Source organism: Sparus aurata, chromosome 8, assembly GCF_900880675.1.
Source record: "Sparus aurata chromosome 8, fSpaAur1.1, whole genome shotgun sequence".
Lineage (NCBI taxonomy): Eukaryota > Metazoa > Chordata > Actinopteri > Spariformes > Sparidae > Sparus > Sparus aurata.
In genome coordinates, this window is record NC_044194.1 from 18,662,784 (window position 1) to 18,723,731 (window position 60,948).

A 60,948-nucleotide genomic window follows, 5' to 3' on the forward strand; every position below is an offset into this window, starting at 1 on the left:
AAAAATATCAGTCATATCATCGTGCACTGTCACTGTTGCATACATTTTCTGCTTGCTGTACATAATTGTCAATTGAAACCCTGCATGCTGTTGGTGAGGTACTGTGTACATAGTTTACATGTATGCATGTATGCATATGATGTATATAATCCTTCCACCCCAACATATACGTATTAAATTTGTATACATGCATATAAACAAGTATTTGTTTCATTGCCCTACTTATTAATGTGCTGTATACACTTATTTTCTTTGCACATGCTGCTGTACTGTACTATTTTGTTGCATTCATCATTATTTAATCTTTACATCTGACTTATTTTTTCTAGCAATATGTATATTTCTGTGTAAATAATAATTAATAATTATCAGTTTGCCTAAGCTTTGATAATGAGAGACAATTCAATACTGTAGAATTGTTTAGAGCCTCATAAAATAAAATAAAAAACATCTCAATGTTGTACTTCTGATCACATGACAGCTTAACATCTAATACATCCCAATTTTTACGGCAAATGTGACAAGTTGTATTTTTTATGAAATCATGAGGTAAATATCAAAATAACTGTGGAGATAAAATAACAAGATCAGAGAACACATCAAGTTTGTCCTCAAATTCATAAAGGCAGCCATGAGTAGACGCAGGAGTTTACATAGACTATGTCTCCATCTAGTGGTAAGAAAGTTAACATGCAAGCTGTAATCTATGGATTTCTTTAGGTCAGGGAGATTAAATCTAATAATAAGTGCATGTTATTTTTAAAAACTCAACCTCACAACAACACATTATAACTATATCTTTTGTATGAGATTGTGAGCTACAACAAACCTGAATTTTAGGTATTGTGTCACAGAAAAAGTTACTTCCAAGTGTTTGTTTTTTTTTAACATTAAACATATTTAAAGGACTTTATATAATTCGATTGTGTTATACAATTATTTGTAATAATTGCCAATGGTGGCATTAACATATGTACTGTTTTAAGACTGAATTGAGCTAGCTACTTGAGCTACTTCTGGGGTACATGTGTCACTAATTTATTTCTTTATACAATTCTGCTCTTGTTTTTTGTCTGTGGTTTCCATTTATCTATTAGTTTTTTGAGTAGGAAGTATTTTCTTGAATTGCATTTTAGACCTTGTACTGTCACAGGTGGAGTTACATTAAAAGTGTTGCTTATAGCACCATCGGCTGGTTGTAATACTTTAGGGTGGAAATAAAACATAACCAGGAAAGAATAACTTATATGCAGAAATATCGGACCACGTGGGATACAATTAAGTATAGAAATTTTTTTTCAAATACAAACATGTTTGGGGTTGTATTGCTTTTATTGAATAAGGCACTAAACAATGGTGTTTTTATCATGACCTCACTGTCAAAAAATCCACTTTATAAACGCAGCAAAACATTTCCATTAAATTGAAATCAAAGCACTTCCCTGCATTAAAAAACAATGTTTTGTAGAGATTACTGTACAATTACAAATTGCACTACAGTATATCTGGACAAAGTACAATGTATCACTAAAAGAATGACCTAACTGTCAAGTCACTGACAACTAACTACAATAACTTTAGCTCATCTTTCAGCTCAATAGCACCACTCAAATTTTGTTGACTCATTCACATCCAGGTATGCTAATGGCCATCAATGTCCTTAGACAACGATTGTGCGTATTTAGCTGTCACAGATACAGCATCTACAAGACATGCTTGACTTCAAATCTGGATTCAGTATAATAAGACAAAATATATAATAGTCTTCTTGAAATATTCAAATATTTACTATATTCTTTTGTAAGCGGCAAACCTCATGTAAGATGAAATACAAGTTTAAAAGGATTTTTTTTTAAAACACACAAGTGTCTTTAAAATGAATATAATGTGATTGTCGACATGTATAATGTGTAAACAGCTGCATTTCCAAGTTTCTCAACATGAATTTCAAGGTAAGCAGAAGTGCCAGGTTTTCCAATGTTGAGAATCTCGACTGAACCGACTAATCAGAGATTAGTTTGTCACACGGCAGCAGCCGGCTGACACCGACGCCTTTAGCACATTCATTCTGCAAATATAAAACAAGGATGCAAGGTTAGCTCAATCTCAAAGGCTTTATCCATAAAAGTAGTACATAGGAAAATAGAAAAAATATAGGAAAAAATGCAGAGACAGAGAGTTAATAATGCTCACTAATTAAACAATGTATCTCTTGTATCTGTTAAAACCTAAAAATGACGATTTGTGGTCATGTTGAGGTGAAGCAACCTCTAAAATCTTTTTTTAAAAAGTTGAGGAAATGACTGTGGGTGTCTAAGAAACAGTTCATTAGCCCCCATACAATCAGAACCTCTTTTCTTTTTTACTTTGTGTATGGAAGGTTTTTAACAAATGAGATGTAACATGTAAGTCAGTGAGCTTTATAGATGCTGTTAAGAGGATTAACCTTTGACAGAGCCACGCTGTCTCTCTGCCTTTCCCAGTCTTTACTCACATTTTGGATACAGAGTGGTATCAATCTCATCTTGCCTCACCAAACTCTGACATTTGGACATTTGGTTAATACACTTAGTCAATTTCTTGCCCAAAATAGAAGCTCAACAAGGGGAGACACAAAAATATCACATCTGCTCTGTATATGTTTTTTTAGAACTACTCAAATGATCAATAGTAGTGTGTAAAAGAAAATGTCAATAAAACCTGTCAACCTTATTTGGACCAGTAAATGAAGAGTCTGTTGGTTTGACAAAATAATGAAAAAAGAAAGAGTTCTGGGAAATTGTGTTGAGCATTTTTCTGCAATTTTTTGACTTTTCGTAGACATGATTAATTGAATATTCGTGAAATAATAAGCAGATTAATTGATAAATAAAATATTCTTTAGTTGCAGCAGCAGCTCTTACCATGTAGTTGACGACGTTGATGTGGTAGGGGATCCCGCCCATCTCGTCACACTTCTTCATGTTGGTCCTCTCTGGATCTCCAGCAGCCAAAACAGGAGCGTCAGGGTCAGCCTGTATGACAGACAGCAGCAACAACAAACCCCTTTATTTTATTTTATTTCAAAAGTATATGACAGAGGGGTTGCAATTATTGAACATCATCTACACATTTTCCCAATAATTAATCATTTTAACATTGTAGCAGTGGTCTCTGCTCACAGGTTCCATTCCTCTGTGGATGGACAGCAGGTCTGACATCCTGTTGTTGAACCCGGAAGCAAAGTTCTCCGGGTTGATCGCCACGAAACACTGACCCTGAAAACACAAAATGGGTGATGACGACAACATTGAGAACTGACCCACTACAAACAGTACAGGGGAGCCGTGACATGTCGTAATATGGCACACGTTGGACTTATTGATCCTGCTTGTCTTTTAGATAACAGCAACTGTTTCAACAAGTCAAACCTGTTGTGTTTATTTTTGCTTTGGCTGAAATTTTACCTTCTTTTCTGTCCAGCTAATCATCACATTATTGTAACGCAACCTATTCACATTAAAATAGACCAATATGGCGGTACAAAAGATTTAAAGAGAACCTGCCAGTAACCTGACTTAAAAAAGATTTATTTTATATGTAGGTATTCGCAGCTGGGTTACAGGTGGGTAATTTTCAACCCACTTCTCAGTCTGTGCTATTTCACAGACAAGACAAGAGGACAATATGACAACAGCTCCCTTTAGGGAGAACAAGGATTAGCACGTCCTGTTTAGAACACAACACACATGCCAAGATAAACAAACACACATGGGAACGTACCAGGTTGGCAACTTTGTCTGTTACTTTCCACGTGCGGACATGATTGCTGTATTGGGCACCAGCCAAGATGCCACAGAACACTTCAACCATCATTCCCAGACCGTAGCCTTTGTACCCTCCTGAGGGCAACAACACAGACATCACAACACAAACAAACATCAGTTGTGTCAAGAGGCCAGAGGACAAAAGAACAAATGCTTTTTATCAGATGATAGTGAAGAAAATAAAAGAGGAAGAAAATGTGAAACCTGACAAGTTGCTAATCGTTTTTTGACATATTCTCAACAAAAGCAATAACCCAGAGAATTAAGACTGAGCCCTCCTTTGTGATGCATCATCTCTCCCTGTTCTGGTCTGCTGTCACTTCCTGTTCTCCATTTTTAATCTGAAAAAGTGTTACTGCGTGAAAAAGTCAGTGTACTTCCTCCCTAAATCACATCTTTCCCACCATATATTCCAACTGAGAACCAAGGAATGTGATAAAATTGTGTATAAGAGAACTTAGTAAACCTGGAGGGAAAAATTCAGAAGCAGGAAGAGCTCGGTCCAAATAAGTGCTCTGTCACCTGATATTGATTGGTCCTTAAATATTGAGTAAATAAAAAGCACATATTCAGAATTTTCTGTCGTAAAAAAAAAAGAAAAAAGAAAAGAAAAAAGTGAAACACCATAAAATCAGGCAGAAAATTCCAATATATGTAAGGGTAAAGCAAGCATTACAACAAAATGACTCAGATGTAACCGCAGACAGAGAGCAGTATGCTGTCAATACTATACTTAATAATCTGCTAACAGAAAGGGGAAAAAAAAGGCACCTGTGTCTTCACTGCCACCAATGGGCACCAGTCCTCCTCCACTCAGGACTCTCTTGGGGTCACTGGTCAGCTTGCCCTGGGCGTCACAGCCCCAGCCCTCAGGGATGGGGTCTCCACGACGCTCATGGAGCTCCACCTGTGCACATAAAACATTGAAACTTTGAATAAGTTTGAATATATAATAATATTATACTATGGTTTGCAACTAATTATTGTAACTCTAAGCTCTAAATAAACTAGCTATTCCTTAATCTTTCAATGAGGTGTGTGCTTTTTTTTTGTGCACACTGAATCTGCATCATCAGCAGTCCTGTTTGCTATGTATGACCTGCTTTGCAGTTCAAATTGGGGGAAGTTCCTATGCACATTTCCAGGTAGCAGATGATAAAAAAAAGAGAGTAGGACGGCATCCTGACTTGACAAATGAATGGAAAGTCGCCCTTCTTCCGCTTGTTCTCTTGCACTTTCATGATATATACACACACAGGTGAGATTAATTATAAGTGACCGCAGCTAGCACAAGAAGTAGATCCCAACAGGGGGAGCCACAACCTTTCCAAGCATAAGAAGACAAAGCATATCAAATCTCCTCATTCATCCCACAATGAGGGAATCCAGGAAGTGTTTCCAATAAGCCTCCCTTTGGAGAAGGATTATGTCTGTAGTATCACTTCTCCGTGACACCTTCACTGTCTCTCAGATAGCAGATAAAACCACACTGCTACTCTTCCTACCTTTAGCTTTTGCAGCAGGTTTCCTACCTCACGCTACCTGATTGAAAACAATAGAGTAGCAGGCTTTGATAAACTACACCTAGAGCTTGGATCTGAAGTCACGTACTCGTGTCACTATAAATACACATGAATACTGTACTTTATCCAATGTGAAAGGGTTGAAGTGTCTCAAGTAGGCTACAGGAGAGCAAGACTGCAACGTAGTCTTAAATTGAAACTCTCGCCAAAAAGCAACCAGGGCTTTATTTGTGATTGAATATGAGTCAAACCTTTGTGTGAATGCATAATTACTACGAAAGACACACTTGTAAGATTTACTGTAGTTTTGTTTTCGGGCAAGCTAATTTTCAATGGAGTGCAAGGGGCACTTTTACGCTAGCATCAAAATCGCTATTTTTAAAACACTAAGAAGGATCGACACAACAAGAAACTTTGCTCGTAGTATCACCAGGGTCTCTACACATGAACGCGAGCATTGAGAACATTGTTTGTGTACGCAGAGTTTACTAAAAAGAGGGTTTACGAACTACTCACCGTAGGAGCTGGATCTCCAGCGCGTCGCAGTCATGGCAGGCAAAAAGTGTCAATCCCCGAGTGCGACCTAACAGGTAAGAGGTTCAACACTCAACACTTTTTCATGCTGTGTGGAGCCTTCTTCGTATTTCAAAAATAGCAATTTTGATGCTAGCATAAGAGTGCCCCTGCACTCCAAATTAGCTTGCCTGAAAACGAAACTACGGTAAATCTTAAAAGTGCCTCTTTCGTCGTAATTATGCATTTACACGAAGGTTTGACTCATATAAATCACAAATAAAGCCTTGGTTGCTCTTTAATAATAATAATAATAATAATAATAATAATAATAATGCATTTTATTTGAAGGCGCCTTTCAAAGCACTCAAGGACACCGCAGATAACAACAGTACAACAAAAGACAGTACAAGTACAGGACAATTTAGTGCAAATAGAGAGAGAGAGTTGCAAATAGAGAGAGTTGGCGAGAGTTTCACTTTATTGATGGCAACACCAAACATATGGTGTTGAAATAAAACAGCCTGGCTGAAATTCCATTAATGCAAAGTTATGATCTGTATGTCAGGCATCCCTTAATGGCTTATCAGCACAAACTTGTTCTCACCTTTCCAAGTGCAACTGCTGACGTGGCCATGTCCAGAACAAAGCTGTCTCCGTCTTTGGCGGGTGCTGCCAAACTGATTGGGTTGGTGCCCAACGTGCACTACAAACAGCAGGTACACAGTATTAGAATGAGACACAGAAGTAATTTAACAGTTTATTCTGTAGGATGAATAATAGATTTACCTCTTTACCACGTGTTGGAACCACCAATGGGGACGTGTTGGTAAAAGACATGCCCTGTGGTAGATAGATTGTTATCAGACATACAATGAAACCCATCGAGGAAAACAGCACATTGACCTCATGACTAAAGAAAGGACCTTTAGTTTAAAATCTTTTAATAATCAAAAAGACTTTAAAAAGCTTAAATAGCTGCAAATATTTCAAATGAGTTGACAGACAGATACATCTTTCACCCACAATCATGTTTTCCTTCAGAGCTTGCAGTGCATAGTATCCGGCAATACCGTAATGGTTGGAACCTATGAGAGAACAGTGTCATTCATCAAACAATTGAATACCAAAGGCAAGTATATTCTATTGATCCAAATCAAATCCATTGCAGTGGTTTTGGGTTCTCTCCTCCCACACTTAACTGCCTGTTACATGAGCACTCTTCTAATCTTTTAATAGGGAAGATAATCCATTTATGAATGGTGAACATTCAGTCAAATCAAATAAAGACCTGCAACCTGAACATGTTTGCGTGACACATCAGTTCACATGAAAACACTTGTTTATCCGTCACATTAATCATCAGATTTTCGACAGATGTCTTGAAGTGCTTGTTTAGCTGCATCACAACTTTTCCTTTGGGGGTTTGAGGAAAACAGGACTAACCGCGTGCCACCACCCAGCCGATGCCGACTTCTTTGGCCTTCTTAATGGCCAAATTCATGCAGAAGTTTCCCACCACAGGACCCAGGAGGTTCTTTCCGTCCACCAGTGCTGTGGCTGCAGTCTCCTTCTCCAGCACTGGCTCCCCGTCCTTTGCACAGATCCCCATCCTGACGTCCTTTACATACATGTCTTTGCAAAAAGGTGTAGAGGCACAAGTCATACTTTAATCCACAAACACTCACAAGCATGCAGCTAAAGTTATAAACTTCCAGTCTTCCACCGACCCATCCGGTTGAGTCCATGGCTGTAGTGGCCCCTGTGGTCCCCCTCCACCAGCACCTCAGCCAGGCTGCGGGCGTGATGCTCCTTGGTGCCCACGGCTATCATACACCTCTCGATGAAGCCTTGCACCTCCGCCTTGGAAATCAGACATCTGCAGAAGGGTAAAGTTTATAACCTGATTGTCATATCCTCAATTATACCATTGCAGTAACACATTCAAAAAGGTGAAGAATTTGTATTTTAGTTGATCATGAAGTATGCCTGTTATGTCTGTAATGTCTGTTGTGACATCTGTTCCTTTCATCTGGCCTAATCAAAATCGATTTGCAAACCAAATTTGACTTCACTGACAAAATCAATTATGTCCACACAATCATTGACAGAACAGAACAGACATGACTTTTGGCCTAAAAAGCAATGCTGCCCAATTATGTTCCACCCTTAACCCGCACATTTTAGACAGGACGGACAGCCCCATGCAAATTCAAAGTCCATCTTTGCGACCGTGTTTGCAAAACCCTTAACCATACAGATGACGTAGGTCATGACAATAAAAGCTCTGCAGGTATTGCATTGAATTGTAACTGCAAGCAGAGTTTAGCAGAAAACCTAAAGCAACTGAGAAAAAAAACTAAAACCCCTCTGTTGACGTAAAACAAATCAAGTTGAGCTGCAACAATATAAAATCTGGAAGACATCAACTGCTAGTAAAAATGTCACAGCCTCTATCTGTGCTCAAAACATTCCTGTCACAGTATCTGTCATAATTAAAGTCATCTGCATGGAAATCTCTCAAATTGATATTGGTCAGAGAAGAATGCTATGCAGAAAATCCCTCTATTAGCAACAGAAGCAAATGGTCACATCACCACTGTAGCAGAGTAATGATTGTTGTGTGCGGAGAAGCTCTGCTGAAAATGAAGAGATGCTAACAAGGATTTGCAGATTTTAACATTTTTAAACAGATTTTTTGGGCACTGATCACAATGATAAAATAATACGACCAGCTAACTGCCAAAGAAGTAACATGACGACTATGCATTATATCTTCAAAAAGTCTTCAGCTACAACCAGTCAAGGCGTAATTTATTAAATGTTCAACTGACTGATGAAACAACTTTTGATAACAAATTTTTGCTACTCGTTAACGCTGAACACATTAGGTATCTCTGCCTTCATCATTGTCTCCCTTTCTCTACTCTCTTCCTTGTTTCCTTCATTATACTTTATTGCACTCCATGGTTAGAAAACTCGTAATTTCTGGAATGCACCATAAATGGGTCCAGATACTTGCTGTGGGCGAGCTGACTCTGCCTGGTGATTGGATCGTTCTCGGTTTTCTCTCCAAAATAACATTGTGTTCTCTACAAACAGCTGTGCAAAAGAAAACAAAAAAACAATAACTGATGCAAATCATCAAAAAAAAAAAACTTCTGCACATCGGAGTGTTGGGATCTGGGTGTTGGTTAACTGATTAAACCTGATTATAATGGTTAACATGAACTGAAGCAATTGGCTAAACTACAGAGTCCACCATCCAACTTGCTGTTACAGCATATGCTCATAGCTTTTATCAAGAGTATCTGACTGTGAGGTATGCAACTGTTATACAACTTGTAAGATCGGTGTGAGCAAAGTAATTTAATTCTTGGACTTAATGCAGACTGACCGATTTCCTTTAAGACGAAACAACAAGCTCCATCCTTACTACAAACTTGCTGTGAGCACAACTTGTGTAATCTGCTTTGCATCTGTTACTCATAAGAAAAAAACGGCGTAAACAAAACTGTGGCACAAACAAGGGTTCAAAACAGGGCACTGTGTGAACCCACCAGCTCAATTCCAAACCCCTCCCATCACAGTGCCCAAAAAACATACAGCTTCTTTCAATCCAACAAATCTGTCTCAGTGAGGCCATAAAGGACCTTCAAGCATTTTGATGTCTTTAAGAATGAGACTGTACCCACTCACTTTTTTTTTACCAAGCGTTAGATGTGAAGATAAAGCAGAGAAGGGAAGATCAATACCACTCTCTTCAGTTAGCGAATCTTAGCATAAAGACTGTTAATGGGGAGAAGCAGCTAACTTTGCTCTGTCCTAAAGTTAGTAAAGCCACTTTCCAGCACCTCTAAAGCTCACTAGCCAACACATGTGTGCTGTTTTTTTCTCTACAAAAACAAAGTAAAACAAAAAGTTTGTTGATTTACTGTTTCTATTTCTTGGTAATTTCTGGCAAAGAAATTGTCATATTGGTTTTCATATTTATCAAAACAAGCAGAATATAAAAAGTGAATTGGTCCTTAGAGATGATGGTTTGCTACCCTTATCCAGATATCCAGTTATCAAGACAAGCTATTTCCCCTCGATTCCAAGTTTTTATGCTAAGCTAAGCTAACTGCCTCTCTGCTCCAGCTATGAGTTTACCACCTAGATGTGAATGTGGTCTTAATCTTCTCATCGAACCCTCGCAAAGAAAGTAAAAATGGTATAGTTCCCAAAATGTCAAACTAGATCTGCTGAGGAACCCTCACACTAATTGTGCATTATTAAAACAAACAAACAAACAAAAAAAAAGACATAAACTTGTCCCTGCGCAATCTTTTAATGAACTATTGGTCAAATGTTAGTTTCTCTAGTTTTTGTGGTTTTTGTTTGACTCTTGACCATCCTGACCAGTTTTCTCTCAGCAACAGATGACAGTTTGCATTTTCTTGCTGATTGTGGCAGTGACACATCTGTGCCATGCATTTACTACTTACTAATAATAGTTTGCACAATTGATCTTGGGACCTTTAACTGCTTTGAAATGGCTCCAAGTGACTTTCCTGACTTATTCAAATCAATAATGTGCTCTTTCAGCTCAATGCTGAGCTCCCTAGACTTTCCCATTGCAGCATTTGTGGCTGAGTCTAAAGAGTATATCAAACAAGCCCTATTTAAATGTGTCCAGAAAAGTCACCAGCCGTTATCAATCATTATCACTCAGAGGAAGGAGGACCAATCAAAGAAAACTGATTCAAACAACTTTCTATCTCATCAAAATTGGTCATTCAAATTGTTGAACGTATATTTCTGAGCCAGCACATTTGGTCCCATTTTCAGAAGAAACGTAACAGATTGATTGAGATGAATTCGACTTCATAAATGTTTTTTTTCTGTGACACAGTGTAATCCTCTCATTCCATCACAGAAAAACGAGAGCTGTAGAAATCATTGGGGATATGTTAACTTTTCAACATGACTGTGTGTCAACATGATAAGAGAAATGTTCACTTTATCCACAGCAGGGTCTATCAGCTAAAGTTATTGATCAGATTCTTCAAAGCAGAAGTCTCAGCCATGCACATTATTCCCATGCAGGTAAAACTTAGCAAGGGAGCTGTTGCTAACTTCCTCCACTTTCCTTTTGGGCAGACACCACACACAATTTGATGATCTATGAGTGTAAACAAGGGGAATGCAATCACAACTTAGAGATAAATCCAAAAGCCTGAGAAAATGGATGGTAACTGTCCCAACTTTCCACTATTTCAAGAAAAGTTTGTTGTCCTGACCTGCCATGCAGCTCATTCACACCCTAATACACTCTACTGTCCTTAACCTGCTTTAATTCGGAGCCCACACCGGGTCCCTACCTGCTCATGGTGACTGCTCTGCTTCGTGCTCCTACGGGTCAATACTGTCGCTCCTGGCTGTGATGCTGGTGATCTGCCGCTGTCAGTGAACTCCAGAGACCCGGCCAACTTGCTCTTCAAGCCCAGGAGAGTTTGGAAACGCCCAGTGTTGTCAAGGTGTCCTGCCTGTTGTCTCTCTGTGGGAGGGTTGGAGGAGAGGCCTCTGTCGGGGGAGGGAGTCTTCTCTGCTGGCTCGTCGACACCCATCAGGCCTGTTCCTGGCTTGACAAGGTCGTGGGGCTCCAGGCGTTGTGCAAACGTTCCATTTTGTGGCTTCAGTGTTTAACATGATAGGTATGCTACCTTTGGAAAACACAGCTTGTACTGGCTGGTTATGGCCCCTGAGGACTTTGGCCCCTACTTTAGATCATCTTTAGCTTACTCAATTGGTTAAGGAATATCTGTATGACATCCCTGTTATATACTTTTCTCATATTTGGGATGTGGTGCAACTGCATTGATTAGTCCATGCTCAATACTTAAAAACACTATTTACCAACATTTTGCAGCCAGCTTCCTCTCAAACATTACAAAAAAGTCTTGTGGGACAGCTCCTCATCCTGCACAATAATAGGACAATAGGATTGTTTCACAGCCGAACCACATTCATGGGGGATTTAATATATCAAGAGTTGCTGGCTGCAGAATATGTAAAAAAAAAAAAAAACATGATTGTGACTTATGCCTCCATGGATAAAGCTCTTTGTAGTTATAAAGCCAAAAGCGGTGGTGGGTGTCTAGAGAGGGGACACATAGCTTTAGGCTAAGGTGTAGTCACTTCGGGGGAAAGAAGAGCAGTGAAAGAATTTAATCACTGCTCCCTCTTCTGGTTCAGATCTGTCTTTGATTAAAGTTCTGGAGTACATCCTTTCCCAGCGACTAATGTGGGAGTTGCCAGTTCTTATTATTTTTATTTGTCCCAACAAGCAAACTGAGCGGGTTTTGTCTTGCGAAATGACAGCCGGAGGAGCATGGAAAACACGAGATAGACAGTTGAATCAAGCTTGAAACCGAACACCTGCTGAAGACATGGATGACATTTCGGTTGATTATAGTGATCATTTCACTTGGTTTACCTTATTTACGTACTTACTTTCTTATACTTGATGTTAAAGTGGCTAAAGATGTACAAAGGGTGGTTTGTAGACCAATTTTGTAAGAAGTTCACAGACTTAATTACTTAAAGTTATAGGATTTAGGATATACAATCATACCTCATAAGGAGCCTCCTATATCTACAGAGGGAGCAGGTCATCTTCCACAGAGTCGAACATGTTGCAGCACCATGTTTCTACAAACACAAGCTTATACATAAACGACTGAATGGGTCAATTGTCAACATCTCCCAAATCGTCACACGTCGTAGTTCCCAAAAGAGAAATATGTATCAGACCCTTCTTGTGAGGTTGCAGTCTGTTGAGATTGAGGCAAGAAAACTACTCAGTTAGGTTTAGGAAAACATTGTTGTTAAGGCTAAAATCATTAGGTTACTGCTGTACTTCAATACGTTAAGTAAGCCAGAAGAACTCACCATTGAATCCTGGAAAACAGCTCCTGTGCTCGTTTAACCTTGTTTGACGCATCCCCGATACACACAGCTTGTGGAGCAGAAACTGTAAACTACAAGCTGCATTTTTCATGTCTAAACTAGTCACATGACGGCTCTGTGATTATCACCTCCTAACACAAGTTGCCTCTGGGCTCCTTTCTCATTACTGACAGGATCCCAGCTCTTCATGTTTAATAAGAAACAGGTTGCTGTACCAAAGAACACATTGTTTTGTCTTTTCATTTGTTGCATGTTGTACAACAAAATGTCCTCAATGACCACACAGGAGGTGGCTGCAGCTCTAAAATCATCCACCACCCCCCCCCATCACCCCCCCCCCCCCCAACCAGCTACAGTAAAATACAGCTGGTCGGAATCTGCACCCACACCAGTAGACACCACTAAATCCAAAACCTTTAAATAAAAAAAGCAATACTTCACAGTATAAATCCTCTTTTACAAGTCGGGTCCTGCAATAAGGATTCAATGTAGGTCAATATACAAAAGTTTTGTCATCATAATATTGTTGAAGTGCCATATGTATGAACTAAACAATGGAAAAAAAAAGTCTCAGTGTGTTAAGTCAGTGTGACTCTTATGACACATTATTATTATTATTATTACTATTGTTATCTCATTTGGCATGTGATGGCTGTTTTCCATTTAAAAAGGCTGGTTTGATGAAGTCAAGCAGGCCACTAGGGGTCAGGCCCTCCCTGGACTTGGAAGTGTTGCAACTGATCAAGATGTGGGGGGGAAGATGACTTACCTGCACGTCATTTTCTCTGCAGTTTCAATACACTTTAACTAGCTATGGAACAGCCTGTACTTCAGCTTCCATTAACCCAACACATAAAGCTCTGGGAAAAAACAAACTTTCAACAGAGGGAAGAAAAGGATGGCAGTTGTTCAGTTTTTGGAGATTGTTAATATGTAGGTATGTCTTTGATAATATAACTTGGACTTAACTTGTCCTTGGAACAGGGACAATTGCCTGAGAACAAAGCGCGTGGAAACCAGTTGCGCTACAATACCACTTACCCTTCATTAGATAATTAAACTCCTCAGGCTCTCCTGCTTTTCTGTTGCATAAGGCACTATTAGTATTGATACAACACTTCACCAACAGTATGGATGATTTTAGAGCTGCAGCCACCTCCTGTGTGGTCATTGAGGACATTTTGTTGTACAACATGCAACAAATGAAAAGACAAAACAATGTGTTCTTTGGTACAGCAACCTGTTTCTTATTAAACATGAAGAGCTGGGATCCTGTCAGTAATGAGAAAGGAGCCCAGAGGCAACTTGTGTTAGGAGGTGATAATCACAGAGCCGTCATGTGACTAGTTTAGACATGAAAAATGCAGCTTGTAGTTTACAGTTTCTGCTCCACAAGCTGTGTGTATCTAGCCTGTTGAACCAGAGGATAATTAGCCTTCATTTATTTGGCAGTGAACTTGTTCTAATGAATACTGACGGCAGCACCTTCCTGACATATAAATACATTAGGTTTCATGAATAATCCACTTTTGTAAATAACATGTCTAAACAGATGCTGTTCAAACTGAGTCTTAGAGGCTCAAAGTTTGCGACAAATTAATGTTTCAGGAAGGATTAGAGTGTCTGTGCATCTGTCTGGTGTGTCCCTCTGTGCACACAAGCATGTGTGAACCTGTGTGTGTGTGTGTGTGTGTGTGTGTGTGTGCGTGTGTGTGCATAGTACAATGTCAAATGCTTGTATGCACGTTATAGTTGCTTTATTATGTCTGTATGTTGCCAAATTGCCATGAAGTTTGCGGTGGATGTTCTTGGCCTTCCCGCTCAAGTATAATTTGTAATAATTTTGGCGACCTCATGACTTTTGCTCCAGTGCCGCATGTAGGTCAACATTTTCTAGTAAATGGCCATGAGATGTAATCATAGTGTTGTGCCTTTAGATTTTTAGTTTAGTTATTTTTGTTTTGCGTTGAGGGTTCCCGCTCCTCATGTGTCTCCTTTCTACAGCACCTGTGTTTCATTAGTTAATTAGCCTCTTGTGTATTTAGTCCATGTGTTTTCCTCTCTTTCAGTGGTCACACTGTCTGCGTTTGCTGCACATGTATTCACCAGTATGTCTGCCCGTTTTTCCCACTCCTTAGCAGTTTGCTCTAGTTTTCATTTTGCTCCCTTTGGATTAGCTTCAGCTCCCTTTTTTCTGTTTTGTAGCCTGAATTCAGCTTTACACTGTTTAAGCTTGCTTTATGTTTCTACAACTTCCCTGCCACCCTGGTGTTGTGCATGTGGGTCCTCTGTTTAACTTTAATAGCTGATAATCCACCAAAGATGAAGCCTTTTCACTTTGAACACTCCATGAGCTTTCCTCCTGCACCACTGCGCCATCTTGTGTGCAATGTTAGCTTTGCACACAAGATACAGATACTTCAACTAACAGGCATACAAGGAAATTCTGCATTATCAGAATTCTATTATTGAATTATGTCAAAGACATAACAGTGGAGTGCAATCATTTTGTGTGTACCTCAAGGGCTGACCTTTTCAACCACTTTATTAGTGGTGCTTGATTAGATCGATAGGATGGAGGTGCCAATGGCCTGGACATCTGCATTCCCTAAGTCTGACCTGTAGAGCCCAAAATTAAAATGTGTGAAAACAATGCACTCTTCTATTATTATTGTTGACCTGCAATTAGTTTTCACAACTTAAAGAGAAGTGAAAAACAAGACAAAAGCGCAGCAAAGAATGGGTTTGTAAACAGTTGCCAGTTGAGTAGGTCTGCTCTGGGACTTCTTGGCTTTTTTGGGGCAGTACACTGTAAAAGTTTGTAATGGGTATAAAAACAAGGCCAACTACACGCAAGCGGCTACCCTCATGGTTGAGGCAAGAAGGTGGTCATCACATGGTCGGTTGTAGTTAGGAACTTGCGTTTTGCTGGTTTAGTTTCCCAAAAAGAACTTCTTATGAGCAGTGAGTCCTATTATACTAATCTGAAACAAGTATGATATATTGTGTGAGTTAGAGAGACGTAGAAAACTGAAGACACACACACAATACAAGATGTTGAATTCATCATGAAATAAAACTAGGTAAGTGTTAGAAGAAAAACATGTTGCATTTGACCAGAAAGTTCAGGTTAGGGTAAATGTTAGACACGACTGGTGTAGTCGAGGTTAGATGGTTAAGAGTGAACCTGACTTGCACAACAGGACAAGTGTATGTGGTCTTCCTGCATGCCTTCCTCCTGCCTCCTCAGGCCTCAGCTTTACCGAAAAGATCCCAGAAAGCACAGCGAGAAGCTTGCGCCCGCCCTCCCCTGGCGAGGCTGGCCGCTAGCCTGTAATTCTCCACGCCTTAGACATCTGTAAGCATTTCTCTCCAACCACAGGAGCAAAATAGAAAGTTGGAAGCTACAGGCTGTGATTTGGGTGCGTCTAAATAAAGTTGCGAGCAAAGGAGAGGCTGCTAATATGATGGGAGTCCAGTGGGTGGGAGGTCCAGAGCACCCAAGTCTTCAAAGACCAGGACCAGGCAGCAGGAAGACAAATGGCGCCTATGAGGGTTTTTTCGCAAGGACATTTAGATTTAGTGTCTGTATTGCTCAACGACATCTCAGTGGGTGTATTTTCAAATGCCACATGCGAGTACAAACTTGATTTGATCCTTTCTTGATTTGCATGTCTGCTCTCCACCTGTCTTTATCCCTGCATACTGTATGTCTTATACCAGCTGTGACAGACAAAGCTCATTCAGCTAAAATCCTAAAACTGTACTTATTCACAGTCTGTACATGGCAACTAACTACTTCATACCGGACAACCCAGAACTTGAAAATATCCGACCTTCCACTAGAAAAAGCCGGAATTCCCACCTGTTAACTTGAGGCAAATCCATCTACCCCATTTTCATGAGAGCAGTGCTCGGATGTCACACAACAATGGCAGCACTCATGGGGACAGGGTAGGATGTATTTGTATTAGGCTAATGAATAGAACATTTAGATTTGTTATCTAATGTAAAAGCACAGTAAAAGAAAATGTTTATGTATTCAAAGAGACTGAACTGTCAAGGCTTCAACTGTGTACATTTGAAAAAGAGCCCATTTTGTTATGGTCAGCTAAGTTTTTTGTTAACTTTTTTAGCACAGTGCACCTGGAAATAAAGATTGGAGGGCAGAAGTTGGAAATTTCACCTAGAATTTTACGACCTCCGACAGTGATCTGGAACGCAACCGAAGTCCCTCAAAGCAAAGCTAAAGTATAACATTGACATTTCAGAAGCCCTGTTTTAAAATCACGTTATATCTGTGGATACTTATTCCAATTTCAGTCAAATTCAGTCTTTCAAATGCAGCGTCTCATCAAATGAATCACCTGCCACTTGTCTGGCGTATTATTTTACACAGATTTCTATGGAATTGAATTTTGCACGACATACATCTGTGATGATGTTCCTAAAGGGAGGACCCAACAATGCTGCAAATTCTAGCAGAACTCCTATAAATATCCATACACTGGCTACCAAGACCTTTCTAGGGTTTTAACCAACCAGCAAAGGGCTAATATAAAAATGACATGCCTTTACAAAGCATGCGCCATTTAATCTGTAATGATTCTCCAGACTGGGAGCAGATTGAGTGGAAATGAGCCGTCTCATGCCCCTGCAGGCCTCCACATTGCTGCTTTCTCCTCTGTAGTGGTTGGCCTGGGCAGCCCTGCCTTACAACTGAGGGCACACACTTATACAGCCTCCTAAAAAGGCATGTTCTCTATATAGGTGGAGCAGCAGCAGGCTCACAGCTGGGATGAGTTGTTGAGCTTCCAGAATGCCATGTCGGCTGCCTCAGAACCCTTCCTAGAATGAAACATCTGTGCATCTGCACGTGCAGCAACAGAACATCTTCTCATCCTTGTATTCATCAGGAAACAATGTGACAGGAGATCTGACAAAAACATACAAATTGTTGGTAGATTTCTAATGAATTAAGTAAAAGTTGGGCAATCAATCCAAATATTATTAAAAATTGCGAGAGAAACAACAATATTTTTTGATAAAGGTCAAATGTGTGACAAAACAGCGTCACGATGCAGCTCTGCAGAGATGTCCTTACAGATCTTGTTGTCCAGTCGCAAGAAAGCATGTTTCTTCAATACACACCCCGACAAATGTCACATCATCAGGATTTTAATAGTTTCTTTTAAGGGAATAGGAAAATTGTGATCGAAAATAATTATATTGTTATATCACATATTGTGCAGTCAAAATTAAAACCATTCGGAGAAAATAAAGGCTTGTTTGTTCTTCGGTTTAATACTGAATTAGGTATCTAGTTTATTTAGCTCACTCACAAAATGTCAGCAATAATATGATGTAAAGTAAAAAAACACAGCAAAATACTAAATGAGGCAAAAAAAATAGATGCATGGCGGAATGTAAAAAAAAAAAAAGAAGCTGTTGCAAGAAGAAAAATAAGTGACCAACAATGGGAGGTGAACGTTGATTGTCCTTTGTCAAGTGACTTCTCATCATTGTGATATACAGACTTTGGCTCCACAGTCCTCTGTTCTCTCTGCTCTTTCTATACTGACTAGAGATATTTCAGCTGTCATTATAATTTCCATCCCACATAAATACAATAAATAACTAATGACCCAGAGTAGCTGCTTGCTCAATCTCTCAACCTGGATTCAGCTCCTAGTCTGTCTTGTTCCCTCCTTTTCTACTTCAGGCTGTTCAGTCTTTGATCAACTTCACATCTCTACTGACCCCGTCTGGGAGACTGGCAGGAAGTCCCGCTAATACTGACGTTAGAATTATTGATGCACTGATGGCATGTACTCATATTTGCTTTTACTAAACAACATAAACTTTGATCATTAGTTACAGGTCACTGGTCCAAAAGTTATACGCTTTATTTATTAATCTTTGTGTGTATATATCATTTGAATTCCTTGTTTTAGACTTTTAATGGCCGAATATCTAATACCAGTGCATCTCAAAGAGGACGCACATAACACACAAACCAAGGTTTACTTTTCCTTCTTGTCAATTAGGATTGTTTTTTGCCGAGCAGATTTTAGGACCTGATTTCCATACAAAAGAAGACTTAGATCTTTATCCCTCACCCTTGACTGGCAAAATTTCTTTGGAGCCATTATGTCAGTCCTTATCTGCTGAAACCTTATCTGCTTCTTTTTTAAATTTTTTTTTCTATTTTTCTCCCTTCTCCTCCATCTACCAACTGAACAGTTTCATGAAGTTTTGGAAGCCGTCCTCTCCGAAGAAGTCGAAGGAGCCCTGGGACGAGCCGAGGTGGATGAGAAGGAGGACGAGCAGGACAACGGCCAGAAGTGGGATGAGGAGGTTCCAGCCGGCTGCCAGGATGTTGTACCACTTGGCCTTGTCTGAACACTCTTGGGCCATCTGCAGGTTCCCCTGAGTCTTCTGGTCCCTGGCCTACACAGACATATACAAACACACTCTCATTTTAGCACATGCAGCCATTGAAGAAAGCAACAGAGTGGTTTCAAGACCGCTTCAAGACGTAAAAAGCTTCGTCTTTCGTTGATTCATATACACGAAGAGCCGAAATGCTTGGCTAATGTCTACACTGATGTATACTGTAAATTGTGAGAGGAGAAGGGCAACAAAGGCGTATCATAATGTTCAGGCGTGTTTTTGTTTACAACCAGTTCATGGCTGCTTGTCTAATTATTCACAGTTTTTCCAAAGGGGCACAGATTCAAGTTTCTGCAAGGGCGGAGTGATATGAAATCCTTGAACTGCTTCTTGGAACAGACCAGCCTGAGTCTTTCCCCAGCACTCTCTAATTTCCCATGAGTACTTGCCCATTAGGAGGATGCCAATTACGCCGTTTTTAACTCCACAGACAAGCAGCCAGTCACTGTCTCTAATTTGAGTGCTGAGCCAAATCTGGGCCTGTGATTCAGAGCTGCGCCCTATGCATACATGTGAAAGATTTTAAAAGAAGATCTAAATAAAGGGTGTGCACACCCTATTGTGGTCAGTTTTTCAGAAACCCTTTTGTTCAGGTGGACACACAGTTGGTTCCGGTCTCACTTTGCATATCTTATTTATCTTTGAGTCACATTTTAACAAGAAAAGCTTTTGTTTGGGTTTACGTTCCTGTTTCTCCACAGCTCCATTCCTGTGGTAAAGGGCACACCGACATTCTTAAGCATGTGCCATTTGACCACGGGCAATAATATGTCCAAACACTGTTTGATTATATAGGCTTCATCAATTTTAGTTAAGATTAAGATTTTCCTCACCCTTGCATCACTCTACCAGTTGTGCAAGTCTGGCACTCTAAATCCAGCAATGCCAAATTCTCATTTACCTTGGCAGAGAAGTAATAACCAAGTCATTCTTGTCCTTTTATAAAAGTTAGATTGTAGATTTCCTCAATTCCCAGTGCAGCATATGCCACAACATGTCCATTGTTTTAAAGCTGACTTTGCCAGCTCGGCCCACATTTAGCCTATTTCTGCATTATTTGGATCAGCAGAGAGGTATTCTTGCTGCAGATTATGTTGCACCAGACTGCCTCTTTCACAACTATCCTCTTTTCACAAAGAACACTCCAGTGTTTCTACCTTTGGTGTGTTCAAAAATAATAATCTCTTAATAAAACCAATTAAGAAGGGCTTTTAAAAGAAGTTCATATACCAATGTAAAAAAAAAAAAAATCAGATGGCAGTGAACAATGGCTGTGCCCTTGTGTTCTTGGATTGAACAGAACGGTTCAGTTATTGCCTGGTTATCTTAGTTGAAGCATAAAACTGTCTTTGAATAAACAAATGTTCTTACTTTTGACACCTCAGTTAATTTCTTGGGTGTTTCATGAAAATGGTCAAACCTCAAAAACATGAGAAGGCATGTGATCTCACCTTGATGGAGTAGATGAGAGCCATGAATCCCAGGCAGCAGAAGTTAACATACAAGGTGTTGCACAGCGACCAGACGAGATAGTCCCGGGGAGGATTCTTGCCAGCGTTGCCCATGTTCACCACAGTGGATCCAGCCGGCTTACGGGCAGACTTACAGTTGGTGAGCGGGGTGCAGTCCGAGGGGAAGTTGTATGAATGGTTGTCCATGGTTAAAGTTTAGACAGGAGAACTAGCTAGCCTTCCAGATGCCCGTGCAGAATCCTTCTTTGGAAAGTAGTGCCCCCCCTATGCAAGAGGCTTATAAAGGCCGATGAAGAGGGAGGTGACAGGGAGAGGATGCATGGGCAAGGTCCTTTCATATACAGCAGGTCTGTCATTATGTGGTCCGGCCCCAGAGACTGAAATAGAGATAGAGAGAGACAGAAAGCTGTATGAGAGAGAAGACGAGAAAGAGACGGCAGACAGATGCATGAGACGGTGCAGTCTCTTCCACCAAAGTACCCATCACCTCAAATTTCAGAGGTCATACTGGTCTGGGGTTGGTAGCAGTGGACAGTCGAGACGGGGTTGTGCTGTTCAAAAACCTTGAAGGTATTGAGGAGGAGTTCATCAAGTGCTGTCTGCCAGAGGCCTTGAGGCCTTGTTTGTGATGTGGCTTCTTAGGGAGGGGGTGCACAAAGGTCATAGGTTTTGATGTCTACAGCTACAAGACCTAAAATAAAAAATTCTCGCCAAGATCACAAAGCTTGGACATAGTTTTAGTTTAAACTGAAGTTTATTTCTTTAAATGATTGTTATGAAGTAAATGTTGACTGCACAATGTAATGGCTTCAGAATAATGACAAGATCAGTGTTAAGATTGGTTACCTATAAACCTTGGTTTCACGATTATATTTTGTTTGACACCAGAGATGACATCTTCCTGGAAAAAACCAAGGCTGACTGGCGATCCAGTCAGTAGGGTTAGTAGCAAACACGTTGGGCTCTGGGAAATGATAATAACAGGCATTTTTCCACTAAATGTGGCGTTCCATCTCCCCTTTTCCATGGCATTTGCCGGACAACACCACTGTTGTTCGAATCATCTGCCCCCTCAAGAAGTTGGCAGTTTGGGCACAGGCAAACAACTTAATGCTAGCAAATGTAAATACTGCTATTGCTCGCTAACATTAAAGTTGCCAAGGGTAGCTAGCTAACCTTAGGGTAGCACAGTAGAACTCAGCCAACAACCAAGACTGTTGATTACTGACGAACACAGATACCACGTGATAACAGCATTGGATGATGAAATTTTTTTAATTTAGAAGGTAAAGTTGAAGACAATGAGACATCTCAAGTCTTTCTTTCTACAGGACAGGATTTGCTCAGCATTATATTTTTACATGCTTCAGATTCATCAAGTTACTCACACTGGAGTTTCCAAGTGCAACCACAGTCTGCTGTTAGTGGCCACTGAGTATCTCTACTGCAGTAAATAGGGTTAAGTGCATTGTGAAAGGGGACAAAAATAATTACTCATATTCTAACAGACTTTCATGCCAGCGCAGTGGGGACTGACTGACATTCACGTTAACATGAAAATCCTGGATGGTCAGGATTCTCAGGGAAGTTTTGTGTTACATTTGAGATTTAAAATCCCAAGGACACAACAGGATGAATCTCAAAGGTTAAGTAGAATACTTACTTGTTAAATAATAAAAAAACATTTAAAAAAAAAATTAACACATTATGGTCAAGCAGATGAATCGTCAGAAGTCTAAAATGAGCATTAGTACATTACATTTGGAAACGCTCATGTTTAAATACAGAACAACAATGCCCTCTGTTGGCCACTTACAGAAGCGTCAATGATAGTGATCTTTATGGCTGATTTTGTTTTTCCTCCTCATTGCCATGCTTAGAGTGCTTGTAGACAGCAACACTGGGTATTGCAAACTGATGAGCTGTACCATCCTTAATCATTTATCCTGGACCAAGAGGCATTGATTGTAGGTCTGAGGTTGATTCTGGTGGATTCTTATTAAGATGTGTAAACAGTTGGTGAGCCACGATGTATGTTACATTCTCCTTATGGCCGTGTTGTTGGAAAACTTTAAGTAGAGAATCCAGTGCAAAAGGTAGAGGCCCACTCATTTCCACTGACATTTTCCCTCTGTGATAGTCCATCATCTGATGGCATTGTGTGCCTGTCCTCATTAAATGTGATGTTTAGGCCATCTATCACAGCAACCAAAGGATTGCTGCTACAAAATTCTCTCTGGTTTTTCATGTTTGTGGAGTTCTACATCTTCGCACACTTTTTTTTCTCCCTCTTGCCCAGATTTTATTGTACAGCTCCCTGCTATCAATCACTGTCATATGGGTCCTCAAAATGGCCTCATATTTGTTTCTCAACACAAAAAGTTACATTAAATATTAAAATGTAGATCTAGTCTAGAGAGCAATTGTAACCAAGATTAACGCAGTTCTAAACCAAAGAAGGGTTCAAAAGACAATTAACATCAAGAATAATGCTAAGTGTTATGTAGCCTCAGGTTATCACTCTTTGCTCATGTACAGTACATATAAGTCTTTGTGTAAATTATTTTTCATAGAGGAATATGTCTTAGCAAGAGTAATGATGCCATGCTGCGGAGGAAATAGTTTTTTTAAGACAGATAAAGATCACAGTGCATCACAAGGATTGTGGTGGAAAACAAACCATCACGTCCAGAAGCAAATATTCCTAAGAGCGATGGCTAAGCCCCAGAAACCAGACCTTTAAGCAGTTACAAGAACTTTCTATTTCTGACAAATGATGTAAGCATTAAGGGAGCATTTGTATGTCACTCGCTAGATGGATAATTTTCTTCTTTTATCAAGTTAGAAATTAAATAAAATGTCTTAATAGCAGAATGGGAAAAAAACAACTCACCGTATAAACTGGAAGTGGTCTGCAGTGTGTTGCTTCTTCGTTTGTTCAGAGGAAAAATGAGAGATTATATAGAACTCATGGATGAGGGGTTTGGTTCAGAGTAAACAACGTATGCAAAGGCTCACTTGGGATCTGACTTAGCCATGAAGATAATCTGAGTTCAAAACCCTAGCTCTTTATCATCATCATCCACCATGGCAGAGTGAAGTGATTTCATTTTAAAATGCATTACCACACATGTTAAGATGTATTATCTATATAAAATGTCACCTGGGTATTATTTAGACTAAATCCTGGCGATGGCCTAGTTTAATCTTAGAATAGAAATGTTTGGGATTGTAATTACCAATATATCCGTATCATTCTGCACACCAGCACTACTATTTACTAAATCAAGCAATTCTGATTCAAATAATGAGATTCTCTTTTGGCTTAACAGTCAAACCAACTCAGGTGTCAGTAGAAATAAAGGAATTAAAGTACTTTGTTGCTGTACAATTTATTTAGCTGCTTAATGCTTGAAGATGTGCCTCCTGTAGAATATTTCATTTATAGCTTACTTTAATTATTTTTCATATAGAAATCTGTGCAACAATAATAATGAAGTCATGCTGCTAATGCGATTATACTTGAATAATAATGATAACTGTTAAACTCCGTCTTTCTTCCCAACTACATTTGTACAGTACTGTCTCCCAAGATTAGACAAACATGGGACACATGTACAACTTTTGATTGAAGAAAGACTCAAAGGGGATCAATGACCTTTCTAATTCTGACAAACGATGTAAGCATTCAGGGAGCATTCTTGTGTCAGTCGCCAAATGCCATGTTCTGACAGCATGGTGCAGCCTGTATCCCCAACAGATCTGTCTGGCTGCCCTGCTCCCCATTTGGTGAAGGTCAGGGGCCGGTTTTTCATATCGGTCTCAAATTTCCCCTCTGCTTTGTTATTGTTGACATTGATCCAGGCCATCTTGTGAACTTCACCAAAAACCTGAGTCAGCATGTTGTTCTCCTCCTCGTTCTGAGGCAAAGCCAGCTCTAAGCCTTGTTGGGAGCAGAAGTCGACGGCCCTGGAGAAAGAACCCCTCTCCTTGTAGGACACAAAGTACTTCTGACCAACTCTTCGGACAAAGTCGTAGTTAATAGCTGAAAAAGAGAAAACATTCAGCACATTAGTTAAAAAAAAAAAAAGAAAAAGAGTAAGTGAACACATTTGTTTCCCATAAACCATAAACTGTATCATCATCTTGTCATTGACAAATAATATACATTTTCCCACATGAGGTAAGATACCAGTCCAAGTCTGCATATTAATGCTACGTCTCACGCAGATCCGATGATCAAGAAAAACTGTTAAAAAATAGAATTTTAACTATTCTTTACATGTTCATGGATTGCCCGTGGATCTAAACAGAATGATTCATCAATAAGGTTTCGTCCTCATACAGATGATAATTGTGCCCAGTACAGCATTTCACTGAAAATATTAAGATAATTCCAACACAAACATCCTATGCATATAGAGGCATATGGGATGCATATATTTCAAAAGTACACAGGTGAAGATACAAAGTCAAACTACAATTCAAAAAGTGGTGTCAAACAAAGTACTATCCATTACTACAACTCCGGAGAGTTATAGTAAATCACCACCCACGTGCACTCAGTGTTGCATGTGAAGGTGCATAGATAACAGATGGAGTCGGGCTGTGTCTCTCAGTAACGTGTATTCACCGGCTGTGCACATAACAGACTGAGGTGTGTCACACACCAAACGAGTACATAAAACATCCGTGCCCCCAGGGGGGGGTTGTTGGCTGCATAACATCACCCTACAACACTCAGTTCGTTTGTCACTCCCTCTTCAATAGGATACTTACCGAATTGCAACTTAACAATGCTCCTCTGAGAGGTTTGAACATCCTGTCGAGCAGGAGCGAAGGGGTCTGGATTAAAGAGGGCAAATTCAGTTACCAAAGCTGCAATAATCTGGAGTTTTCAAATGGGCTATCACTACAAATTAAAGGCTTTCCCTTTCCTTCATGATAACATACTCTGAGTATTTAATGCAGAAAACATCACACTGGTTTGCGTTACACTCTGCCTCCAAGAACATTTACGTTTGCTCAGGATGTTTCACACAGAAGATATTAATTTACCTCTTTTTGTCAGGTTTGGTAAAAGGGGAAAACTAAATAGGTAGGAGGTGGACCCAAACACAGTTAAACAGGAGGCAAGATCAGGGGAAAAACAAAAAGCGAGCTTTATTTTAAAGCTGAGCACAAAAACCAAAAGCAGACAAAACGGGGACGAGAAGCAAAGTAGCAACCAAGAACAAGACAAAGTACAAACAAAAGGACAAAGTACAAAATCAAAAGGGGCGTTCAGACCGAACGCCATAGACGCGAATGGAGCGGCAATTCTACATTGAAAATCAATGTAAATGCCGCGATGACACGCGATTCAGGCGGCGGCGGCGCGAATGGAGCGTCTGGCGCGGCGCGAATGAAGCGAATAGTCCAAAATGATCAAGCAGCGTGATAGAAGCGTCTGAAGCGATTGTATTTGCGTCTGTCACGTTCGGTCTGAATGCCCCAAAAGGCAAAGTTCAAATCAAAAAATGCAAAACTCAAGTCCAAAAACACATACCATGGGGAACAAGGAACAGACGGGAGCATGGACGTAGACAGAGGCTGACAAATACAATGACCGGACAAGGAGTGAAGGGAACACAGAGACTAAATACACAGACACTGATGATCAGATGAGGAACAGGTGAGATAACGAGGGGAAGGCAGGGATGAGAACACTGACAGACAGAGGGAGACAGAGGGAAGAACATAGGAGACACTTAAAGGACACATGAGGGCATGAAAAATCAAAACAAAAGACGAAACAAGACATGATACAAAGATATGGAAATCAAATACAAGAAACCACAAGACAAAACCAGACACAAGAACACAACACAAAGAACATGAATCCAGAGTCATGACACTTTTATCATTCAAGATGTTCAGTGCTAAATTGATAAATTCATTAGCTGATTTCTTCACTTACTTAGGGGTACGTATTGATCAGATCAAGTCACTTATTCCATATTCTATTTTGGGTTTTTGACATACCAAATATGTCGGACCAAATTCGGGCAGACTTTTATAAACACATGCAAACGTCGTCCAGTATATTTCCAATCAAGTTGTGTGTTTCGATCTATTACTCATCATCATAAATCTTGAGAGCTAGATCAAGTGGATATGCAATATAGATGACACTGTCAAACAGTGTCATTCAAGGTGCTTTTTAACAACCTTAAAGAAAGGGGAAACCTAAAAGGCATTACAAAGATTGTTTTTTGGCAGAGCTGGAAGCAATGTGCAGATGTTCATCTTTTGTGTACACAACTTATGTCTGTCAGCCCTGTTCATAGACAACTAGTGTAAAATGTTCTTGCACAGGAGGAACAACTTATTACGAAAAAAAACAGACATGTGGCATTTACTTATCTGATTTATATAACGCTGTGAAGTCTATATTGTATGTTCTATACACTGTATACCTCGGCCACACATAATGACTGCTCCAGGTGGTCCAGGTGGTCCCACATTTCCTGCTCGTCCAGGAGGTCCTCTATTTCCCATGACACCTGAAAAGCAGGTAAAAAGGAAAACTGAAAATACCACAATAGAAAAATATGAACAAGAAGGTTGCATGGATGATGAAATCACTGAGGCTACTTCATAAATCTAATCCATTAATCTACGATGTTTAAGTTTGGCGTAAAGATGGCAGTCAGTTTTTTTGCCTGATGGTAGACAACACATCAAAATACATTTTACCCAGCTTCTAAAACGCATTAAAGGGCTCACTAAGGTACATGGTAATGTATACATGTATGAGCCTATATGTGGCCCTTCATTAAAAGTTGAGCTATAACACAAATAAAAAAGGTTCTTCTTTGGGCAGAACAATTTTGCTTGACATAGAATCCTTCATCAGCCCATCCTCATGAAAAAAACCCCACCATATACTGTTGCTCACCTGGGAAAACAGCTTATTGTGACTCATCATGATGTTTGTTGTGGCTGTGGTAATTATTTACGGACAGCAAAGTAGAAAGTCAGGTAAAGTTATATAATGAGCAACAAAGATGGCATAAGGAGATGGACAAGGTGGATAGTTTTACACAAGCACAGGACCTTCACCCAGGAGACTGCTGTTCATGTCCAGTTTGAAACTAAAGTCTACAGTAAGTTATTTTGACATACTTGACATACTACTACATGTTAGTGTAGGGAACTTAAGTAATGTAAAGTTACTTACATAACTACGGAAGCCCTAAATGGCCATGCATTCATATATTTTATTTCCTCCGTTTTCCTGTAATAACAAGTTAATTTCCTCAGTTTTCCCGAGATAACGGGATAATCTTCTTGAGATCTCATGATAACGAAACTTTGTTTTCCCGAGATAACCAGTTAATTTTCTCCATTTTCCCGAGATAATGGGATAATTTTCTCGAGATCTCGCGATAACAAAACGTTGTTTTCCTGAGATAACACACCTTCGGACACACCGTAAGAGCTTGTACCCTTTCTCAGCACAGTAAATCATTTCATCACGTTCAGCAAAAATCATGCAGGCATATCTCAAACACGCACGATTCACAGGAACACAGATGTTCTCGGTTCACAGCGAGGCGCTTTGAAAATAAAAGTCCCCCATTTAGTGTCTAATATAATTAATCAAATAATAACCTGGTTTCAAAGAATATCAGTTAACTTGATGAAAACAAGATGTTCTTATGAACAATTATCACATTAAAGGTCATTTACATTCGTTACACTAACTGACTTATTCACACTCACACGCACACACACACACACCTTATTATCCCATTATCTCGGGAAAACAAATGAAATTAACTCGTTATCACGAGAAAACAAAGTTTCGTTATCTCGAGAAAATGATCTCGTTATCTTGGGAAAACGGAGGAAATTAAATCGTTATCACGGGAAAACGGAAGAAATAAAATGTATGAATGCATGGCCGTTTAGGGCTTCCGTACATAACTGACGTTCCTTTGTAAGTAAAGTTGCAAAAATGTATGTGTATAATCCAAACCACAAGGTTTTGCCAAACCAAACCAGGTAGCTTTAGTGCCTAAACCCAAACTGCAAGGATGTGACAAAGGTCTGGTTTGCCTGTCGCTGGTAAGCTTCAACCTTTATTTGGTTTTGGGAGTAACTGACAATCAACCTATTGAGAATGAGGATGTACTGCTTTCTTTCTTTTTCAGATATGTTGTGTGCAAAGTAGTACATCTGATGTTAAGATGGTCTTTAGTCAGCTCAGCAGACACAAGTCTTCATAGGATGACATGTCAAGGGTGGCAGGCGATAAACCCTTCACTGCTTCTACACCATTGCACTTCTCTTTGTGGAAAAATGTGGCTGCTCATCACCCTGAAGACTCACCAGTGGAGGAAATGATTTCCCGACTGAAGTTTGATCTGTCCTCACAGGCTGAAAACCACTTGTGCTGTCTAGATTCCCTCTCATGACCAGGGATGAGCAAGTACACTATTATCTAAATCCAGCGAAATGATTTGTATCTGTAGCCATATTTGAGGAGGTGTAAAAAAGTGACACCAACCGTCTGCACCTGGCGCACCCCTAACACCCTTTGGTCCAGGAAAACCAGGTGCCCCTTCTGGCCCAGCTGGACCAGGATCCCCTTTGTCGCCTTTTGGACCAGGAGGACCTTGAAGCTGACTGTAGCCAATTGGAGCCATCAGGCAGATGAAGCAGAATTGGAGACACAACCTCATCTTCCCAATGCAGAACTGAAATCTACATGAAATAAAGTTGATAATGTTTCTATTTACAAGTTCAATATGAAATGGTTTTATCATATTTTACAACTTGATTAATACAAAGTGTGGGAAACAAAATCAAAGTTGTGAATGTCACAGGTTAGACAGTAGAAATAGTTGCCACAATCATTGCAAATTATATGTTTCCAGTAGTTTCCACCACTTAACGTTTTCTCTGCAGATACAGAGTAATGTTACTTACAATATGTCACTGACATTGATCTAGTAGAACCAGTTCTGATAAGCAGAAAGAAACATCTTTTTAACGGACACATGACACAGAAAATAGAACCAGCGCTTCCATCTGGCTGTAGTGACAATAGATTACTTCTGCATGCCTTTCTAGTCAAACAGATGAAATCAGTTTCTTTATTGTTTCTAGACCTTTTTGCTGGACCATGCCAGTTTAGCATCTGTGATATTTCCTTTTTCATAGAAGCCACAGTCGATGCATCAATGAATTTAGAGAGTAGAGTTTTTCTAAACACGTTTTTTATTTAATTTATCCAGGCCAAAGTGTGTAGAGTATCCTTTTATTCACCACTTGTACCACTAATACTGTCACAGTGATTTTCCAGAATTGCAGCTGATTATCACTACAACCCAAGAAAAGAGGGTTTTAGTGCCTCGTTCACCGGGACTACATACATGACGCATAACATTAACAACCTACATCCTCAAGATGTGTTTATGGATCTACAGTCCTGGGGAGAGAGGACAGTTGATTTCAGGCAACTGTGGACGATGTTTAGGTTTTCACAGTTCAGTTTCAGGATGCTTTGCTCTTCATGTGAGATCTTACATATTGAGTAAATGAAATGAAACCATTTCAACGTTGTACACTTTATTGTGACATATGATCTCAGGGGATCTCTGCATCAGTAATAATGTCATGCTGATGATGCAATCCTTAATAGATGCTTACTTCTACCACAGTGATGGTTTTGCAAAAACATCCAACGACTGGTTCCTTGTAATCCCCACTGAAATAAGGATACTTTTAATGTCAATATTTTCAATTGACTTAATGTTAGCACAATGAGAAAACACATGATTAAATTTTTTTAAGAATGAAGACATTTTTTATCTGATGTCACTATCTGAATAAAAAAAAGACAAAGAACTAATATCATACCAGGAAAGGCAATGGATACTAGACCTTTCAATAAGTGACGCATGTTTACGCATTACAGAAGTGTCTCATATGTGTGTAAATAGCAAAAAGGCATTGGTTTAACTGATCCAAACAGCACATGTCACACATTTTTGCAAATACAAGCATTTTATTAGCTGAAGTGGACAAAAACTTTACATTGAAACACAACTTATGATAACTTTCTATAACTGACAAATGATGTAAGCATTCAGGGAGCATTCTTGTGTCAGTCGCCAGACGCCATGTTCTGACAGCATGGTGCAGCCTGTATCCCCAACGGATCTGTCTGGCTGCCCTGCTCCCCATTTGGTGAAGGTCAGAGGTTGGTTTTTCATATTGGTTTCAAAATTCCCCTCTGCTTTGTTATTGTTGACGTTGATCCAGGCCAACTTGTTAACATCCCCAAAGAACTGTATCATTATGTTGTTCTCCTCCTCGTTCTGGGGCAGAGCCAGCTCTAAACCTTGTTGGGAGCAGAAGTTGACGGCCCTGGAGAAAGAACCCCTCTCCTTGTAGGACACGAAATACTTCTGACCAACTCTTCGGACAAAGTCGTAGTTAATAGCTGAAAAAAGATAACAATTAAAAATGTGATTTTGTATGACAAAATGATCTTTACTCAAGGTCCACTGACTCGGTTTTTTTGGGGGGGAACAAAGCACTACTCGATGACAAGGGGTCCCATATTGGAGGGGTCAGACCTGTTATCTGACATCGGATATCCACTCACTACAGTCAATATCACCCCTTGATACACACATGTACCGTTCACACCTAGGTGAGACACTGCTCTTTAGAGAATCAGCAGGTCTTTTACACGCTTTGGCATCAGACTAGGCTGAAGTATGTGTATTCATGGATTCCCATCTGTAACATAATACTACAGGGAATAAAAATAATGACCACGTTCTGTCTTCATCCAAATGAAATGAATGGAGTCCTGTATGGCAGCATTTCACTGAAACTATAATATTCATTGCTCCTTTCACGAACACACAATTTACACACATAGAAAACACAACATGTAGAACAAGGAATCTAACAAAGCGCTATCTTTTGAAGAGTTGTAATAAATGACCATAAACATGAACTCACATGTATAGATGCTTACCAAGCTCTAACTTTGCAGTGCTTTCCTTTAAAGTTTGAAGCTCCTGGCCAATCGCGTTATTGAGACCTGGATTAAACAGATTACATTTCTAAGGTTCCACATTAGAGTTACAAGTGTGTGTGACAATGTCAGACAGTGCAGAATGAGCAGACTTTCACAAGTTGTAACCTCAAGATTGGGTTGTAAGATTATCAAACTATAGGCTCATAGTTAAGTATAAATTACCCAAAAGAGAAAATTAAGCCATTAACTTCTCACTTACATTCCAATGGAAAATCAGGTAAAGATTTGTATTCCACAAATCATTTCTGGACCTCAACAGCAAATCATCAATGCAGCATTCTCCTAAACAACTGAAATAGATGGGGACTTTTTTTCAAATGTCACAAAGCAACCACCAAAACAAGCATTTACACACACCCACTTGAGACAGTATGCTCTAACGCTGTCACAGCTGGTTGTTGTTTTGTCCTTTTCATATTTCAAAAGTCCCCATCAACTTCCCTTGTTAAAGAGAATGCAGCAATAATGTTTTGCTGTGAACCTTCAGAAATATTGTGTGGATTACAAAACTTCACCTGACATTCCAATGGCATGCAGGTGAGAAGATAATGACTACATTATCATTTTTGGGTTTGGGCTAAAATGCTGTATATAAACGTTCCTTGGTGTCCACTCTTGCCTAAAAACCAGAGTTTTCCTGAGCAAGAAAATAAAGGTTTTTGTACTTCTGCCAGCAACTTCTTAACTGATGAAAACAATTCTGTAAAGAATCCATATATTTTTGTAATTTAAAAAAATAATAATAACCTCGACTACACAAAACATGTGCAGTTGGTCCAGGCACTCCAGGTGGTCCACGCGGTCCAGGATATCCAGCTGGTCCAAGTCGTCCAGCCTCACCACGTCTCCCTGTATAGTAGATAAAGAGACATCAAGCATTACTTAAAGTGCATTGGCTCAATGAGCAGCTCAATGAAGATGAAATGCTCGGCGGAAAATAATATTTTCGAAAAATAAAAAACAGACACAACTTTAAAATTCTTAAGTCTGTTGTGGGACAGAAAGGTTTGGCTTGACAGTGGCACCACAGGATATGTCAAGGAGTGTATCCTTTAGTGAGCATGAAATGATTTAGATTTTAAAAATGGTTCAACAAGTAAGACCAAAATACATTAGTCCAGTCCTCAATGAGAAAATAAATTCCTTACTAGGTTTACATGCCAATCCACACATCACAATCCTATAGGTGGCACTCAGGTAGGACATACAAAAATACATTAGGCCAGTTCTCTAAGAACCTGTTCACATTTGGTAGCACCATCCGTCCTCAGTGATCTGATCACAAGTGGGTAGCTTTAAGTAGTAAGTACGCCTCTGCTCTACATCACTGGAAGAAATTGATACACAAAGATCTTCATGTAGAACATTTGCCGAATCCAACAGCAGGCCGAAATAGTTAAACATTGTAGACGACATTTCAAAAAGTTAATAAACTTTCTCCCAACACAACAAGTCTCAAAATTGAGCGTCCTTATAAGGGAGTCTGCTGACTTCATCCTCAGTATGTGTAATTTATTAGTTACTGTTACATGCCCAGCAGGGGCAGAGGGCTTGTTTTCTTTTTCCTCTCTTCTCTGTCTCTCCCTATCCTAGTTTTCCTTCAGGCGCTTACAAGGTGATGAGCTGCACCTGAGAGGCCATGAAGCCACCGGCCCCTTTCATGTTAATTTTTTGGAGTGGCCAATCACCTGGCTGGAGGCCCAATAAAAGGGAGCCTGACTAAGGAGCTCCTTCTCGCTCTCATTTTGCATTTGGTCCTCACATTATATGAATTCGCTTGCAGACATGGTTTTGCTTTGGATTTTTAAAGGTATGTGATGGGAGAAGGTAGTTAGGTAAGTTAGGGTGCCCCATACATGTCATCACATAGTAAACTGTCTAAAAACACTAATTTAGTGGTGGATGGATGCCACTTGTGTATCGTTTTGACAGTTGTTTTGAACACTCTTTTTTTCTTTTCTTTTTTTGTTTGGACTAAGAATTTGTATAGGCCTTGTTTCATTTTATTGGTTTCATTGCTTTGGCACTCTACCTCCCTCCTTTCCTGCCCACATTTTGTAAACCAAGTTTTGAGTTAAGTTCATCCTCGTTAAAGCTTTTTTCTTTAACCGTTAATTTTGTCTTGTTCGAATCCTTGGTTTGTTGTGTTGCTGTTCCCTGTTCCCCCTTGACACTAGCAAAAGGACTGTATTTGTAAATCTAGACATGTTTCCTGACAGTATGTAATTTATTTAATTCAATTTGGTGTAAAAAGTGAAATCAGTTGAAACAGTGAGTTCCAACAGCTGCTTGGAGGCAAAATGCACTTCGGACATAGAAGCAGACAGGGTAGAGGGAAAAGGGAGGTGCCAGAATTCAGACAAAAAATAAAGGGAGACAGGTCAGTATTCAGGAGTATTGGTGAAAAGATGATGAAATCAATGTTACCCACCTGGCATGCCTGGACGTCCAGGTGTGCCCGGAGACCCAATTATTCCAGCTCTCCCAGGTGGCCCAGGATCCCCTCTGTCACCTTTTGGACCAGGAGGACCTGGATGCTGACAGTAGCCAAGAGGTGCCATCAGCCAGAGGATGTATAATAGGAGACACACCCTCATCATCTAAATGTAGAAATGAGTGACAGAATGTAACCAGGTATATTCACTCGTGCTTTTATTTCTGTGCAATTTTGAGGTACTTGTACATAATTTGAATATTTTCATTTCATGCTACTTTATACTCTACTTTTACTCCTCTGCATTTTGATATATAGTGCTACTCGTTTGGCTAACTTTTTACTTACCAAAGTCATCTTTTCACAGAATATATTTACTTTTGTATAATTTTTGGTACTCTTTACAAAACTACATGAAATGTATTTGAGAAGTTTTCTACATAGCTACAGGCTGCATCAGAAATATTGTTTTACCATCATTTACATTAATTAGGTCATAGTATCAGTAGTTTCCAGCTTGTACAATAGGCACAAATCAAACAAACCAATAAATCCAAACACACTTTCTATGCAATTGCATTGTTAATATCTACATCAAGCAAGGTATTAATGATGTTAATAAAGTCTAAAAAGTGTCAGAAAACAAACAAACTCACTTATGAACTCGGAGTAACTGCTGGATGTGCTGCTTCTTTGCTGTTTCCAAACAGAAATGGCTGAGGAAACAGTTCAAAGTCAAATACATGAGAGACCAAGTACAGAGGAAATGAAAAGCAGGTGAAAACTCTGGATATGGGATATGAAACAGAAAAGAGACAAAAAGTCCCAAAGCCTTCCACTTTTTAACCAGTGAATGTCAAAGCAGTGCCACAATCTGCTGTTAATACTCACTGACCATATTAACTGGAGAACAGGCGGCTTTATTGCTCCTGGGGATCAACAACATTTCCTCAACAGCAAACAATTCTGCATTTTCTCACTCAATACACAGGCTTTCTCAGGCTGAAGTGCAGGGGGCTGCATTAACAAAGGGAATAGTAAAAAGCTAAATAGTAAATGACTGTCTTTAAGACAGTCCTCCTCAAGGAGGACTGTCCTCCTTGAACCGGCACCTTATCGTGGTGGAGGGGTTTGAGCACCTGAATGATCCGAGGAGCTATGTTGTCCGGGGCTTAATGCCCCTGGTAGGGTCTCCCAAGGCAAACAGGTCCTAGGTGACGGGTCAGACTAAGATCGGTTCACTCGCCCCTGATGAAAGTCATACTACCAAGGACGTGCACGTCGCCCGGATCGGCGTCACCGGGGCCCCACCCTGGAGCCAGGCCCGGGGTTGGGGCTCGCAGACGAGCGCCTGGTGGCCGGGTCTCTGCCCACGGGACCCGGCCGGGCGCAGCCCGAACGAGCAACGTGGGCCCGCCCTCCCGTGGGCTCACCACTCGCGGGAGGGTTCAGAAGGGGCCGGTGCAGAGGGATATGGGTGGCGGTCGTGGGCGGGGGCCCCGGCGGCCCGATCCCCGGATGGTGACTCTAGCCATGGGGACATGGAATGTCACCTCACTGGGGGGGAAAGAGCCTGAGCTGGTGCGGGAGGTTGAGCGGTACCGACTAGAAATAGTCGGTCTCACCTCCACGCACAGCCTGGGCTCTGGAACCCAACTCCTTGAGAGAGGCTGGACTCTCTTCCACTCTGGAGTTGCCCGCGGCGAGAGGCGGCGAGCTGGTGTAGGCTTGCTTATAGCCCCCCAGCTCAGCCGCCATGTGTTGGAGTTCTCCCCGGTGAACGAGAGGGTCGTTTCCCTGCGCCTTCGGGTCGGGGATAGGGCTCTCACCGTTGTCTCGGCTTATGGGCCGAACAGCGGTGCAGAGTACCCGGCCTTCTTGGAGTCCCTGGGAGGGGTACTGGAGAGTGCTCCAACCGGGGACTCCGTCGTTCTCCTGGGGGACTTCAACGCCCACGTGGGCGATGACAGTGTTACCTGGAGGGGTGTGATTGGGAGGAACGGCCTCCCCGATCTGAACCCGAGTGGTGTTTTGTTACTGGACTTCTGTGCTAGTCACAGTTTGTCCATAACTAACACCATGTTCAAGCATAAGGGTGTCCATATGTGCACGTGGCACCAGGACACCCTAGGCCGGAGATCAATGATCGACTTTGTGGTCGTGTCATCTGACCTCCGGCCGTATGTCTTGGACACTCGGGTGAAGAGAGGGGCTGAGCTGTCAACTGATCACCACCTGGTGGTGAGTTGGATCCGCTGGCGGGGGAGGAAGCTGGACAGACCTGGCAGGCCCAAACGTATCGTGAGGGTCTGCTGGGAACGTTTGGCAGAACCCTCTGCCAGGGAGATCTTTAACTCCCACCTCCGGGAGAGCTTTGACCAGATCCCGAGGGAGGCTGGGGACATAGAGTCCGAATGGACCATGTTCTCCGCCTCCATTGTTGACGCGGCTGTCCGGAGCTGTGACCGTAAGGTCTCCGGTGCCTGTCGCGGCGGCAATCCCCGAACCCGGTGGTGGACCCCGGAAGTAAGGGTTGCCGTCAAGCTGAAGAAGGAGTCCTACCGGGCCTGGCTGGCCCGGGGGACTCCTGAGGCAGCTGACGGGTACCGGCAGGCCAAGCGTGCGGCAGCACGGGCAGTCTCGGAAGCAAAAACTCGGGTCTGGGAAGAGTTCGGGGAGGCCATGGAGAAGGACTACCGGTCGGCCTCGAAGAAATTCTGGCAAACCATCCGGCGCCTCAGGAGGGGGAAACAGTCCTCCACCAACACTGTTTACAGTGGAGGTGGGGAGCTGTTGACCTCGACTGGGGACATCGTCGGGCGGTGGAAGGAATACTTCGAGGATCTCCTCAATCCCACTGACACGCCTTCCATTGAGGAAGCAGAGGCTGGGGACTCAGAGGTTGACCCATCCATCACCCAAGCCGAAGTCACTGAGATAGTCCGTAAGCTCCTCAGTGGCAAAGCACCGGGGGTGGATGAGATCCGCCCTGAGTACCTCAAGTCTCTGGATGTTGTGGGGCTGTCTTGGCTGACACGTCTCTACAGCATCGCGTGGCAGTCGGGGACAGTGCCTCTGGACTGGCAGACCGGGGTGGTGGTCCCCCTATTTAAAAAGGGGGACCGGAGGGTGTGCTCCAACTATCGGGGGATCACACTCCTCAGCCTCCCCGGAAAAGTCTATTCCAGGGTACTGGAGAGGAGAATTCGGCCGATAGTTGAACCTCGGATCCAGGAGGAACAATGCGGTTTTCGTCCTGGCCGTGGAACACTGGACCAGCTCTATACCCTCCGCAGGGTGCTCGAGGGTTCATGGGAGTTTGCCCAACCAGTCCACATGTGTTTTGTGGACTTGGAGAAGGCATTCGACCGTGTCCCTTGTGGCATACTGTGGGGGGTGCTCCGGGAGTACGGGGTCGGGGGCCCTCTGTTAAGGGCCGTGCGGTCCCTGTACTGCCGGAGCAGGAGCCTGGTTCGCATTGCCGGCAGTAAGTCAGACCTGTTCCCAGTGCATGTTGGACTCCGGCAGGGCTGCCCTTTGTCACCGGTTCTGTTCATTACTTTTATGGACAGAATTTCTAGGCGCAGCCACGGGCTGGAGGGGATCTGGTTCGGGAGCCAATGGATCTCGTCTCTGCTTTTCGCGGATGACGTGGTCTTGTTGGCTCCTTCGAGCCGGGACCTCCAGCATGCCCTGGGGCGGTTTGCAGCCGAGTGTGAAGCGGCTGGGATGAGAATCAGCACCTCCAAATCCGAGGCCATGGTTCTCGACCGGAAAAAGGTGGCCTGCTCCCTCCAGGTGGGAGGAGAGTTCCTGCCTCAAGTGGAGGAGTTTAAGTATCTTGGGGTCTTGTTCACGAGTGAGGGAAGGACGGAGCGTGAGATTGACAGACGGATCGGTGCAGCGGCCGCAGTAATGCGGTCTTTGTATCGGTCTGTCGTGGTGAAGAGAGAGCTGAGCCGAAAGGCGAAGCTCTCGATTTACCAGTCAATCTACGTTCCGACCCTCACCTATGGCCATGAACTCTGGGTCATGACCGAAAGAATAAGATCCCGGATACAAGCGGCCGAAATGAGTTTCCTCCGCAGGGTGGCAGGGCGCTCCCTTAGAGATAGGGTGAAGAGCTCTGTCACCCGGGAGGAGCTCAGAGTAGAGCCGCTGCTCCTCCACATCGAGAGGAGCCAGCTGAGGTGGCTCGGGCATCTGTTTCGGATGCCCCCGGGACGCCTCCCTCGGGAGGTGTTCCTGGCATGTCCCTCCGGGAGGAGACCCCGAGGAAGACCCAGGACACGCTGGTGTGACTATGTCACTCAGCTGGCCTGGGAACGCCTTGGGGTCCTCCCGGAAGAGCTGGAGGCAGTATCCGGGGAGAGGGAAGTCTGGGTGTCCCTGCTCAGGCAGCTGCCCCCGCGACCCGGCCCCGGATAAGCGGAAGAAAATGGATGGATGGATGGATGTCTTTAATGATAATTGTATATGGAATATAATAACAATGAGTAAGTGAAATGAAACCATTTCAATGCTGTACACTTTATTGTGGCATATCATCTCAGAAGATCTCTGCATCAGTAATAATGTCATGCTGTGGTGGTTTTGGGAAAACATCCAATGATTGGTTCCTTGTAATCCCCAACAAAATATGGATACTTTTAATGTCAATATTTTCAATTGGCTAAATGTTAGAACAATGAGAAAATGCATGGGGATTAAATTTTTTAACAAGAATGAAGACATTTTTTTTCTGAATTTAAAAAAGACAGAACTTAGATATACCAGAAGAGGCAATGGATACGAGACCTCTCGATAAGTGACACATGATGTCAGTTACAGAAATGTCTCATATGTGTGTAAATAGCAAAAAGCCATTGGTTTAACTGAGCAAAACAGCCAATGCTGTTACAAATTCCATGTCTATAAGGGCTTTTTTCTGCAGTCTTTCCAAGAAAAGCCTTTTATTAGATGAAGTGAACAAAAATTTTACTTTGAAATACAACTTGCAAGCGATATGATAACTTTCTATAACTGACAAATGATGTAAGCATTCAGGGAGCATTCTTGTGTCAGTCGCCAGACGCCATGTTCTGACAGCATGGTGCAGCCTGTATCCCCAACGGATCTGTCTGGCTGCCCTGCTCCCCATTTGGTGAAGGTCAGAGGTTGGTTTTTCATATTTGTTTCAAAATTCCCCTCTGTTTTGTTACTGTTGACGTTGATCCAGGCAATCTTGTTAACATCCCCAAAGAACTGTGTCAGTATGTTGTTCTCCTCCTCGTTCTGGGGCAGAGCCAGCTCTAAGTCTTGCTGGGAGCAGAAGTCGACGGCCCTGGAGAAAGAACCCCTCTCCTTGTAGGACACAAAGTAATTCTGACCAACTCTTCGGACAAAGTCGTAGTTAATAGCTGAAAAAAGGAAAGAAGTCAAAATTAGATTTTGTGTGACAAAATGATCTTTACCCACTGACTTGTTTTTATTTTTATTTTTTGGGGGGGGGATGGGGGTTATTTAAAGCACTATTTGATTACAAGCAGTCCGATCTGGTTTATTAATTCATTATTTTTCAACAAATTTTTTTTGGCCTTTTATGGCTTTTATTGATAGTTCAGCTGAAGATGTGACAGAAAACAGGTTGAGAGAGAGGGGGAGTGACATGCAGCAAAGGGCCCCAGGCCGGGAGTCAAGCCCTAGCCCTAACCGCTGCAGCGAGGACAAAGCCTCTGTACATGGGATGCGTGCTCTACCAAATGAGCTAAACAGTGCCCCCAGATCTGATTTCTGACATCAGATATCCACTCACTATGGTCAATATCGCCCCCTGGTGATATCGCACCTTCACCTACATGTAGCAACCTGGGCCCGTATTCACAAAGAATCTTAAGGCTAAAAGTAGCTCCTAACAGGCAAATTTAGGAGCAAAAAATAATGGGCGTGTCAGTCGTAACTTTAGGACTCCTAATTTTTGAAAATAAGAGTTATTCACAAAACATTTTAAGCCTAAAAGTAGCACCTAAGTCTGGGAGACCTTAGAAGTAGTCCAGAGGACTCCTAACTTGCTAAGACCTAGTCACAGCCTAATGTTTTGAAGACGCTAAATAACAGGGAATTATTAAAACGATGTTGGATGGACCGCGAAGGGATTGAAGTTGTGGTCGAGTTGGTGAGGGATGCAATAACGTCCCCAACCAACTGAAACAATCTAATAACGCCAGAGTTAAAATGTTAGGCAACACTCATTTGTCTACGGGGAAAATGCAGCTCTTCGCATGGGACTAGTATTACTTGGGGACCTCAAGTGATTTAGAAATTATCCCACCACGTCCGTGTTTCATGCGGCACATTCGCACAGGATAAGCAAAGTCTGTGTTTTAACTCGAATTTACTGACATTATCCCCCGGGGCGATTGCACCGGAGCCCTTGCTGGAGCAGCACAACGGTTAGATATGGATATTTTTAAGCCTGTTGAAGATGGAAAAATGTTCCTTACCACATGCTGCCATGCATGTAATCCATCTAATCATCTTTCGAGATTTCACTCTTCTGATGAGCCTCCTGAATTTGCACCCAAAATGCTGTCAAAACTTTTATTTATAATTCCCAACGCAGCCTCCATAATTCTCGACCAGGAAAAAAGGCAGAAAAAAGGTGTGGAAAACACAAAGAACCTTAAGAAAAACAAAAAACGACCCCAAATCACAGAGATGCCGATTCGCACGGGACTAATATTATCAAATGACCTCTGTGTTTGGTGAAATATGGTAGGTAATTCACGGTGGAATTTTTACTTTACAAATTACTAACGTGGCAGATTCGCATGGGATTAAGATCACAGATGACCTCCGCAATTATTACAAATTACTGGAGGTCCCCACGTTATACTAGTCCCGTGCGATTGGGGCTTTTGTCAATCGGAAAAAGTTGCATTCCATCAATACACAAATTGTCTTTGACGCATGTTACAATATACTGGACATTGTTGCGAAATGGCCCGGATCAACACACAATTCCCGAATTTTAATGGAGAGTGGTTTGACGCAGCTTTTCGAGCAAATGCCGCTTTTATTGGCAATTCACGTTTTTCATCGCAATCTTCTAATTTGTAATTTTGGCCAAAGCGTTTTTGTTTGGGGGGGGGGGGGTGTCAATTAATTCTCCTCATAAATACATTTCTTTATCCAATATCTTTTCATAGGCTTTGTCATAGGCTTGTAGGCAACTTCCTTATTTTCACTTCATGCATTGCGTAGCCTAAATGACTTTTCAATGGGCTGCCCTGTCACTCAACAAACCAATCACCGTTGTCACCGCTTCTAAGTGCATCCTTATAGAATGACGTCATCCATAGCAACAGAGAGTTACTTCTAGTTTAGGAGTTCACTGTTTTCATAACTAAAAGTAGGCCTCAGCGGCTTTGTGAATTACTTTTAAGAAACGACTCCTACATAAAAACTTTTAGTCCAATTTAGGAGTACTCCTAACGTTAAGATGAAAGTCTTTGTGAATACGGGCCCAGATTTCTTTTCAAAAGGTGGGGTTATTTCAAGTTAATACGAGTTCTCAAGGTTAAGTTAATGAGGTTAACAACACAATAAGTTAAAATGCATAAAGAATTTACAGTTAAATATAGGTCTTTAAATATATTTCAGGGCTTGTTATGTATGTTAAAATATGCGATTATTAAAAGTGATTATTGTAACATTTGAGAAAGAATGACCTTGATCTGTCTGGGAAGAGTAAGGGAAGAAGGAAGCGTGCACAGAAGTGTGAGGGAACAATGGCACACAGAAAGACTCAGGAGACAGACCATGTGAGAATAGTTACAAGCCCTTTTTAGATAGAAAAAGCGGCACATTTGCTCCAAGGTAAGGGCGACAATGTGCCGGCCTGTCTTTCTAAAACGGAGGCGTAATATTCCTCCTTTTCTAAAAGCCGCCTCTGAGGTAGGCGTAAACATGTGACGTGAAGCTCAAAGTTGGGCTGTGAACAATGACAACGAATTTGTCTTCAAAATAAGAGCTTTACATTGCACCCGATAGGAGTTTAGAACTGGGTTCTTAGCAGGGGGCTTTTAATTTGAAAGTAGCAATCGTTCTTAGCTTGCCAACACAACAACAAGCAGACACAACCAAACAGCTACAGAGACTGCGGAGACGCTAGCATCTCCTGGATCTCAGCGACTGTCCAGTTGCTCATCTTAATGTCCACGGATGAAGTGATGGACTGACCGCTGTGTTCAGCTGTTTCTTGGTTTTAAAACTCCCCTGCTGTGGGTCGCACATCAGTGCAGGTCATTGACACTTCCGCCCACCTCACGCAGGGGCTGGCACATTGACGCCTCGGATTTAGATAGCAGGCGAGTCAGAAATAAGTGTACCCTCCGAGCGGCAAATTGGTGGACCAAAACAGACCCCCAGTTTGCCGGCCTCTGTCTAAAACTGGATCGAGCCGCCAAAAGGACTGGCAAATTGGCGGCTTGGTGCCCTGTCTAAAAACAGCTATAGACTGCTGTATTTATCGTGTTATTGTTCTTCACGCTGGACTATGACCTGTTTAAAAATAACAAGTAATCAAGCAATCAAGCACGGGAGTTTGGGAGTGTTTGGTGCAGACAGAGCATGTGTTTTTTCACGACAACATGAAGCTAGCTGAGTTAGCCCAGCTGTCGCCATCATGGAAGAGACGTTTCTCCTCTGTGTGGATGTCAGAGCCGACGGGGACCTGCGGAGCTTCAGCCAACGTCACAGGGCTGTGTCACTCGCTGAGAACCATGCGGTTTGGTGAGGCTGTGAATCCTGCTGCTCAATGTGGTTTGCTGCTTCAGACGGAGAAACACGAGAGGGATTTTCCTGCTGTAGGAGCTGTTACCTTCTAGTTTCTTCATAAGGGGCACACTGTAAAGCGTGCCAAGGATCCTAAATGTAAGCTTGCTCAAATAACAACAAAGGGTGCACCCAGGAAGAACAAACTCGGGTTGAACAAACCACTAAAATTACAAGGGTCTTGTTAATATTTTATTATGTTTCATACAAGGGTTTTGCCTTAAGGTCTATTAAGATATTTGTTAATACGAAAAACACAAAACAAGCTGAGGTGATATGTGTTGTTACCTGGTGTTTAACTTAATATGGTTAATTCCATATATGTGTTTACATTTTATTAAGGTTAACAAAACAAAGAGAAATCCTTTCAGTCCCTGAATGCATTAACTTGAGAGTGAGAGTCATATCAGTTATCCTGGACTCTTTTGTCACATGATAACCTATTTGAGTTTTAAGGGGATTAATGCTTTATTCACTGCCACATAAAGTGATTCCATATTTCATGAGCCGGTTTCACACCTAGGTGAGACACTACTCTTTAGAGAATCAGCAGGTGTATTACACACTTTGGCGTCAGACTAGGCTGAAGTATGTGTGTTCTTGTATTCCCCATCTGTAACATAAAACTAAAGCAGATAAAAATAATGAAAACTTTGTCCTCATCTAAATGAGATGAATGGAGTCCTATATGGCAGCATTTCACTGAAACTATTATGCTCATTTCTTCTTTCTTGAACACTTCATTTACACGTATAGAACACACAACATGTAGAACAAGGAATTTAACAAAGAATTATCTTTTGAAGAGTTGTAATTAATAACCATACGCATACACTCACTTAGATAGATACTTACCAAGCTCCAACTTTGCAGTTCTTTCCTTTAAAGTTTGAAGCTCCTGGCCAGTATTGCCAAAGAGACCTGGATAAACAGATTACATTTCTAAGGTTCCACATGAGAGGTTCGATTGTGTAGGGCTGGGCAATATGGCCAAAATTGTTATCACAAGATGGTTTTTTTTACATTGATGTTGATTATCATCGTGATATACAGCATATTTTAACAATAATAATAAGTTGAGTTGACAATATTCTCCTTAGGACAGAACCCAAAACCAACCAGAGGGTCAATTATGGTTTTTAAAATAAATTGATTTATTGTCAGATACTAGATGACAAACATTCAACAGAACCAACCAACCAAATGGCTTCATGTTAAACACTGAATAAATATTTGAAAATAGTACAACAAATTGCTTGTTTCAAACCTGTCTCAAATATTTTAGAGGTAGTATACTGAACTGAACATTGATTAAAGAAAATAAGAAAATGTTAAATGTTGAGGATGATTATGCTACTGTATTCTGTGAATATTGCACATTCTTGAACTTGCAGGTAGTTGTTCAGTTCAGTTTCATAAGCCTCCTGTTCTGTAAGACCTGATATGGTTCTGACATGCGATCAGACCACACATCATCTCTGAGCTGCTCCTCCACCTTGACCCTTCACTCTGCGTACAGCTGAGGGACTGATGTTTGGAAAAAATATTTTTCGCCAAGGAAGAATGTAGTAAGAATCCATGACAGTCATTAGCTACTTGAAGCACGGTTTTTAAACTGTGCTTGCAGGCATTATATCTTTAGCGGTACTAATTGTGCTGGTTATGTCTTTGTATCACTTTGGTTTCTTCTCATATGGGGCAATGGCTGAAAAAGCAGCGTCAGCTGTTGGTTGTCAAAGTTAAATTTGACTAGTAGAAGATGAGATGTTGGTAGAGGTTGCTGGTTGCCGACACATTTTGCACCTAAGCCGGGCCTGTCCTTTGTCAGACTTCAGGTAAGAGAACTATTTCCAAATCACCGAAGTGGTATGACCTTTCTTCTGTACAATTTCTTCATCTTTGTCAGTTCCTACGCACTTGGTTTCTCTAGTTGGACCACTAATTTATTGTGTCGGCTCGAAACAGATTCTCATGTATGTTTGTCTCACAACCACTCAGAAGTCAGAATGAGTGGCTGTGAGTGGGAGCCCCAGAAACATGCATCAACCACATGCATTTGTTTCTCTGCTGTGCGATTGGCTCTTGGTATAATGTTTTCTAGGGAGAGGAAAGCTCCCTCAACTCAGCATGGGGGACGAGTAGATAATGACTAAAACTTTTTTTTTTTTCATTTTTGGGTTTGGGCTATTTGATGCTGTATACAAATGCTCTTCTGTGTCCTCTTTTGCCTAAAAAACAGTTTTCCTGCGCAAGAACATAAAAACAAAAGATTTTGCAGAGGTTGTTTTACTTCTGCTTGCTGTATTGTAATAAATGACAACCACCAACTACCTAACTGATGAAAACAATTCTGTAAAGAATCCATACATTTTGTAAGTTAAAAAAAGAATAATAATACCTTGACTACACAGAACATGCACAGTTGGTCCAGGTACTCCAAGTTGTCCACGCAGTCCAGGATGTCCAGGTGGTCCAGGTGGTCCAGCCTCACCATGTCTCCCTGTATAGTAGATAAAGAGACATCAAGCATTATTTAAAGTGCATTGGCTCAATGAGCAGCTTAATGAAGATGAAATGCTCGATGGAAAATAACATTTTGGATAAATAAAAAACAGACAGAACTTTACAATTCTTAAGTCTGTTGTGGGACAGAAAGGTTTGGCTTGACAGTGGCACCACGGGATATGTCAAAGAGTGTATCCTTTAGTGAGCATGAAATGATTTAGATGTTTAAAACTGGTCCAAAATACATTAGGCCAGTCCTCAATGAGGCAATAAAGTCTGTACTAGGTTTACATGCCAATCCACACATCACATTACAATCCTACAGGTGGCACTAAGTAAGACAGACCAAAATACATTAGGCCAGTTCTCTATGAAGCTCTTCGCATTTGGTAGTACCATCCATCCTCAATGATCTGATCACAAGTGGGCAGCTTTAAGTAGTACGCCTCTTGTGATCATATCTCACTTCTCTGCTCTACATGTATATACCTACATCACTGGAACAAATTAATACACAGAGAAATAAATATCTTCATGTAGAACATTTGCCGAATCAAACAGCACGCTGAAATAGTTAAACATTTGTAGTAGACGGCATTTCAAAAAGTTAATAACCTTTCTCCCAACTCTCAAAATTGACCCCTTTTTTTAAGGGAGTCTGGAAACTTCATCCTCAATATGTGTAATTTATCAGTTACTGTTTAATGTATTTGTAAATCTAGAAATGATTTCTGACAGTATGTAATTTTATTTAATTCAGTTTGGTGTGAACAGTGAATTCAAATAGCTGCTTGGAGGCACAATGCACTTTGAAGTATTTTTTTTTTTTTTTTTTTTTTGGCCTTTTATGGCTTTATTGATAGACCAGCTGAAGAGGTGACAGGACACAGGTTGAGAGAGAGAGGGAGTGACACGCAGCAAAGAGCCCCCGGTCTGCTGCAGAAAGGACAAAGCCTCTGTACATGGGACGCCTGCTCTACCAACTGAACTAAATGGCGGTCCGCACAATGCACTTTGGATACAGAAGCAGACAGGTTGCACCTTAAACATGATAACTGACAGGCTGGTGCAGCGATGCCTTGATAAACTGATTGTTTTTACAAGGAAAGAAACATCTTTCTAGGTTTCATGCCAAACCCCATGTGGTGGGGTAGACTTAGTAAAGAGCAAGGGTAGTGCTGGTGAATGCAGCCTTAGCCCAACAAATTCACTAATCAGCGCCAAGCTATAAGGCACCTATGTGCCATTGTTTTACTTCTGCTTCCTGCTCTGTCTCTGCGGTGGCTGGCAGTTTTGGTGTCCCAGTGGCCGTGAGGAATACCTGTTTGCCCTTAGCAGATCATTTTCTGTGTATAGCTGAGGCATGACGGATGAGTAGGCTGAGTTTTAAAATGTATTTTAACGTGCAGTGAGCCTTGCTAATTTGAGTTTCCCCTTTTTCAGGTTGACCTGCACCATCACAGTGCTGTTTTGCCCACATTTAGTTTGCATTCTGCAATTGTTTTGCCTTTTAGTTTTGCGTTTCAAACTAACTGGATTACCTTGCTTTACTTTGTTTGCTACATTGGTTCTTTGATTACTTGTTGTTCACTTTATTCACCTAACTAAAAGTGTTTGTCATTTGCTCATTAACCCTTTTATTTTGTTTTCCCCCTCAGCAGTTCCAACCCTTGTCTGTTTTATATTGATTATTTTGATGGTTTAAAATAAAACTTTTAATTTACTTTTATATTCACGTCTCTGCCTATTAGTAACGAGAATGTGTGTCCTCTTATTTCCCAACCTATTTGCAAGGTTCAAAGATTCTTTGGGGTTGAAAGTCCCTAAGTGGCGTTGTTTGGCATCACCCTGAGTTTTCCTCCACTCAGTGCTCCTCACAAAACACACATCACATTGTAAAGCTATGGATGTGCTTAATGAAAGCATGTTGGCTTTTTCAAAAGGGATGTGCCAGAATTCAGACAAAAGAAAAAGGGAGTCAGGTCAGTATGGAGTGTTGGGGTAAAGATAATGAAATCAATGTTACCCACCTGGTGCGCCTGGACGTCCAGGTAAGCCCGGAAACCCAGCTATTCCAGCTCTCCCAGGTGGCCCAGGATCCCCTCTGTCACCTTTTGGACCAGGAGGACCTGGATGCTGACAGTAGCCAAGAGGTGCCATCAGGCAGAGGATGTAGAGTAGGAGACACACCCTCATCATCTAAATGTAGAACTAAAGTTTTGGTTAATTCACTGACAGAATGTAACCAGGTATATTCACTCATGTGCTTTTATTTCTGTGCAATTTTGAGGTACTACATAATTTGAATATTTTACTACTTTTACTCCACAACATTTTGATATATAGTGCTCTGCTAAGTGCTACTCATATGGATGACTTGTACATCTTTTCGCAGAATATATTCACTTATGTATAATTTTTGGTACTCTTTACAAGACTGCATGAAATAATGAGTTTTCTATACACAAGCTGCATCAGAAATATTGTTTTAGCATCATTTACATTAATTAGGTCATAGTATATCAATAGTTTCCAGCTTGTACAATAGGCACAAATCAAACAAACCAATAAATTCAAACACACTTTCTATGCGATTGCATTGTTAATATCTACATTAAGCAAGGTATTAATGATGTTAATAAAGTCTAAAAAAGTGTCAGAAAACAGAAACAAACTCACTTATGAAGTAACTGCTGGATGTGCTGCTTCTTTGCTGCTTCCAAACAGAAATGGCTGAGGAAACAGTTCAAAGTCAAATACATGAGAGACCAAGTACAGAGGAAATGAAAAGCAGGTGAAAACTCTGGATATGGGATATGAAACAGAAAAGAGACAAAAAGTCCCAAAGCCTTCCACTTTTTAACCAGTGAATGTCAAAGCAGTGCCACAATCTGCTGTTAATACTCACTGACCATATTAACTGGAGAACAGATGACTTTTTTGCTCCTGGGGATCAACAACATTTTCCCAACAGCAAACAATTCTGCATTTTCTCACTCAATACACAGGCTTTCTCAGGCTGAAGTGCAGGGGGCTGCATTAACAAAGGGAATATTAAAAAGCTAAATAGTAAATGACTGTTTTCAATTATAATTGTATATGAAATATATAATAGCTGTGTTTTTTCTGGATCATTTTCATGCATCAGATTAATACATTTAGTAGTCATCTTATTGGCAAGGGCAATGTTTATGGGCAACGATTGGTCAGCAACCTTAAATAATCTTTCTAGCTGACTTACTGTTAAAAGACTAAGGCATCTGGAAATAAGCTGTGTTGAATAAAAAGAAATACACAAAAAGTAAGGACGCATGTCACATGGAGGTACTCAGCCAACGTTGAAACCACATTTTCTTGTGTCTCTTGAAACCCCATTCCCTCAGCATTTTAAGAGTGCTGCGCTCTAAAGAATTTAAAGTGAAGTGAAAAAAAAAGATGCTCCAATTTTAAAGTGATACTTCTGACCGATTATGTTGAAGATTTTTGTTTGATGTTTGTATAATTATATTTTAACTTAAATTTGTATGTAAAAAATATATTTGTTTCAGTGTGTGCTTTTGTTAACCATTTTTATGATTGATGTTAACCAAAGCTGAACCAGAAAAAACAAAAAGGTACGTAATCGGGAAGGGAGTTGTGGGGGTGGGTGGAGGCTTTGACTCTACCCACATTAAGCAACTCCTTTTTTCACAGCACGGTGAGGGAAACTTGCAATATGCTACTGTTTGTTACACACATACCATGTTGATTACCACATCTGACAAAGGTTAACAAAAAGGGAACCAAATACAAGACACAGACGCAGGAAGGTAAAGAGCAAGCTCCACTTGTCAAATAATGACTGTCAGTTTTCTGACGAGTTGGGAGTGAGACTCGAAAATCCTTTTTTCTCACAAATTGCATCTTTAAGGAAAACTGAGACTTAGAGTGGTGTAAGAGAAAAACGCAAGTTAAAGGACTAATTAGCCAATGAAATATAGGTGAACTGGAATAAAGGTGGGAAAAGGACACGGCGAGGAAGTGACAAGAAAACAGAAAAACCATGACACATCATTCTCACCCACATTTTCTCTGACAGATTAAGGAGACCATTTTGTCCTGGTGTTATGACCTTTGTTATATAAGGAACTAGTGCATCCTGCCCGTTTCCATTTTGGGTGGAGAAGTTTTTCATTTTTAAAATGAATATCAATAACAGATTAATACAGTGAATCTGTACCCCAATCTGGTTTGTTAGATTTTGTAATGAACCAAACTTTATCACGCACCTCTTTTTTAAAAGAGTTGTAATAAGACAGGCTTTGCTGACAGGAAAAGTGATTTTAATGATGAAGTCTGAATACAAATTGTGTACAATATTTTGCTTGAGAATGAAAACAGGCATAACACGTTACAAATTGTGCCAGGAGCATAAAGCAAAGAATCACAAGTATAACCAAGGCCGCAGCAGCAGACACCTCCAACACTATTTCAGCTGCTCGATCTGTTAATGTATCTGTTCAATGTAATTGACCAAGGCAATGATCATACTAATGAAACAAGAGATGATAATGATGGAACCAATAACTGTGGCCCAGATGTTAAGACAGCGGGCTTTGGAGGCGTAGTGTCGGGCACCATCCAGATCTCCAGCCATTCCCCGGTCTCTAGCCTATGAGGGCCAAAGCATATTGATTTTAAAAGTGATTATGTCTACTCCAAGGGAACTTAAACTCATAATCTCACGCAAATGCTTTTGATTCTTGATTGCTGTGTTTTTATTTGATTGTTTTCTCCTTCTTCCATCCGTTCTCCCTTTCCAATACCACACTGTTCAATCTTTGATTCTTCATCTTCAGAATTTTCTTATCATCTTGATCCTATAATCTTTCTCTAAATTATTATTGTCCTGGGCTTGGTAAGGCTGTGTCTCACTTGTATGCATATAAAAGTTGGCATAGTGTCAGAGATATACTTTATAGTAGATCGTAACAAAAGATTTGCACACGATTGATGGAACTCACCTTGATTGAGAAGATGAGAGCCGCCAGTCCGAGACAAAAGGGGTTTGAGTAGACAAAGCAGTAGAGGGACCAGATGATGTGGTCCTTGGGGGGCTCAGAGCTGATGTTCAGAGTGGTGTACTGACCCACTGCAGGTCCTCTAGGCTGTCCAGGGGACCAATCATACCTCTCCTGCAAGGGAACAGGCTCACCCGGTTGACCTGCAGGATTCATCCTCAGCTTAACTGTGGTCTGGAGTGCAGGCTGCAGGAAGGTGTGCAAGAACTCAAATGTAACTGCAAGTGGTGATTTCCACAGGAAGCCAATGTCGCAAACTGAAATGACCGCATGGGTGTTGGCTGTTGGTTTAACTCCACAGTTTCCCAATGGTTTACAAAACAGAAGCTGGTAAGGTGATATTGCCATGCCCCTTCAAGGCTAATTGAAGCACTGACCAAAGCCTTGCAAGAAGGCCACTCATGTATGACTACATCTGTTGCTCTGCCATTTGATCCAATTTCACATTAAAATAAAATATTTTTACCCAATCAGAAGTACCTAGGGCGGGGGCGCTACTGAGCAGGCCATGGCATCCCTTAGCAAAAAGTAGTATACTTGAAGTTCATTTTATTAAGTATGCTTGAGTATAAGTATAGCAAGTATACTATAGACCATGTACTTGTAGCATACTAGAAAGTATACTAATTTAATACTTAATACTTCTTCGGACTAAATTGGAACATTCTAAGTTTATAAAAGTATACTTTAAGTATACTTTATATGGTCATTTTAAGTTTACAGAAGTACACTTTCAAGTATACAACAAGTACAAGGGCAATGTAGTGTACTAAGTGTACTAAGTATATACTTCTAGTCCAAATTTTAGTTTATTAACATGTAGTTTTATAACAGGGGTAATACCTCAAGGCAAATGTGTGTAGTGAAAAACATTTTTATTCTGCTAAATTAAATGTAAGCACAACTCAATGACTCAACCTTTCCCTGTACTTACATCAAGATATTGTAAGTACTAGTGCATTGCCCATAGGAAGCATGTATTTCTATAGAAAAGTGGGAGGTTAAGTAGCTTTTTCATGGATGGCCAAATGAGGCTGTGTTTGAAGGTGGGACGTCAGGGATATAATTGGCTGTTTTTGATTATACCATTATATGTCACCTTAAAAACTATTTACCTTGACTTACTTACCATAATTATTTTTAGCACAACCTCACATGTGTGACTGTACAGTTATTTTTTCATTTTAAGGTACTATATCCACACTATGGACCTAAAATCACAAAATAACATAAAATCAGAGTAGAAAAAGTTTTTACTGTGAAAACCACAAATATGTTTAATGGACCAATTGCATTAGTTATAATGCAAATATAAATTGTTGTTTGCTAAATTGGTGCATAAGTTTTTGAAATTTACAAAGCTATGTGTAACCATTTACATTAAAATGCAGGCAATGCCTCAGGCTCAGGGCTCAGCTCATTCCTGCCTGTTCCACATTCAGCCGTTTCCTCCTTGGTTTGCCTCACAACACGACTCCACTACTCACTAAACACACTACACCAAACCCTACATAACACACTAACTATACACTCCAAACACGCTATATGTCACAAATCTCTCAACTCTCAAAACTCGCTATCTCTGTCGCTGTCTCCAACACATCACTGCTGCTGTCAATCATCCGCCGATGTCCCTCCCACATCTTCCTGTTCCTCAACAACCAAACTTGCTGCTTGGACACTTTCGTGACAAAAGCACATTTTTACTGTTTCTTCCTGCACCAGACATAAAGCAAACGTAACGGCAATGTTCGCGAAAAAGCGTGTTGGACATTTACTAGGGGTGTCAACATCTACACGTGTAAACGGGTACACGCATAACAAATCATAACTGTTTAGAAAAATCAATAACCGTTTACACGTCTTTTATCTTCCTCCTCCTCCTCGTTCATTTCTCATCAATATATATAGTATTCAGGGTTTCCTCTACATGTAATTGACTGTGGCGCACCGCCAAATATTTCACCGTCGTCTTCCACCGCAGTCTTTCACGTTAACTAGCATGTTGGATATTTAGCTTGATAATTGGCTAGAGGATTAAAATGGTCACTTAGACCAGAGTCCTGCACTGGTCACCGCATCCGACCCGTTTTCCGACAGTAGCACAGATTACATTCCGTACCAGAGCCGACCCGCTATAAATTGATACCGACGCCCGAAGGAAAATTGGACGGACGCAATTTTTAAAAGTGAAAGTAAGATAATGTTGCCTGAAAGCTTCAGATAATAACATTAACTAACAATACACTTAAATGTTCCCACTAGTGCAGTTATCTGCATACATAATAGATGAATGGGGCACAATGTTACATTGATATAAAAAAAAAAACACGCAGCCACAGCCAGTGTCGCACTGTGTGTTTTTTGAACAAACTGCCAGTGGAAATCAAGTTAAGTGGAGGCTATGTCAGGCAAAGTTGGCTTACAACAACAGCACGGGATCCTTGCTAAACCACCTGCGATGGAAACACCCGAACAAGTTGGAGGGAGAGACTGCTGCTGGCATCGGTGCTACCGCAACTGCGATAGAAAGAGATCATAAATCTCCGACGTGTAACCGGGTACACGTCCGTTAGAAGCCCCGTTTACACGTGTAGAAAAAATTGTAAACGTTGACACCCCTATTATTTACCCTAAATCCGGTTTTGGATGTGCCGGTGCACCCGCTCCGTCAACTCGGTAGGTAACGTTAGGCCGTGGGGGTTGGCTAGTGGCTAGCAGCTAGTTACACACAAACATCCACAGATTTCGATCCCACTTTGTTGACCGCGCGTCTCCGGATCTCCTCAGACCCGAACAGACTCAGTCTGGACTTGTTTAATCTCATTTTAATCCACAACAGTCAGTTTAGATGAACAGAACAGAATGGGACTGAACCGCAGGCAAAATCCCGGTCCAGTTTGCGCCGCTGCAGGTATAAATCCGCTTGTGACAAAAGCACATTTTTACTGTTTCTTCCTGCACCAGACACAAAGCAAACGTAACGGCAATGTTCGCGAAAAGGCGTGTTGGACATTATTTACCCTAAATCCGGTTTTGGACGTGCCAGTGCGTCCGCTCCGTTGCTAGTGCTAGCTAGCGCTAGCTACACACAAACATCCACAGATTCTGATCCCACTTTGTTGTCCGCGCGTCTCCGGATCTCCTCAGACCCGAACAGACTTGGACTTGTTTAATTTCATTAATCCACAACAGTCAGTTTAGATGCACAGAACGGAACCGAACCACCGGCAAAATCCCGGTCCAGCTCGCGCCGCTGCAGGTATAAATCCGCTTGTTTTTTTTAAGGTATGTCGTGGGCTTGAGCTCTGCAGTGATTGGCTCTGGTGCGCACGTGGCCACGGTGTGCAGTGGTTGGCTCTGGTGGAGAATGCTTGCAGAATTTGTAAAGCATTTACGAAATAATTTATTCACGCTATCATTGCAGTCCAAGCAATTGCTTATATCACACCACTGAACCACGCAGCAGCCATGTTGAAAGTCTCAAGTCAGTCTGATCCTGATCCGCAGAGATATTTGAGGAACACACACAGACAAAGATTCCTTGTATTATAGATAAATTACCACTTGCAATGTGACAAGCTCTAGCAAGAGAGCCACCATTTATTACCATACATGCCCACAGCTTAACAGACGGGAAGTCACTCCTGGAAAACACCCCTTCACTTACGGTGCCAACATTTTTATCATCTTTGTTAATTCGACACAATTTAACCACAGAACAAGGTTGTGAATTAACCCGCAACCATCTTACACATCATCTTATTCACAAACACATTCACAAACCATAATTACACCAAACATTATACCCAAGAGTCTTTGCGCCACAGTCCACATTATACTAAAGTACAAGTATAAGCTTTAGTATTAAAGTATAAGTCTAAGTATTAATGTACTTTGTCTTAGACTATTCTTTATACTTTTCAGTATAAGCCAAGTATACTTCACTATAATTTTCTTAAGTATATAAAATGTATATAAAAAGTACACTTCAAGTATACTGCCTCAGTTTTAGTATAAAATAAGTATACTTGTTGTACACTTGAATAAACTACTTTTTGCTAAGGGGTAGGTTGTGTTTTTTCTGAGCTCCTCCACCACCTTAACTATATCCTCGTTTTTACACCTCATTGACGGTGGCAAATAACTCCAAATAATGGCCAAGACCAAGAAAATGAGCAGGATGGTCCTCCTGTGAGTGATTGTGACATTTCTAGCCTGTCGAGTGAGCTAGCACCGCGGGCTCATCGAGGTCAGCTAGCCCCATGGGCACCGCGGACACGGCGATGGAGGGATCCTCCTCACCCATCCCGGAGGCCATTAGACGGATAGAAAACTCTGAACATAAGGTCTTACAACTTGGAGACAGCCCTCGCTGGGGTAAAATCCGCTCTAGCTGCAAACTCATCCCGCATTACCAACCTAGAAGAGGCCGGGAGGACCATGAGGCGCGCCTTGCTGACCTGGAGAAAGTTTGCGGTGAGCTGCGGACCGAGAGCAAACTCCTCAGAGCCATCTGGGCGACCTCGAGGGCCGGTGAAAAAGGCAAAACATCAAAATCATGGGTTTGCCCAAGATTGAGAAAGGCTCGCCGACGGCATTTGTGTCGGAGTTTCTGCCTAAACTCCTCGGAGCGGACCACTTTACAGATTGCCGCAGCGGGAGCCACACTGGACTGTACCGGTAAAGTTTTTATGGTCACTTTGCAGACTAAATAACTGGTGACGTAAAGAGCTGCATATTATACTGTTACTGTTTAACTGTTCAGAAGTATATTTTATTAACGTTATAAGTCATGTTGGAAATTAGTTATTCTTTGTCACATTGGGACACTATCTCTACAACTGTTTATGGTTTACGCTGGTTTCTTGTCCCGATGTATCTGTGAAACTCACGAGTTCAGTATAACGCACAGAGGGTGCTGTTAAGTGCCGTTTTGATTTTACCAGAGATTAGCTGCCAAACTGTGGGTTTTGGATAACATACGGTGTTCAGTTACCAGAAAACAGAGCGTTTTAATAACTATCCTATTGTGTGAGGGTGGAGCGGAGCTGGATTGGGTGCTGAGCTTTTTTTAAATCAGCAGCTTATATCCATGTATGGACCCACTGCCCAGTGGTCCCGCTATAATGGGGGGTTACTGATTCCCCTTTATTCGGAACTGGGTAAACAGGGAGGGTGGAGGAATCGTTAATTTTCTTTTGGTTTTGCGTGTAGTACTCATTTGCTGTTTGTCTATAATGGCGTCCTGCATTCTTGTGTTGTTGAGGTGTCATGAGTGGTCCTAACAGTAGTCCTTATGGAAATAACATTGTTAATCTAACTTCTTGGAATATAAGAGGTTTGAACAGCCCAGCCAAAAGAGCTAAAGTTTTTTCCCATCTGCGAGACCTACACTCCGATATTATGTTTCTGCAAGGGACACACAGATGCCCTGAAACTGAGATGCGGTTGGATAGTCTTTCAGTCAACTTTCTCAGCTAAGGTACGTTGCGTGGCCATATTAGTTAAGAGAAATATTCCTTTTCAACATGTGTCCACTAAAACCGATCCGAATGGTCGCTTTATAATTGTGACCGGCACTATTCTTACTCTTCCTGTCACTTTGGTGAATATCCATGTCTGGCGGGAGCGGGTGTGAGTGTGTGTGTGTGTGTGTGTTGTCAACAACGCCACCTGGGATTTTAACCCAGGAATTAGCCATACAAGGCCACAGGTTCGAATCTCACAGGAGGGCCAGAAGACGTGGTTTCAGAAGGAATATACTTTAACAAATTGCTTAAAATCACTTTAAAATAACTAAGCGTTGCAGAGTTGGCTGACCAGAGGGGGGAGATGCTCAGATGGAGCCACCACACTGGCAAAACAAACAAAAAGAAACCCAACCAGGGCTGGGGCTTACCACAGCGGCAGGGAACTCAAAAAGGGACAAAATCCAACTAATAACCACCAGTGCACTGCAAAACAAAACTGTCAAACACCACCACCAGGGAAGGGCTGCCGCTCGCTTGGGCCTCAGCACCTGTTGTAAAAGAAGAAAGAAACACAGAATTAACACAAGGCACAGTGTGGGGACATCTGGAGCATCTACAGTTTAAAATAAAAATAAAGACAACCAAATACACAATTAATCTAATTAATACCAAAGAAACGCGAAAGGAAATATCAGAACCAAATAGAAATATTTTATATATCACAAGAAAAAAACTTCAATCTACAAATAAGGAATTAAAGAAAATTAACAGAAACACCATATAAACCAACTTAGGCAAAGAATTAACCAAATATTAAACAAAGCAAAAAACATTTATCCCAACATTCACTTAATACAATAAACAAAATAATCCAGACTATTAGCAAACAATTGCTAAAATGAGTATAACCTGAATTAAATCAAACAAAACAAAAACAATCCTAATATTTAAGTTAGTAAAGGAAAATAATTGAAATCAAAAGAGACAGAGGTGAGCCAAACTCGGCTTGGCTCAGGCTTGATTTTGTAGCTTGGGCGCTTATCCCGGCTTGATGCCTTCACACTGAGCCTGAGTCTGCTGCTACATGCAGTGACCCGAAACAGTATGGCGTTTCTCAGTCCCCCCAGAGCGGAGCCAGGACAGCAGCAACCTTGTCGCGGTGGCCAATGACCAGAGCGCACCAGGACGCCAACTAGATAGGTGCAGAACTAGGAGTGTGAGAGCCGCTGGTTACGGCGGCCCCGCTGCACAGCAAAAGAGAAAGTGTCACAACTACTGCAATAGATGGAAAACTGCAGCAGCAGACAAGTACGAGCAGCATACCTCTGAGCTCTACTGCACCCAACACTCGCCCACCAGAACTGCTCACTCCCTCCGGCTCACCATCGCTCCAAGCCAGTGGCGGTTCTAGGCCAGTTTTAATAGGGGGGCCAGGTTGGGGCTGGCTTTTTTGTTGGGGGGCACATACAACCCAGGAAAAATGACAAATCCCTCATTCAGACAAGGGATAAATGGAACTTAAAACAGTGTCTGCAGTTTCAACAATTTTGATTGGGTAGAAAACTGCTGATACACTTTATTTCTGTCTTTCCCTTCAGTTCAAAATCATTGCAAGAAATCTGTCATTGTGTTATTGATGCAGACTCCCTGTCAGGGGGGGCCACAGGGGGGTCCGGACTCAGTGTTACAGGGGCACTGGCCCCTGTTAGCCCCCCCCCCTAGAACCGCCCCTGCTCCTAGCACTGCAACGGAACGGGAGGATGAAGCCCCAGAGCCGAATAAAAAACGGCAGATAGTAAAGGATGCCTACCTTAATGATACGACGGGGAGACACGGACATGCACGCCGAACACACCAGACGCACCGCACAGCAGAAGCAGAGAGGGAGAGCGGCGACCAACACACCTGGTTTTAATCACCCGCAGCACCGCCCAACAATTAACCTGCACCTTGCAGGGGGGGGATGACCCACCCGGCCACACACGCACCGCATTTTGACAACCCAGGCTTCTTCCGTGGTGTTTTCAGTCTCATTCCCGATTTATCAACAACCAATCTAATTGCTGGAGGTGACTTCAACTGCATTTTAGACACATTTATGGATAGGTCTTCCTCACGCCCAATCAGCCCTCTATCTGTGCTAAATAATCAGATGAAATCACTGGACCTTGTTGATATCTGGAGAAAGGGAAAGAGTATTCTTTTTTTTCACATGTTCACAGCACTTATACAGGAATGATTACTTTTTAACTGACTCCAAACTAACACCTGCGATTCGCTCATCAAAATACCACAACATCCTAATCTCAGACCACAGCCCGGTTACCATAGGCATCGATGATGGATGGAAGAGGCCGCATTACAACTTGCGGTTCAATGCAAACTTGCTTAACGATGCAGCATTCTTTGAAAAATATTCAGTATTTATTAAGGATTAAATCGCTTTCAGTGACACAGGGGACATGACAGACTCGACTCTGTGGGAGGCCTTCAAGGTAGTAGTAAGAGGATTTGTAATATCATATGAAGCCACACAAAAAAAGCAGAGAAGAGCTAGACTGTCGGAAATAGATCAAGAACTCCCTTTGCTTGAAAAACAGTATAGAGAGGCTCCTGAAAGTGAGGCATAAGCAGTTTGAACTTGGTGAGAAACCTGGCGCTCTTCTTTCGCGTCAGCTGAGGGGCATGCAAGCGAGCAGGGCTATACATAAAATCAAACCCCCTTTAAGCACGTTAACTACTGATCCTGCTAAAATAAATGACTGCTTCAGGAAATACTATGAAGAATTATATGTCTCCCAAAGTCCTGCACAAGAAGCAGATATCGTAAAATTTCTGCATTCTCTTCCTCTCCCTAAACTTGACTTGAATGCGCAAAATCAGCTTAATGCTGAAATAACACTACAAGAGGTCCTCACGGCAATAAAAGAATTCCCAAGTGGCAAGGCAGCTGGCCCTGATGACTTTTGTACAGGGCAGTTGCTAGGAATTCTGGGCCCCCTGAAAGAATATCGGTGTGGGCCCCTCTACCCCATTCATTGCCACCTTCAATTTTCTTGTTTTTCAGTATTCTTGACGGTGCCTGGTGTAATACACCCAATTTGTTTCCTTTTTTACGATTAACGACTTAACAAGTCAGAGTATTATTATGTAAATTATGTATAATTAGTTGTCTTATTCTCATTTCACTGATTTGCAACACGTTATTACATCTCTGATTGCAAATATATTTTCAATTAACCACTCAACAAATAGGAAGGGTGGGTCACTAATAAACCAAAACAGCCAACCAGTGTCTACATCACTCACTCACCATCAAAGGCATCATTGGACTGCTGGGCTGAGCGACTGCTGTGGGGTCAAACTCAGATGAAGCAGCCACTGCTGATTCTAGTGCAGCAGAGCATAAAGGTTTATTGTTGCATTATATATATTGTAAACATTATATGTTGTGTTTCATGGAGAAACTGATGCAGAACTAACCTATTCTTGGACAAAATCTAAATGGGCTTCTTAGTACCATAGCTCTAGGTGGACAGCTTCACTTTCCCAGGCAAAAAATATTCTTAAACCATTCAAAAGTCAGTGTAAACTTTTGCTCTACAATGAACTGGCGACTTGTCCAGAGTGTAGCGCGGCCAGATGACAGCTAACGTAGGCTCCAGCCTGCGCCCCGTCAAAGGTAATGTTACAGACATTCAATTAATGAACAAGTAGGCTAATTGTTTCAGCCGCCCTCGGTAGTTTTACTCTCACCATTCTTGGAAAATAAGTTGTTGATGTCCTGGGCCCCTGCTCTGCTGCTCCTACATCTGGCCTCCTTCTCAACTCTCTTCTGGTGTCCGGACTTTTTGGTGGGCATCCTAACCCTGCTGGAGTTCACTCGCGCTCACTTAATTCCGATGAGGAAGAACCATGGGAAGAACGAACCGCGGTGTGGACCAAACCATTTTTTAAGAAGGTACCAAGGGGGTTATTGAAATAATTAAAATTAGAATATTATATGACTTGTGGCTTTGTTTTAATTCGGATTCATTCGTATGAATATATATTAGTTCAGTGTATGCACAACCATTTTGTCATAGAGGCTACTGGGGGCTGTGTGTGGGCCCTATAGCGGGCTGTGGGCCCTGAGTATTGTCATCACCTTTCCCCCCTATACGACGGCGCTGCTTTTGTATAGAGTTTTACAGGGCTTTCGCAGACAAAGTTGCCCCATTACTTCTTAGAATGCTTAAAGAGTAAATAAGCAACAAAATTACCAGAATCATTATATGCTGGGAACATTTCTTTTATCCTGAAAAAAGACAAGGATGAGATTGACCCTTCATCATACCGACCCATAGCTCTTCTTGGCTGCGACCTCAAAGTGCTCACTAAAATCATAGCTAATTGATTAAATAAGCATGTTTCTACCATAATACACCCTGATCAGGTTGGTTTTATTCCCAGAAGATGTTATTTTTTTAATGTTCGTAGACTACTGGATATTGTATACAATAAGCAAGACAACAGGTCAAAATCTGCAGTCCTCGCACTTGATGTGCAGAAGGCGTTCGACCAGGTGGAATGGAAGTACATGCTGTTAACCCTTTAGGAATTTGGCCTGGGTAAAACTTTTGGCTCATGGGTGGAGATGCTCTATGCCTCTCCTACTGCTTCAGTTCTTACTAACTCTGAAAGATCTCACCCCTTCAGTCTGTTCTGTGGTTGTCGGCAGGACTGCCCTCTAAGCCCCTTGCTGTTTGCCATATGCATAGAACCCCTGGCCACTGGCATCAGAAATCACCCAGAAATTGTCCCTATACACTTAGAAAAAATGAATCATCAGCTTATTTT

General features: G+C 41.4%; 5 protein-coding genes and 1 long non-coding RNA gene across 10 annotated transcripts in view; 1 reads left to right on the forward strand and 5 right to left on the reverse strand.

Annotated features, from left to right (window-relative positions):
* The window catches only part of LOC115587092 (uncharacterized), a 52,216-nt gene extending 51,031 nt beyond the window's left edge, over positions 1-1,185 (forward strand). For all 3 annotated transcript variants that reach the window (XR_003984962.1, XR_003984963.1, XR_003984964.1), the window contains one exon: positions 1-1,185. This exon is cut by the window's left edge. This is a non-coding gene — a long non-coding RNA (uncharacterized LOC115587092).
* Positions 1,186-1,313: 128 nt separating this feature from the next.
* LOC115587339 (uncharacterized oxidoreductase YjmC-like) lies at positions 1,314-11,386 on the reverse strand. The gene is made up of 11 exons (XM_030427162.1): positions 11,206-11,386; positions 7,573-7,721; positions 7,289-7,477; positions 6,869-6,930; positions 6,632-6,685; positions 6,450-6,548; positions 4,578-4,713; positions 3,763-3,881; positions 3,162-3,257; positions 2,904-3,014; positions 1,314-2,068 (listed from the first exon to the last, which is right to left on the reverse strand). Exons 1-11 carry the CDS (start codon positions 11,211-11,213, stop codon positions 2,003-2,005), a joined length of 1,089 nt encoding a protein of 362 aa, XP_030283022.1. The 5' UTR covers positions 11,214-11,386; the 3' UTR covers positions 1,314-2,002.
* A 6,569-nt stretch (positions 11,387-17,955) lies between these two features.
* On the reverse strand, positions 17,956-23,958 carry LOC115586001 (interferon-induced transmembrane protein 5-like). The gene is made up of 3 exons (XM_030424720.1): positions 23,612-23,958; positions 20,698-21,095; positions 17,956-19,243 (listed from the first exon to the last, which is right to left on the reverse strand). Exons 2-3 carry the CDS (start codon positions 20,902-20,904, stop codon positions 19,022-19,024), a joined length of 429 nt encoding a protein of 142 aa, XP_030280580.1. The 5' UTR covers positions 20,905-21,095; positions 23,612-23,958; the 3' UTR covers positions 17,956-19,021.
* Positions 23,959-24,091: 133 nt separating this feature from the next.
* Positions 24,092-29,447, reverse strand: LOC115586575 (pulmonary surfactant-associated protein D-like). The gene is made up of 6 exons (XM_030425722.1): positions 29,273-29,447; positions 27,177-27,263; positions 27,018-27,037; positions 26,267-26,315; positions 25,498-25,563; positions 24,092-24,763 (listed from the first exon to the last, which is right to left on the reverse strand). The coding sequence occupies exons 1-6, from the start codon at positions 29,445-29,447 to the stop codon at positions 24,381-24,383; spliced, it is 780 nt and encodes a 259-aa protein (XP_030281582.1). The 3' UTR covers positions 24,092-24,380.
* A 1,308-nt stretch (positions 29,448-30,755) lies between these two features.
* On the reverse strand, positions 30,756-35,439 carry LOC115586214 (pulmonary surfactant-associated protein D-like). Its single transcript, XM_030425049.1, has 5 exons — positions 34,913-35,439; positions 34,254-34,422; positions 32,570-32,671; positions 31,760-31,825; positions 30,756-31,213 (listed from the first exon to the last, which is right to left on the reverse strand). Exons 2-5 carry the CDS (start codon positions 34,420-34,422, stop codon positions 30,831-30,833), a joined length of 720 nt encoding a protein of 239 aa, XP_030280909.1. The 5' UTR covers positions 34,913-35,439; the 3' UTR covers positions 30,756-30,830.
* Positions 35,440-38,770: 3,331 nt separating this feature from the next.
* On the reverse strand, positions 38,771-57,991 carry LOC115586016 (interferon-induced transmembrane protein 3-like). 3 transcript variants are annotated; one of them, XM_030424753.1, is made up of 6 exons: positions 57,920-57,991; positions 48,255-48,308; positions 47,606-47,786; positions 45,469-45,570; positions 43,926-43,991; positions 38,771-39,655 (listed from the first exon to the last, which is right to left on the reverse strand). In XM_030424753.1, the coding sequence occupies exons 3-6, from the start codon at positions 47,772-47,774 to the stop codon at positions 39,273-39,275; spliced, it is 720 nt and encodes a 239-aa protein (XP_030280613.1). In that variant the 5' UTR covers positions 47,775-47,786; positions 48,255-48,308; positions 57,920-57,991; the 3' UTR covers positions 38,771-39,272. The 3 variants fall into 3 exon arrangements, with proteins under 3 accessions (XP_030280613.1, XP_030280612.1, XP_030280615.1); XM_030424752.1 differs by lacking the exon at positions 57,920-57,991 and adding an exon at positions 50,579-50,811; XM_030424755.1 differs by lacking the exons at positions 38,771-39,655; positions 43,926-43,991; positions 45,469-45,570; positions 47,606-47,786; positions 48,255-48,308 and adding exons at positions 49,876-50,226; positions 50,579-50,821; positions 56,538-56,657 and having other exon boundaries at positions 57,920-57,975.
* Between the last annotated feature and the right edge of the window lie 2,957 nt (positions 57,992-60,948).

Excerpts from the sequence above, each read along its gene's own strand:
- LOC115587339 (XM_030427162.1), bottom strand. Across the intron at positions 7,478-7,572 it reads CCATGGACTCAACCGGATGG|ACATGTATGTAAAGGACGTC; the intron begins GTCGGTGGAAGA and ends CTTTTTGCAAAG. Across the intron at positions 6,686-6,868 it reads CTCTGAAGGAAAACATGATT|GGCATGTCTTTTACCAACAC; the intron begins GTGGGTGAAAGA and ends TATCTACCACAG.
- LOC115586001 (XM_030424720.1), bottom strand. The coding sequence starts at position 20,904 with ATGGACAACCATTCATACAACTTCCCCTCGGACTGCACCCCGCTCACC. Across the intron at positions 19,244-20,697 it reads CTCTCATCTACTCCATCAAG|GCCAGGGACCAGAAGACTCA; the intron begins GTGAGATCACAT and ends ATGTCTGTGTAG.
- LOC115586575 (XM_030425722.1), bottom strand. The coding sequence starts at position 29,447 with ATGAGGTTGTGTCTCCAATTCTGCTTCATCTGCCTGATGGCTCCAATT. Across the intron at positions 26,316-27,017 it reads GGCTGACAGACATAAGTTGT|GTCAGCCTCTGTCTACGTCC; the intron begins GTACACAAAAGA and ends GTCATTGTATTT. Across the intron at positions 25,564-26,266 it reads TCTGTTCCTTGTTCCCCATG|ACCCCTTCGCTCCTGCTCGA; the intron begins GTATGTGTTTTT and ends TCTTTAATCCAG.
- LOC115586214 (XM_030425049.1), bottom strand. The coding sequence starts at position 34,422 with ATGATGAGGGTGTGTCTCCTATTATACATCCTCTGGCTGATGGCACCT. Across the intron at positions 31,826-32,569 it reads ACATGTTTTGTGTAGTCGAG|GTCTCAATAACGCGATTGGC; the intron begins GTTATTATTATT and ends TGTTTAATCCAG. Across the intron at positions 31,214-31,759 it reads CACTGCAAAGTTAGAGCTTG|CTATTAACTACGACTTTGTC; the intron begins GTAAGCATCTAT and ends ATCTTTTTTCAG.
- LOC115586016 (XM_030424753.1), bottom strand. The coding sequence starts at position 47,774 with ATGATGAGGGTGTGTCTCCTACTCTACATCCTCTGCCTGATGGCACCT. Across the intron at positions 45,571-47,605 it reads TGGACGTCCAGGCGCACCAG|GGAGACATGGTGAGGCTGGA; the intron begins GTGGGTAACATT and ends TCTACTATACAG. Across the intron at positions 43,992-45,468 it reads GCATGTTCTGTGTAGTCAAG|GTCTCTTTGGCAATACTGGC; the intron begins GTATTATTATTC and ends CTGTTTATCCAG.